The sequence below is a fragment of the Balearica regulorum genome, chromosome 4 (genome assembly GCF_011004875.1).
Source record: "Balearica regulorum gibbericeps isolate bBalReg1 chromosome 4, bBalReg1.pri, whole genome shotgun sequence".
In the NCBI taxonomy this organism is placed as follows: Eukaryota; Metazoa; Chordata; class Aves; order Gruiformes; family Gruidae; genus Balearica; species Balearica regulorum.
In genome coordinates, this window is record NC_046187.1 from 67,574,442 (window position 1) to 67,643,795 (window position 69,354).

At 53.4% G+C, this 69,354-nt stretch overlaps 2 protein-coding genes, 2 non-coding genes and 3 pseudogenes across 4 annotated transcripts; 2 read left to right on the forward strand and 5 right to left on the reverse strand.

Annotated features, from left to right (window-relative positions):
* The first annotated feature begins 9,744 nt into the window (after positions 1-9,744).
* Positions 9,745-18,402, forward strand: LOC142601586 (antigen WC1.1-like). The gene is made up of 13 exons (XM_075750772.1): positions 9,745-9,858; positions 10,338-10,652; positions 11,971-12,279; positions 12,508-12,822; positions 13,728-14,054; positions 14,140-14,454; positions 14,812-15,126; positions 15,605-15,667; positions 15,751-16,065; positions 16,484-16,519; positions 16,816-16,953; positions 17,714-17,809; positions 18,245-18,402. The coding sequence occupies exons 1-13, from the start codon at positions 9,798-9,800 to the stop codon at positions 18,400-18,402; spliced, it is 2,763 nt and encodes a 920-aa protein (XP_075606887.1). The 5' UTR covers positions 9,745-9,797.
* Positions 18,403-22,094: 3,692 nt separating this feature from the next.
* TRNAA-CGC (transfer RNA alanine (anticodon CGC)) lies at positions 22,095-22,166 on the reverse strand. The gene has a single exon. It is a non-coding gene; the product is annotated as a tRNA-Ala (tRNA).
* A 450-nt stretch (positions 22,167-22,616) lies between these two features.
* On the forward strand, positions 22,617-30,947 carry LOC142601587 (olfactory receptor 14A16-like; annotated as a pseudogene).
* On the reverse strand, positions 23,360-23,432 carry TRNAF-GAA (transfer RNA phenylalanine (anticodon GAA)). The gene has a single exon. It is a non-coding gene; the product is annotated as a tRNA-Phe (tRNA).
* An 8,726-nt stretch (positions 30,948-39,673) lies between the features above and the next one.
* On the reverse strand, positions 39,674-40,630 carry LOC142601588 (olfactory receptor 14C36-like). Its single transcript, XM_075750774.1, has one exon. It carries the CDS (start codon positions 40,628-40,630, stop codon positions 39,674-39,676), a length of 957 nt encoding a protein of 318 aa, XP_075606889.1.
* A 12,983-nt stretch (positions 40,631-53,613) lies between these two features.
* Positions 53,614-54,603, reverse strand: LOC142601589 (olfactory receptor 14C36-like; annotated as a pseudogene).
* Positions 54,604-62,874: 8,271 nt separating this feature from the next.
* Positions 62,875-63,809, reverse strand: LOC142601590 (olfactory receptor 14C36-like; annotated as a pseudogene).
* Positions 63,810-69,354: the final 5,545 nt, after the last annotated feature.

Below are 69,354 nucleotides of genomic sequence, written 5' to 3' on the forward strand. Positions count from 1 at the left end.
CAGTGTTTCTGACTGCAGAATCACTTTAAGTGGCAGATTCTCGGCCCCAAAGCTCCTTACGTGGCAGTTTCTCAGCCCCAAACTGCCTAGGTGGCTTTTTCTCAGCCCAAAAGCTCCACAAATCAGTTGTTCAGACCCAAAAAGCTCCCTCTGTCAGTGGTTCAGACCCAAAAAGCTCCCTAAGTAGCTGGTTTTCAGCCCAAAACTTCCCTCAGTGGCTGTTTCTTCGCCTAACGGCTCCCTACGTGGCGGTGTCTGGGCCCAAAATCTCCCTAAATAGGTCCATGTGAACCCAAAAATCTCCCTACAAGGCTGTGTCTGATCCCACAGCTCCGCAAATCTCATCTTTGAATCCCAAAAGCTCCCTAAACTGCTGCCTGTGAGCCCAAAACATCCCTACATGGGTGTTTGTGAGCCGCAAGGCTCCGGGGCAGCCCAAGCCTCTCCTCACGGAGCTGCCCTGCGCCTGCTGCCCCCCGTGCTGCCACAGACCCCGGGGCTGGGTCCCGCTGATGGAGGGGGGTGATTCTGGGCAGCAAGAGCTGCCTGTCATGATCCCGTAGCTTTCTGGCGGTTGAGTTCAGGCACCTTCAGAGGAAGAAAGTCAAACGCCAGAAGCTTCTGGCCAGGCCCTTTCCAGAGGAGTCAGGCCGCCCCGGGAAGGGCCCTGTCGGGGCACAGGCCTCGTCCTGCTGCGCTCACCCAACCCCGCCTGCCGGCCATGGCATCTCACCCCCTGACCGCAGCTACTCCTCAGCTAAATGGGGGTGTCTGAGACCAAAAGCTCCCTAAATGGTTCTTTCTCTTCACCAAAAATTGCTAGATTGCTGGTTTTCAGCTCAAAAGCTCCCTAAATCTATGCTTCTGAGCAACAAGGCCCCTGAGTAAGCGTGCCTTACTTAGGTGGTCTATAACAGACTCCCACCGTGACACCTGCCTTGGTGGCCTCCCCCCTGATTCTTACCCAGACACGCTCAACCCTGTCACCACCATCATCAAGCTCTACATAGTCAAAGCACTCCCGAACATACAGGGCTACCCCACTGTCTCCCCATAAATCAGCGGTTTAGACCCCAAAACCTGCCTACATCACTGCTTTAGACCCCAAAAGCTCCCTTAGTGGCGGTTTTTCAGCCCAGAAGTTTCTGAAGTGGATGTTTCGCAGACTAAAAGCTCCCCAAGTGGGTGTGTCTGAGCCAAAAATCTCCCTAAACGGGTGTTTGGGAGCCCAAAACCACCCTAAAGGAGGGTGACCGAGACCAAAGGCTCCCGAAATGGTTATTTCTGATCACAAAAAAAATGCAAAAGGCTCCCTAAATTTATGCTTCTGAGCAACCAAGCTCCCTATGTTGGTGATTCGGAGCCCCAGAGCTCCCGAAAAAGAAGATCAGGATGCCAAAACCTCCCAAACTGAGTTTTTCTGACCCCAAAGCTCTCTGAATGGGTTTTCTGAAGCCCAAAACCTCACTAAATTGCTGTTTCTGAGCCCAGGAGCTGCCGAAATCAGTGCTTCAGAATGCAAAATAGCTTGAAGTGGCAGTTTCTCGGTCCCACAGCTCCCTAAGTGGCTGTTTCTCAGCCCAAAAGCTCCCTGGGCTCCAAAAATCTCCCCAAATAGCTGCATGTGTGTGGTGTATGATAGACACGGACTCCGTAGGGTGCAAGTACAGAATCAACTTTATTACAGAATTTTCTGATTATATAGTATTTCTTGTTAAAAGGGGAGGCTCTTTTATTCCCCGATCATCACCCGATTCGTGTTCGCTGCAAGATCTGTTAGTCTGTTTTTCTCTTGCACCTGGCGGGCGCCTGGCTGTCTGTTCTCAGCTCCTTATCTCCTGGATTCGGCCAGTCACGTTATTTACGAGCTACTGAAGAATGCAAGGTCTGTTTTGTGCATATCTTTTCTTTGAACCGCTGTTTTTCGCTGCTTTAGCGCACAGGTGGAAATCGCACATTTCCCACGCCGTCTTTATTTGCTAAAGCGTTGTTCTCCACATCTCCCCCTTTTTTGTTTATGACAATCCCATTGAGCAACAGTGTGTCCATAACATGTGCCTCTATCTTCTGCACTCTTCAGATAGCCGACCATAGAATCTGTAAAAAAGACCACCAAGAACAAGAAAAACAACACAGTGCCTATGCCAATAAAAACCCACATTCAAAGATTTAAACCACTAAACCAAGTTTTTGGATTTAGCCATGATATAGGCCATTTTTTAATGTGTCGAATACACTTTGACTCATTAGTTCCCGTAATTTTTTAATTTGGTCCCTCAATTGATCATGTAAAGACTGAATATTATGTTGAAGAGATAAATCAAATGTCCTTCTAAATGTTGTTTCACTATTTTATAAATCGCTAAAAGTTATACAACTCCTAACGTCTGGTGAAGACAGGGTAATACAAAAAGATCCATTACATGATAGAATAGTAGCATTGGAGGTTAGAGCAAAAGATAAGGATGGGTTGTGCAGACCATGATTTCTGCTTCAGACAAAAGCGTTACAGTAGCCTTAGTTGTGTTCTCCGTCATTAGTACTTGATACAATTGTCGCTTAAAAAAGGAAAGACCCATCTGCCAAATATTTGAATGAGCCAGGAAAAAAGATAAATCTGATGTGTTAAAACTATCATTATAATACATCTGCAATTCTATAAGCCACCATATCTTAATTTTGAGGTTGATCAATCCCAGATGCAACATCATCTTGGTGTTTCTTATCGTCCTGTTCATCTTCAGTATGCGTTTTCACTTGTGCTGGCTTTACATACCTTGCAGGGATCCAATAGGGACCTGAGGGAAGAGAAACACAAGCATATCCTCGTCCCCAGGTAAGCAAGGGGACCGGTCCTTCCCATTGACCAGATTCCAAATTTTTATAAAACACCTGAGGCTTCATGGTAGAGGATTCCTCAGTTCTAAAATGTCTATCTACTGCGGAACTATATTGCTTAGATCCAGAGAGATTAAGAAAATTTAAAACATAAGTAGCTTTGTCTAATATTTCCTGTGGTGTTGTCCCTACTGGATTCCCCCTTTTTTGTTTATCAATAATAGATTTCAAAGAACGGTGGGCACGTTCTATTATTGCTTGGCCAGTAGGGGAACATGGAATTCCAGTAATATGTTCAACTCCCCAATCCTGTAAGAATAACAGAAAACGTCGAGAAACATAAGCTGGGCCATTGTCTGTTTTAACTTTCCGTGGGACCCCCATGGTCGCAAAGCATCTTAAAAAATGCTTCACAACGTCTCTGGCACGTTCTCCGGAATGGGCAGTGGCTACCAGAAAACCAGAGAAGGTGTCAATAGAAACATGAACGTACTTAAGGCATCCAAAAGAAGAAATATGTGTGACGTCTGATTGCCACAAATCATTAGCATTTAAACCTCTGGGATTAGTCCCTGGTAAAACTGGCAAAGGGGACAGGCGCTGACAATCCCAGCATGCTCGAATTATATCTTGAGCTTGTGCAGTAGTTAAAGAGAAGTGCTTTCGTAATGAGTGTGCGTTTTGGTGGAAAAATTCATGAGCTTATTTCGCCTGATCAAAACGTCGAGGAAAAACCGCAGCCATTGTAAAATGGTCTGCTATTGTATTACCTTTGGCAAGGGGTCCTGGTAAGTTAGTGTGAGAACGAATATGGACAATGAAATAAGAATGCTGTCTTATTTTTAAAAGTTGGGCTAGCTTTAACAATAAATCAAACAACTGTTTGTTGTCTACCTCTCATATAAAAGCGGATTCTAAGCGCTGAACAATACCTGTAACATATGCAGAATCTGCAACGATATTAAGAGGTTCCTTAGAAAATAACTCAAAGGCACGGACCGCTGCAGCTAACTCTACAATCTGTGTCGATCCAGATAAGCGAGAAACATCTGAGGCCCACTCCTTGCAGTTTGCGTGACGCCATACAACTGCAGCCTTACCTGTTTTGCCAGAACCATCGATAAACACAGTACGAGCATTCTGTAGAGGAACAGAACTCAACAACGACTGTGGTTGAAGAGGTAAACAGTGCAGAGAACCTAATAAACGATGGTGTGGCAAAGAATACAAAACAACATTAGTATAATCAGCCAGTGCAGCCTGAAAAGCCAAACTATTATACAATACAACATGAAATTCTGCTTTGGTTAATGGTAGATGAAGGAAGGTAGGATCTTGTCCTGTCCATTGTTGACATTTCAAATGACCCTGCGAAAGAAGTCTAGCAATCATTTCTAGGGCAGTGGTCAACGTTTTCACAAAAGAATGTGGCAAAAATAACCACTCCAAAATGCGTAAAGCATGCTCTTCCTTCCGCACCTTCTCGTCCCACTGACCTAGGAGAGCATATGGTTGAAAGGAATGATAAATGATAAACAATCAAACTGGCAATTGCAGAGAAATTCGATGAGCAAACATAAAATTAATTTTATCTATCACTGTCTGCAGTGCCGACTGGGCTGCTTCTGTCAATTGTCTAGGAGAAGTTAGTTCAGGATTCCCCTTCAACAACAAAAACAATGGCGACAGTTCGTGTGTCGTTATTCCCAACAGTGGTCGAAGCCAGTTAATTGTCCCCAACAACTTCTGTAAGTCATTTAGAATACTCACTGTAGTAGCAAGTCGTATAGACTGTGGATATACATGCCCTCCATGGAGGCAGTGATTGTACCTTTTCCGTCGCAATTTGGAGACCGTATCGCCAAAGCTCAGCTACTAAACTGTCGAAAACTTGGGAAAGAGATGATTCAGTTTCCACAGCCAACAAAATATCGTCCATGTAATGATATAACATGATTGAATCATATGTTTTGCAAATATTTGACAAGGCCTCACTAACAACAATTTGACATAAAGTTGGGCTATTTTTCATTCCTTGCGGTAAAACCGCCCAGTGAAACCGTTGCATGGGTCTATCATTATTAATCACAGGAATCGAAAAGGCAAAACGAACACAATCTTCAGGATGTAAATGAATGGTAAAAAAGCAATCTTTTAAATCAATAACCTTCAAATGCCAACTGTCCAGAATCATAGTGGGATTAGGAGTTCCTGGTTGCAAGGCCCCCATAGGTGCCATCATTGCATTAATAGCTCGGAGGTCCTGCAACAATCTCCATTTGCCAGATTTTTTAGGAATAACAAATATAGGAGTATTCCAAGGGCTCATGGAGGAAACAATATGGCCTAATTGTAGCTGCTCTTGCACCAATTCATGAGCCCTTTCTCGCCGCTCACCTTTCAAAGGCCACTGATCTACCCATACTGGCTTATCTGATAACCAAGTCAGTTTGAGTCGCAGCTGAATGTCAGTGGCCCGTGTTAAAAATGTGCTGTTATTGTCATGTTCCATTGTTGCAAGAGATCACAACCCCATAAAGTACATGGCACAGTTAAAACATATGGTTTTAAAACCGCTTGTTTGTTGTCAGGACCTTCCACAATCAAGGAATGCATACTCTGCCAAGGTATTTGTGTCCCTCCAATTCCAGTAACAGCAGCAAACGCCTGTACTAATGGCCATTCCTGTGGCCAGTCCGATCGTTGAACAATAGAAACATCCGCTCCGGTGTCCACTAAGCCAGTGAACACCCGACCATTTATTCTACAAGTCAACATCGGTTGTCCCATGGTAATCTTCTGTGTCCAAAAAATGCGAGGCAGACCTGTACTACCAAACCCAGAGGACCCCCTTTCACCAACATGGGCGGAACTTTTAGTTTGAATTTGAGTGTTGGGCAGCAAAAGCAATTGTGCAATTCGCTCTCCAATAGGCATAGTACAAGGTGGCGTAGGGGTCCAAACCATAATTTTTATTTCCCCAGTATAACCAGAATCTATGACCCCAGGCAAAATAAATAAACCTGCTCTGGAAGTGGAGGAATGACCGAGCAATAAGGCACATAAACCCTTAGGCAAAGGACCATACACTCCTGTCGGCACTAGATGTACTGACTGATCTCGAATTACTGTGGATTGACTGGTGGCCAGGTCCAACCCGGCACTGCCTGTTGTGGCTCGTCTGAGAGACTCGACTGTAGTGAGTTGCCAGCGTTCATCTCGCTTATTTGTGCCGGCCACGTCAAGGACTGTGCCGGCGGGGGCTGGGTCCTGTTGTGTAGTCTCGGGGCACCGACCTCGCGGCCCTTCTCCCGTTTCCCAAGGTATTCTCAGGGAGCGGATTGCCTTGTTTGTCAAACTTAGAATGACATTGATTACCCCAATGGTATTCCTTTTGACAACGAGGGCATAATCGAGCAAGTTGTCTTCCCTGCCCTCCTTGTCCTCGTCCTCCTCTTCTCGCTTTCGGACAATCTTTCTTCACATGCCCTTCCTGACCATAGGAGAAACATTTAGTAGCAGCTCGTGCAACTGCCAACTGTTGAGCTAAGGCAGCAGCTAGCATATCTGCCTTATGTCGCTCAGAGCCCACGTTTTGGCATGCTCTAATAAGATCGTTCAAAGTTTTAAGCGTGATTACGAATAGGATCAATGGCTCGCCTGCAGTCCGTGTTTGCATTCTCAATAGCGAGCTGAAACAGTAACAATTCTGCTGCTTCAGAAGAGTCTATCTGTCTCTGTATAGCAGTTTGTAAACGATCCAAAAATTGTATGTACGGCTCCTGAGGTCCCTGACGAGTGGATCAAAGGACGACTCTCACTTGCCGAAATCCGGCACCTGTCGGAGCGCCCTCAAGGCTAACCCTGTGGCTTGGGCAAGAACATTCCACGATAGTCCAGCCTGTACTATGCCAGTAGCATAATGCTCTTCTCCCATTAATTCGTCAAGACCAATAGCAGTTCCTGCCATTAAATTGTTCATCACCTGAACTTGCACCAGCTCACGGTATTCCGAAAACCACACAGAGTACTGTGCTGCAGACAACACAAGACGTAGGATGGATTTCCAATCTAAGGGTGTCAGTACGTAAGATTCTCCTATAACCTGTAACAAGTTCATTGTGAATGATGCCTGCAAACCATACTCCTTTATCGATTTGCGGACCTCCTTTATTACATCATATGGTAAATGAACGTATTCGGGGGGTCTATTTGGTTGATACAACACAGGGATGGCTTGAAGAAATGATATGTCCCCTCTTTTTAGTGCCTCTGTCCAGCACTCGTCAAGTAGTCCACCCAAGATTTTAGACTGAACAATTCCTTGTAATGGGTAACTCGGGGGTGGGGTGGGGTGCAGAAGGGGGCGGGCGTGCGCCGAGTAGGGGGGGGTGGGCGGGTGGGCATCAGGGATATCTGTGAGAGAGTCTTTTGTCTCTGTTGTTGCAAAATCTCTTCTGCCGTGGGGGCAGAAGCAGCCGTCGCTTTTACAGGAGTAAATGGGGGATATAAATCCAGCTCTCGTTCGGGGTCAATGGGACCTGGATCAAAAGGATCCCCAGGGTCTGCTCCGCCCTCCGATAGCGGAGGTTCAGTCACCACCTCAGCATAGTCTGACTCTAACTCAGGGTCTATTAATTCAAACGAACGAGATTCTTTTTTCATATTTGTCTCAGCGAGTGGTAGTATGGAGTTACTCACTTTCTGCAATACCTGTTCAGCAGGTAGCAGAGTCCTGAGAGCAGTATAAACCACATGCCAAGTAATCAATATATCATCGGGGAGCTCCAACTGCAAAAGCTGCTTATCTTGCAGCTCCTCTCCAACCTTCTGCCATTGAGTGAGATCATATGAGCCTTTAACAGGGAACCACGGAGAATAGTCCCGAATCCATACAAACAACCTCACTAAATGCAGCGGAGCAACCTTAAAGCCTAGTTCTTGTCAAATACATTGTAAATTCTCTGTATGCAACTTCTGTTCTCGAGTCGCTGACTGACCCATGATAAAAAAACGACAGTCTAAAAAACTTCCCCGCGGCTGCTCACCTGTGTCGTCCAGCAAGTGGTGATGAATATGAGCGCTCGATGCAGTGCAGTTTCCTCCGTCCAGCTACGCAGGGGTACACCACCAGTTATTATCTGCATTGCTTTTCCTTCTTCTCTTTTCCAAGTCCTTCTTCTATTTTTCAAGTCCTGATTCGGGCACCATTTGTGGTGTATGATAGGCATGGACTCTGTAGGGTGCAAGTACAGAATCAACTTTATTACAGAATTTTCTGATTATATAGTATTTCTTGTTAAAAGGGGAGGCTGTGCAGGTTCTCATGAGGTCTCTCTTGCCTGAGGAGCTGATAGGCCAGGAGCAGGCTTATGGATAGAGGAGGTGCTTGTGAGATTCCTGGTGCCTGAGGAGGTGATAGGCCAGGAGCTGGCGGATGTCTGGTGAATGTCCTTGTGATGTCAGTGGTGCCTGAGTACCTGATAAGCCAGGAACAAGCATGTGGCAGTGGTAGATGCTATGACATCACCTGTGGCTGAGTAGTGGATAGGCCAGGAGTATGCCCATGCCTTGTGCATGAGCTCGTCATTTCCCTGGTGCTGGAGTAGCTTTTAGTCCAAGAGCAGGGATATGGCTTGTGTGGGTGCTTCTGATGTCATCACAATAATATTTAGACCCCACCCAAATAGGGCTTTTTGGAAGAACCATCGTCAGCAGAAGCCTGTACACAACACAGCGCACACACACACATGTGACAGTGTTTCCCATGAGCACACAGCAGCAGGAGTAGGAGGGTGTGAGGTCACGGTCACTGTAACTCCTGAGCAGAGAGCGCTGGCAGTGGGAGGGATGTGAGGTCACTGTCAGTATAAGTGCTGCTCAGAGAGCGGTGGCACTAGGAGGGTGTGAGGTGACATCAGTGACGGCAGCCCGTGGCCATGGGGCTCGGTGCCAAGCAAGCGTGTGCATCAGAGGGGCATGCCGGGGGCCGGGAGCTGCCCAGCCCCGTGCCTGCGAGGCCGAAGGAGCAGCCCCTGCAGCCCTGGCTGGAGCAGTCGGGGTGGGGGTGGCTCGGGGGCCCCGCAGGGATGTGCCTGGGCACGGTGCCAGGAGGAAACCACAGAGTGCCTGCCGGGGTGCTGCGGGGGGAGCGCGGCGAGCGCTGCCAGGCCACGTGGGCTGTGGTTTGTGCACCTGCAGGCTCCAGCTCCCGATCTGCCCGTGGGGAATAACGGCCCCTGGGTGACACATTGAGAGTCAGGGACACGTCTGAACCTCGGGGCTGCGTGTCTGCTGCCAGGGCAGGGACATGTCCCAGCTCAGGCTCCTGCGAGGGACCCGCCATGGGGGCTCTGTGAGGAGGGACGGGTGAGCCAGCCCTCCTGGCATGGAGCTCTTCCCCTGGCCGAAGACTTTTCCCAGCTGCTGCTCCCAGCACAGCGGGGACTGTAGCAGGGGCAGGGGCTGTTTCCTTTCCAAGCTGACGCAGACCCCACAGCAGCACCAGCTCCGTGGTTCCCACGGCTTGGAGGTGTCTGGACACTCACGCCTTGGCTTCTTGGGTGAGCCAAGCAGAGGAGATGCTCATTGCTCCCCGTGCCCACAGCAGGGGTCAAGGGGTGACAGACCCATTTCCCCTCCACACCCAGATTGTCCCGTGACGATTTCCCGACGCAGCGACCATGACACCCACAGTGAGACATTTATGTGCCTCATATATGGTCATGAACAGCGCTGCAGAAGTTCATTGGAGGGCTTGGCTGTGTCGGAAGGGAGATCGCTCCCGATAACGTCTAAAAAGGTGCTGCTGCTTCGATTGGCTCCTCCTGCAGCTGGGTCAGCATCGTCAGAGATATATTACCCTCCCATTGTCATTGTCCCCGTGAGTCCCCAGGAGGCGTGAGAGGGAGTGGGGTGCCGCAGGGCTGTGCCAGCAGGGCAGGAGGCTGAGGCTGGGGATGGAGGGACTCCTGTCCCCTCAGGTGCTGTGGCTGCTCCTCTGGGTGCAGCTGTGCAGGGGTAAGTGCCGACATCCTTGTCCCAGAGATGGGGCCAGCGGGCACCAGTGGGGTCATCGGGACACCTCTGGGAATGGGGTTGCTTTGAAGGTGCCGCTGAGGTGAGGGGCAGATGTTGCTCCAGTCAATGGAACTTCTGCCTTTGCCTGTGCGTCTCTGGGTGGGACAGGGAGGTGTGGGCCTGTGGGCACGGGGCTGTACAGGGGTTTCTGGGCTGGTGAGGAGGAGACGGTGCCCTGTGCAGGGCCGGGCACGGTGTGCGAGTGGGGAGGTGAATGGCCCAGCAGGGCCAGAGCTGGGCACCTCCAGCCCTATGCAGGATGTAGAGAGAAAAGGGACCCCGACAATGCCCTGCGGACAGTGTGGAAGGGGGAGGGTTCCCACTCTGGTGCCTGTGACTCAGCATGGTCAGGAGGGACCTCCAGACCTGTTGTCTGGGTCTTGGTGCTCTCCTGACCATTCCCATGTTGGTGTTTGAAGGGGCTGCGGAGGTGAGGCTGGAAAATGGTGGCCGACACTGTGCTGGAAGAGTGGAGGTGAAACAAGAGGGCCAGTGGGGGACCGTGTGTGATGACTACTGGGACATGTCTGATGCTGCAGTGGTTTGTAAGCAGCTGGACTGTGGGTCTGCTGTTGAAGCACATTGGAATGCACACTTTGGGCCAGGATCTGGCCCCATTTGGATGTTTGATGTTGAGTGTCACGGCACCGAATCTGCCCTGTCTGACTGCAAAAACACACAAAGGTCTCAACAATACTGTAATCACGGTGAGGATGCTGGAGTGACATGTTCAGGTAAGGGGCCAGCCAGTTCCCCACCTTTGTGGCCGGAATGGGGGAAGGGACCTGGCTGTGCCCTCAGGGAAACAAGGGGGTGTTGGAGAAGAGCCTGGTGAAGCTATTCACACTGCTGAGCTGGGACCGTCATTGCTGGTTTCCCTGGTCCCTGAGGAAAGCCCAGGGGGAATCTGCCACTGCCTGAGCCCTGATGTGGCTCAGCCCACCCTCCGTGGGTGCCTGGGGCTGGGAGATGAATGCCCACCCTGCCCCGCAGTCTCTGTTGGTTCCCAACTTTCTCCTCCTGTTCACGCAGGAGCTGTCTGGCAGCACCGAAGACCTGGTTCCCCCATGCCAGAGGCACTGAGAGCAGCTCACATGGCCACCCACAGCCCCAGGGAAGAGCCCAAGGTGGCCGGGGACTTTTGGGTTGTGTTCCCTGGCAGACCTGAGTCCTCCAAAGCAGAGGGTCTGCTGAGAGGGAAGGAGCACTGGCCCATGGCCACCTCATTCCTCTTCCAGGGTCACCCCATGAGAGCCAGCCCAGAGGGAAACACCCCTGTGCAGGCAGTGCTGACCTGCTGCCCAGCCTCTCCTGCCTACCCCAGCCCCTGGCTGCCCTGTGTCACAGGGCATTGGCCAGCACTTGCTGGCTCTCCTTGGTGCCTGTCCTTGCACTGGGAGCTCGTGTCAGCCCAGGGCTGCTCCTCTGCCCGCTCTCCTGCCTTCTGAACAGCCGTTGGCCAGGGCTGTGCAGGCCTGGCAGTGCACTCTGGCCCTGGCTGAGGACCCTCCCCGGGCAGGTGCTGGAGCTGGGGGCTGGTGCAGACAGTGACTGTAGGTACACCCGCACTGCATCTGTGCCCTGTGACATGTCCCATCTCCCAGCAGTGCCCCAACACCCTGAGAACCATCTGGGACTGGGCTGCATTTCTGGTGGCTCCAAGGGGTTCCTGTGCCTGGCCCTGAGCTGGGTGGGGCAGAGCAGGCTGCAATAGCCAACAGCACCTGGGCCCATCTCCTTGGGCCCCAAAGCTCCAGGTGCTGCAGGGCCTGGGGCCAGTTCCTGGCAGCCCAAGGTATCCAGAATAGCAGCAGTTGACCTAAGTGGTGCCTGTGGCTGTGGATCTGGGAGAAAAGCCAGCCCCCAAGTGCTGTGCTGATTTCTGAAGAGTGGAATGGGGTCTCTGGTGTGTTCGTACCATCAGCACCCACTGGCAGCTGCTGGGATTGTTGTGAGGCTCTTTGCCTGTGGCTACCTCAGAGATGAGGTGAGGCATGGTCAGGCAACTGCCAGAGGGCTCTGGGACCTCACAGGGGTCTTTGGTTGCTCCAGGATTTGTCCAGCTGGTTGGAGGGGACAGCCCCTGCTCAGGACGAGTGGAGATCTATGACAAGGACCAGTGGAAAACTGTCTGTGACTCAGACTTTGGTCCCAAAGCCGCTGATGTGGTCTGTGGGGAGCTGCAGTGCGGCGTAGTCCTGTCCATGCCCGGGGCAGCTCATTTTGGAAAAGGTGTTGGTTCCATCTGGGACAGAGAGCTGCAGTGTTTGGGGAATGAATCCCTTCTCGCCTCCTGCCCAAGAGGGCCCTCCAGGGACCAGCCCTGCACCCACGCCAACGATGCTGGTGTCACCTGCGCAAGTAAGGACTCGGGGTGGGGTGTTGAATGCTGAGTGTGAGCTGGGGACAGGGAGAAGAACGGGGACTGTGCTGTGCTGGGTGTGAAGGCAGGAGGGGTGATGTGGTTTTCTGCATCCCTAAGAGACTGCAGAAGGAGGCAGAAAGGAAGGCTGTTCCTGTGGCCTGTCCTCCAGCTACCAAGGGTGCAAGAGAACCAATGCAGCCTCTCTCATTTTCGTCTGTCCCCAGAGTACACAGGGTTCAGGCTGGTGAATGGCAGCACAGCTTGTGATGGAAGAGTGGAGGTCCAGGTGCTGGGGACCTGGGGCACCCTCTGTGCTTCCCGTTGGGACCTCTTGGACGCCCACGTTCTCTGTCGTCAACTCAACTGTGGGTTTGCTGAGTCCATTCCTGGAGGAGGGCATTTTGGGAGAGGCACGGGCCCCACCTGGAGAGAGTCATTCCACTGTGATGGGACTGAAGGCCACCTGGGAGAGTGCCCAGTGACTGCCCTGGGAGCCTCACCATGCTCCCAGGAGAATGTCGCTGCTGCCATTTGCTCAGGTGAGTGCTGGGAAAACACTGTGTTGACTCCATTTTCCCCTTGGCTGTGACATGGCCACCCAAAGCAAGGGACCCCATGGCGTCAGCAGCAGGGTGATTTTCTGCCTGGAGAAACCCCAGCTTCACCAGGAGTGATGTGGAGAGCTTGATGTGCTCAGACTGAGAACTCTGATGTGGGAGAGCTGAGGACTGAGCCAGGCCTGGGTTCCCCTGCTCTCATGCTGTGGGACAGGCCCAGGATAGGGCTGTGGGGCTCAGCTCCATCCCTCCAGCTGCAGACAGCCCTGTCCCAGCCCCACAGAGAGTCCCACAGAGCCCAATCCCACACCCAGAGGGGCTGCCCGCGTTTCTCCAGCAGCAGCAGCAGAGCAGGGGTGTGAGCTGCAGAGCAGGACTGGGCCTTGCCCTGGCTTCTGCTCAGCACAAGACCCAACCTGGTCCTGTTTGGTCAGCAAGGGCCCCCTTGCTCTGCTCCCTGCCAGGGACACTGGCTCCCAGTCCCCGTTCCCCAGGGGTGCAGAGAGGGACAGAGAGGTGTGTGCTGCCCCGTGTTTCAGCAGTGCCAGTGCCAGTGCTGAGGCTGGGCAAGGCTTGTCCTGGTGCTGCCCATCCCCAGGCCATTGCACCACCTGCTGCTCCCTCCTGCGGGAGCTGCCCCATCTGCCTCAGCAGGGACGTGCTGGGTGGCTCTGCCCCACAAAGAGCACAGAGAGGGTCTTGCCCAGGAAGGCTCAGGGACTGGGAAACCAGCCCTGTGGAAACCTGCTCCTGAAGCTCACTGCAGAGGGCTGGGGGCAGGCAGGTGAGCTTCAGGGCACCGTGAGGTTTCCAGAGCCTGGAGAGGCAGCTCAGGTTCCTGGGCTCTCTGGTGCTGCTGCGGGCTGGGGCATGGCTGCTCTCCCCAGGCTCAGCCAGCTCCGCATCCCTGCGGCTGGTGGGTGGAGGGAGCCGGTGTGACGGGCGAGTGGAGATCTTCCAGCGCGGGACGTGGGGCAGAGTCCTGGATGACGAGTGGGACATGCAGGAGGCCAGCGTGGTGTGCCGGCAGCTGCGGTGCGGAGAGGCAGAGACAGCCTACAACCCCCCAAAGCCTGAGAGAGGGACGGGTCCCGTGGGGCTGCGAGGGGTGCGGTGCGCAGGGCGTGAGGCCAACCTGACCCTCTGCAACACCTCCGTGCCCGAGAGCGCGCTGTCAGCAAGGATTGCAGAGGACGTGGGGGTCGTTTGCTGGGGTGAGTGGCACTGCAGGGGCCCCCCAGGCTCTGGGCTGGGTGGGCACCAGCCCCTGACAGCAGCCGGGGTTTCTTCCCGCTGCAGGGAGCCGGCAGGTCCGGCTGGTGAACGGGTCCGGGCGCTGTGCTGGGAGAGTGGAGATCTACTACCGGGGCAGCTGGGGGACCGTCTGCGATGATGGCTGGGACCTGCCCGATGCCGCCGTCGTTTGCCACCAGCTGGGCTGCGGAGGGGCGGTGGAGGCGGTTGGCTCTGCTCGGTTCGGGGAAGGCTCCGGGCAGATCTGGCTGGAGAGCGTGAACTGCTCCGGGGCCGAAGCTGCTCTCTGGGACTGCCCGGCAGGGTCCTGGGGGAAGCACGACTGCGGGCACAAAGAGGACGCAGGAGTCGTCTGCTCAGGTCTGTGCTGGGAGCTGTGGTGGGAGCCCAGTGCCTGGGGAGACTGGGACAAGGGGAGAGCTGGCAACACTCAAGGCTGTCCCTGGCTACCTCTGAGCCCCTGCCCAAGCCCATCCTGGGGACACCCATCCACAGGTCCCTTCAGTCCCATCAACGGTCTCTGAGGAGCCTAATTGTGCCCAAGGGTTAGTGGGGAGGGCAGGGTTGTCTGTCCATCAGGGACTTTGCTCTGCCCATGGGTGCAAGGGGGACTTGCTGGCCATGCCTTTGCCTGGCTGAGGGCATGGGGGCTGCAGGGGTACCCCTGCTCCCACAGCTCCAGACCAGCCTGTTCCCCCTCGGTGCCTTTCCTCCCAGAGTTTGTGGCCCTGAGGCTGGAGAACAGCACCAACTGCTCCGGGCGCCTGCAGGTTTTCTATAACGGGACATGGGGGAGCGTTTGCTCCAACTCAATGAATTTCAAAACGGTGTCGCTGGCCTGCAAGGAGCTGGGCTGCGGGGATGCAAAATCCTTGGAACCATACCTGACCTCTGGCAGGCTGACTGGCCCCGCCTGGCTGGATCGCGTGGAGTGTGGGGAGAGAAACAGCTCCTTCTGGCAGTGTCCCTCCGCTCCCTGGGACCCAGAGTCCTGCGATGACCTGCGAGATGAGACCCACCTCACCTGCAACGGTAACTCTGAGCCACCCGGGCACCAGCATCCCCAGCTCCTGCTCCCTGCTGGGCATTGTCAAACGCAGAGACAGAGCCCACAGGGGCTTTTCCTTCCCATGCCAGACCCTCCTGCTGCTGCTGCTGGTGGCACAAAGGGGACTTCAGCTCTCAGAGCCCCACACAGTCACCAGCAGTTGCCAGCCGGGCTCCCAGCAGTGCCTGGGGGAGGCAGAGGTGTCTCCAGGCAAGGTCTCAGAAGGGACCTGTCAGGGCTCCAAGGAGCGTCCCCTCCTCCTGCTGCTCTGTGAACCAGGCTCCCTTTGGGGCTGAGCAGTCAGGGTCCCCCACCGTGTGCCGTGTGTGTCCCCTGAGTGACCGGGGTTCAGCTGCTGCCGTGAGCGAGGTGGCACAGGGATGCGCGAGCAGAACTCAGCCCCGCTGTCTGCCACGCGACCCCCCTGCAGCAGCCCCTTCACCGCTGCATTTCCTTCTCCAGGGAGACAGCCAGAAACGCCCCCGGCCCTGGGGGCCACGTGCCCAAACTCCACGAGCTGCACAGGTAGCTGCTCCTCTGCATGCCTGTCTCAGCTGGCAGGGCTCTGCCTGCTGTCCCGTGCCCTGAGAGGTCTCTGCCTTCTCCAGACAGGGAGAAGATTCGTGCCGTGGGAGGCGAGAACGGGTGCTCGGGCAGAGTGGAGGTGTGGCACCGTGGCTCCTGGGGGACGGTGTGCGACGACTCCTGGGACATGCAGGATGCCGAGGTGGCATGCAGGCAGCTGGGCTGTGGCCCCGCAGTGTCTGCCCTGGGCGAGGCTGCCTTTGGGGAGGGGACGGGCCCCATCTGGCTGGAGCAGGTGGAGTGCCGGGGGACAGAGCCGTCTCTGCAGGACTGCTGGGCCCGGCCTGGGGACAGCGGTGCCTGCCGGCATAAGGAGGACGCTGCTGTGAACTGCTCGGGTGAGGGGCAGGGCTGGGTCCCCTCACGGGGGTATTGGCAAGGAGCTGGGGCAGGCGTTTTCCCCGCTGGGTCCCAGCATGGCTGTAGAGCTCCTGAGAGCAAGGCTGTCCGTGCAGAGCCTGGGAGCCTGGTGCCAAGTGGGCAGCAGCTTCTGTGGGGCTGGATGTCCTCCAGCCTCTGCCCGCAGGGCCCTGCAGCCCCCAGGGGCATCTCCTGGGCTGCCTGCACTGTCCTGCCCATGGCCCTGGGCTCCTTCCTGGCCACCCTGACCAGCCCCACAGGAGGGACACTTTGGGTGGGATGTGTCAGGGATGTCCGCACACGTGCACACACACACACACGGGGTGCCAGAGAGGAGGCTTCCTGCTGCCTGCACACCCAGCCTCTCAGCCCAGCTCTCCTTCTCCTCCTCTGCAGCTGCACCCAGGACGGCAGCACCAACCCCCCGAGCAGGTAAGCTGTCCTCCCTGTCAGCGCTGGGTCTTCCCAGGGCCAGGCTGTGACCCACAGCCGGAGGGAAGGGGCTCCTTGCTGGGGTGTGAAACTCCCAAGAGGTGTCACTGGGGTAGTGGTTGGGGAGGGGTTTCGGGTTTCCATTCCTGTCATTACCCGGGAGGGTGGGAGCTTCCCCATCACTCCCCCGCTGGGGTCCCTTACCCCCGGTGTAAGGGGGGGTCAGGACTGGGCTGTCCCAGCCCCCCACCTCTCCCAGGCCTGCTGCTGCTATTTCTGTGTTCCTGCCCATGCAGATCCCACCCGGGGCCGTCCAACGGGCAGCGGGAGAGTCTCATTGCCCGTCATCATCTGCATCATCCTGGGAGCCCTTCTCTGCCTGCTCCTGGCCCTCCTGGCCGGGCAAGCGTGGAGCGCTAGGGCTGGGCGCAGAGGTGGGTCCTTCCCCCATGGTCCCTGGGGAAGATGCCTCCTGGCAAGGCCAGGGGTGCTGTGGGGTGTCAGTGAGGGGTACAGGCAGAGCTGGGGGGACCAGAGTGTGTGCTGCCTGCATCCCCATGTGCCGCCCCATTGACTGCCTGACCATGGGCCACCAGCAGCAAGGGGTAGAGAGAGTCCAGACTCGGTGGGAGTTAGGGATGGGGCAAGGAGAGCAATGGCCGAGCTGTGCTAGGGGAGATGGCAGCAGAGGGGACACAGATGAGGCTGTGTCACTGGCAGTGCTCTGGGCAGCTCTGGAGGGGACTGTGTGGCAGGGGAGATGCTGGGAGAAGCATGGGACAGCAGGGTCCATCCCTGTGGCATCGGGCCCCCAGGCTGTTCCTCCGTCCAACCCTTACCTGCTCCCCAGCAGGGCAGGGGCCGTGCTATGGATCCATGGGGCAGGGAGGGGGCAGCTCCAGGGGCAGAGGAAAGGCAGGAGCTGCTCCAAGCTCAGCACCAGGGACCTGGCCCAGGGCCCAGAGGGGCACGAGGGCTGTCTCTGAGGGGATGGTGTGAGGGTGTCGCTGCCCCTGACCATCTCCATGGGGACATTGCCCTTCCTGAGCAAGTGTCAGCGGTGACAGGACAGCGCAGTGGGGCTGTGCTGTGGGGCCAGCCCTGGGCTGGCCCAGGGGAAGAGGGCTGCTGGAGCAGAGCAGGATGCCGTCCCCTCTCTGCCAGTCCCTGAGCCAGCCCTGCCTCTGTCCGCAGGCTCCGAGAGAGCTTGGGAGCCCTTCCCTGAGGCCCTGTACGAGGAGATCGGTTACAGCCCAGCGTGGGAGAAGCAGGCGAGGTTCAGCGGCTCAGGTGGGTGTGGGTCCCACATGGGGGGCACATCTGCAGGGCTCTTTGCCCTGGCCCCCAGCCAAGGCTGACCCCCTGCAGCCCCCTGGCCCATGGTCCCTGCAGCTGTGGGGCTGTGGGGTGTGTGGGGAGAGCAGCCAGGTGGTGGGCGTGGGAGAGGAGCTTCCTCCCCACCAGCTCTGCCCGTCCCAGCCGGGGACAGCCCCTCTCTGCCTGTCCCTGCATCCCACCTGGCACTGGAGGGGTGAGGGAAGGGGCTGTCCCGGGGCAGCTCTGGGAGCCCCTGTGAGAGGGGGTTTGTCCCAGGGGAGCAGGCTGAGTCCTGAGCCCTCCTCCCCACACAGCCCTGGCTCGGTGGGTCCCCTGTCCCCAGCAGCACTGAGCCCAAGCTGGGTCAGCAGAGCGCACTCCCATAACACCTGCATCGCCTCTCTCCAGGCTCCTATTCAGAGGGGTCCCTGACCAAGGTGCAGCCCCAGCCCGGGCACAGTGAGGAGGAGGAGGATGGTCCGGGGTCAGCCCCAGGTAATGGGGAGCAAGAAGGGGTGGATCTCTCCTCCCTGCAGACTTGGGATGGACAGTGGTGTCACTGTTAGAGTTGGGGAGGACACAGGTGGGGGTCTCCTGTGGTGCTGCCAAAACCAGTGTCTGAGCCCCATGTCCCTGCACATCCTCCCATCCTCTGCTCTGCAGGACGTGTCTTCTCATTGTCACCAACTCCCCTCTCCTTTCAGACATGCCTGTCGTGCCCAGAGGTGACCCAGCAGATGGCTATGATGATGCCAGGGAGGTTTCTGACCGTGGGGAGGATCCTGCCTCTGGTCAGGGAGACTGGGAAATGCCCAGGGCCCCAGAGGACGGAGCAGGGCCCAGGGATGCACCTGGAGGTGAGAGGGAGATAGCGCTGCCAGTTCCTGGGGTGCCATCCCTGGTGCCAGGTGAATCCTTGCCATACTGAGACCCCAAAATCCTGGGACAGGAGAACCTGCCCTGGGAGTTTTCCTTGGGGGGACCGGGGGTGGGAGAGGGAGCTGACCATCTCAGGACTGGTGAGGAAAAGAGGGGAATCTGATGTAGAGACCAGGAGCGGCACCTCATGGGACAAAAGTGCAATGGGCTGCCTTGCTGCCTGCAGGGCCAAAGCTGCGCTCCCAGAGAAGTGCTGGGGCCCCTGGAGCTGAGGGAGATGCCTGGTCCCTGTCCCCGGAGAGCACAGGCTATGACGATGCTGACGAGGTGTCTCTGGCACATCCCCCTGAGGACACCAAGGCTGTGACACCAGAGCTCAGTGCACAACAGTCCCTGGGCCCCAGGCCAGGACAGCCCGTCCCTGCCGTGCAGCTGGGTGCAGCCAGGAGGGAGGAGAGGTCTGTGCAGCTGGGAGAGCCGTGAGCACCAGGGAACCGTCTGCCTTTTCCCACGGGCAGCAGAAACAGCCGGGCATTGCCTCTGGTTTTATTCTCCTGTGTTTACCCCCGGCTTCCACATTTGTTCTTATTAAAAGCCTTTGGGGGTATGACCCAGAGCTGGTGCTTGCCTGCCCAGGTGTTGGGGTGTCTCCCTGAGGCTGATCGGGGGGGGAGCAGAGCACAAGGAGATGGCGGTGAGGAAGGGGCACGTCTTGGGGACAGTGGGTTCAGGTTTCAGGCTGTGGAGCTGCGAGAGCCCATGTTCCCTGGGGAATATTCCTGCTGACAGAGACATTTCCATCCTGCCAGCCAGAGCTTCCAGCAAAAATGGCTGTCTGCAAGGTCCCGTGATGCACCCCAGAGGGAGCGCCCATCTCCTCACCCTGGGGTTCCCCAGCTGCTCTTTCCCCCAGGCCCTGCCTGGGCCACACTGGTCCCGTGGCACAGAGGCCATGACAGAGCTGCTGTGTTGGGGTGAACCCTGGGCTCTGGCCCCACAGAAACGAGCCCTAAGGTGGCCCCGGTGTCCTGAACACCCCATCCAGCCCCAGGGGGTCTCACGTCCCATGGATCACCTCCCACAGGGGTTAGGAGGCAGCTCCGCTCCCCACTGTCCTGGCACAGGGTGCAGAGCCACTTGCTGGGGCACACAGGGCTGGGATTGCCCCTTCCCTGGCTCTGCCAGGTGCCCAGGCTCCATGAGCTGTTCCTGCTCCCTTGGGCCCTCACAGACCTTGGAGCAGTGCTGGTAGCTCCCCAGAGCTGCCTCCTTCCTGGGCAGGGACTGTAAGGCCCCACGGCAGCCCTGGGAGCCCCTCGTCCTGCTGCGCTCCAGCCCCCAGCCCTGCCCTCCTGCTGCCTCCCAGGGGTGTCAGGGAGGGTTTGTGTGGGGGCAGTACCTGTGTGCAGGTGCAGGGGGGATGAGAGCAGGAGCAATGGGGGGACCTTTCCCTCAGTGCTGTGGGAGGCAGAGGAAGGAGAGTCCAGGGGAGGGAGAAAGGATCCCCAGGAGACATGGGCTGCTGCCAAAAGCCATCATCCAGCCCTTGGTCTGGAGAAGGTCCTGTCTGGGAGGATGCTAATTTGGGCACATTTCCATGGCAGAGAGTATTTTGTGTCCCTCCCCTAAAGCCAGCCCTGCTGGGAGCTGAGCCAGGGTCCCTCTCCCTGGGCTGGGGCTTTCACCTGCCCCAGCTCCCATGGGCAGAGAAATGACTCACGCAGGAGCTGGGTAGGGAGAAGGGTTTGGCACTTGGGCAGGAACCTGAAACCCAAACTGCCCTCCCTGGTCCTGCTGGTGCTTGGTCAACCTCTTCCCTGATGGACTTCTCTGCTGCAGACCAGAAGGTGTGTTGGGTGTCCATTGCAGGGGAGCAGCCCCAGGTGGGTAGCACTGCAAACAGCAGGATCTGGCCCTAGAGCAGAAGAGGGGAGGAGGCAGCTGTCTCCAAGAGCATCATCCATGGCAGCATTGCGTCATTCCCTGCTGGGAGCTCCTCCACCTCTGGAGTGACTCTTAGGGGGTAGAGGAGGAGCCCAGGCTTACAGCCTCTTCTGCCCTGGTCCCTAGAGCTTTCCTCCTGGCAGTCCATGGCCCTGTGGAGATGCAGGGTTGTAACCTTTCCTGGTTGGACTTTTCCCGGGGATGGAGGCTGCGTTTGCAGTGTCCATGTGTGTCACCCATGATGATGACCTTGGGGGTGTCACCCTTGCAACTCTCCACTCCTGTGAGCTTTCCACAGCCGTGCTCTGCCCAGCGTGAGGCAGCAGTGCAGAGGGCTGGGGGTCTCACCATCAGGCCCCTTGTGTAGGTCCTGGGGAGCTGCTGCAGGAGCAAGCACAGATCTGGGGTACAGTGATGATCCCACATTGCTGCAGAGAACAGACCCAGCCCGCAGGGCCAGACTGTTCAGGCCCCAAAACACCCTGAAACGGGCTCTTTCTGCTCAGGTGTGCTGCCCCCTCACACACCCCCAGGCTCTGTGCCTCATCTCCCTGAGGAGGAGGAGGAGGAGGAGGCAAAGCTCTGCCAGGTGCCAGAGTAAGGGAGAAATGTTACCCCTGGGGGAGGGCAGAGCTGGCAGGGAGGTGGCATGGGGCAGACACTGGGCTCTTCTCCCTGGTCCCCACCTGGGGTGGCTTGAGTCCGCAGGTCAGTGTCCATACTGGCACCAAGCATCCTGTGTTCAGAAGATATCCCCAGCCCACTGCCCTTCTTCTGTACTTCACTTTTATACCTTGTTTCTCTGAATTTGGGCCCACCATTCCTGGGGGGCACTGAGCACCCTGCAGTGGAAGGCCATGTCTCATGTCCAACTTGGGTTGCAGGTGGTTTTGGTGGGGGAACAGCTGAGGCACCATCTCCTGGCCCTTGCTGCCTGTGCATGGCTTTGGACAGGCCTGTGTCTCCCTGATCCCACCAACATGGGCTGGACAGAGACACCAAAGCCCCAGGAACAAGAGGTGGGTACCAGCCCCAGCAGTCCCACCTCTGCAGGGCTGTGCCTGACCTCAGCAGCTCTGGGTTCCTCTGCTCAAGGCAGTGGTGATGGCAGAGGGAAAAAGACCTGGAGACAGGGACAGGGTAAGGAATGTCATTCCGCCAGCTGGGAGTCCCACAGGGCTGTCCAGGCTGGTCCAGCTCAGACACCCCTAGCTGCTGGCACAGGGGGGTGTTTCCCACCTGGGATGGGATCTCCACCTGAGCTCAGGTCCAGCACCTCTGGGAGGTGGCTCAGCAGAGGCAGCGCACACAGCCCTCCTCACCCCACAGACAGGCCCTGGGTGGGCAGGGCAGGCCCACAGTGCCTGGAGAGGACCAGTGCTCCAGCTCCAGCCTGTACCCGCCTGAGGCTGGGGACTCAGGGAAAAAGCACCCTTGGAGATGCCGGGGATCGAACCCAGGACCTCCCACATGCGAAGCGGGCGCTCTGCCGCTGAGCTACATCCCCTTCACGCCTGCCAGCAGGACAGACACTCTCCTGCCATGACACGTCTATGACAAGCACAGCCCTGTTGTCCCCTGGGTGCCAGGGGACCCTCTGCAGAAAACAGCATTTGAAGCCTCCTGAGATGGGGGAAGTCAGGACGGCCTCTCCACGGGGGCCTGATCCTGGCACAGGGATGCACTGCAGAGCATTGCCCCTTCCATGTCTCAGCAGGGCAATGGGGCAGAAGGAGGCTCTTGCTGCAGGCGCTGCTCCCACGCTCTGACCCACTCTGGGCTTGATGGAGAGGAGAAAACCCCTGAGCCTCCTCTGCCACCCAGGGCAACACCCGTCTGTCTCCCATCTGTCCCCAGCTCCACAGGGGGAGCAGAGGAACAGGGTGAGGGAAACACCCTCCCTGGGGTGAGGTGTCCCCAGGCTCTGATGGCACCCCAGGGTGTGCGGTGGGGGGACATGGGGACAGAAACCTCTCCCCCCCTCATCCAGGTAGCGGGCCTCCCCCTGCACCACCCGGTCCCCGCCAGCATCCCTGGAGGTGGGGTGAAGGGCAGGCTTCCATCTCCCTGGGGCTGATGCCCAGAGAGGAGCACAGAGGTGTTTCATCAGTCCTTGCAGCAGGCGGGTCAAGGGAGGGGCAAGAAACTCTGCTCAGGCCAGCGTGTGACTACACGTGACGCCCATGCACTGCAGTGGGTGATCCTCAGCACGGCTTGGTCAGCTGTCCTGGGCACATCAGAGGTCTCGCTGCGACAGACCTCCAGAGGAAGGATGCTGCCATTCAGGCCTCAGCTCCAGGGAGTGCCTCTGCCTGGGAGTGGGGGGACAGTGGCCTCTGCTCTGGGAACTGAGAACCAGGTGAAGGGGGGTGTGAGGAGAGGAGCAGTCTGTGCACCATGGAGAATGACAAAGAGGAGAGAGACAGGGACTTTGCAGAGACGGCGCAGTGGAGAGATCTTGATCCCTGTGGAGCAGGGAAGGAGGGAGAGCTGGAGACCACCCCAGAGGAGCAGTGAATGGAGAGTCCTGCCCAGGGGGAGGCTGGGGACTCGTGGTGCTGGAGGAAGACTCCTTCTGAGCTGCAGGTCTGCAGCTACAGAGCAGGGACAGTGCTCTGGCAAGAGGTGAAGGAGCAAGCAGGGCTGGGGCAGGCTGGAGGAAGGCAGGCAGGTCTGGAAAAACCTAAGGGAGAAAATGATTGCTGAAGCCCTGGGTTGAACCAGGGACCTTTAGATCTTCAGTCTAACGCTCTCCCAGCTGAGCTACTTCAGCCCTGCCCCAGCAGCCCTGGTCCCCGTGCCACCCGTGCCAGGCCACAGGCTGGCACCCAGGAGGAGTGCTCCTCAGGGAGGTTCCCAGGGGAAAGCTGTGCCCAGCCCCGAGCAGAGGGGACCTGGCTCCTCCCTGACCCCAAGGCCAGGTGGGCTCCAGGTTTGGTGGAGGCCAGCTTACACTGGCCGTGCCAAGATGTCTGTGGGCCTTGTACAAACGTGACAGTGGTGAAGGGAAACCGGAGGCCAGGCACGTGCAACTGCAAAGGCTGAGGGTGGAAGAAGCGTGGGGCTGGTGGAAGACCTTATCTCCTTCCCCAGGGAAGGTCTCCCCCCACCCTTTTGTCCCTGGCTCCACTTCACTCACTCCTTCATTCCCAACTCCTCTATCTCCTCCCCGCTGAGCAGCGCAGAGGGATGGTGAATGGGGGTTGTGGTCAGTCCATAACAGTTCCTCTCTGCTGCTCCTTCTCTCTAAGACTTTTTCCCATGGGGATCCTCCTATGGGCTACAGTCCTTCAAGACAAACCTGCTCCAGCATGGGCTGTCCTCCATCCAGCATTCTTTCAGAAATTATCCAACATCTTCAGTGTTGAGTCCTCCATGGACTGCAGGGCTTACTTTCCCCACCATGGTCTTCTCCATGGGCCGCAGGGAAATACCTGGCGTACTCCGATATTCACCATAGCAGGAAACTATCTGCTCTTGTGCCTGGAGCACCTCTTCCCCCTCCCTCTTCACCAACCTTGGTGGTTGCTGTTTCTTATATTTTTCATCTCTTACTCCTCTCCCATTCTGGCAGTTGTGTCCTTTCTTAAATACATATTTGTAAAGGTCCTACCAGTTCACTGATGGGCTCGTTTTTGTGCACTGGTGGGTCTGCTTGGAGCCTGCTGGAACCAGCTCTGTCTGGCAGGGAGGCAGCCCCTGGTGTCTTCTCACAGAGGACACCCCTGCAGCCCCCCTGCTGCCAAACCCTGGACACCACCACCAATACACAGTGTAAATCTTTGTCTTGCTGAATGACATCCCCTGCTCTTCCCTCATCCACAAATACAATTTACTCGCTGGGGAGGAAGAGAGAGAACAGAGAAGGCCTTGATGCTGTGCAAACATGGTTCAGCAATAGCTACAACATCGGTGTGTTGTCAAATCTGTTTTGGTGACAAATCCCAAACACAGCACCATGGGGGCTGCCGTGAAGAAAATTACCTCCATCCCAGCCAAAACCAGTACAGTGTGCCTGGAAGAATGTTTCCAGGAGTAGCTGCTCTATCTCCTTCCCAGGGAGAGAGGTGAGGCTGACTGGCCTGTAGTTCCCTGGGTCCTTCTTCTTGCCCTTCTTGAAGACAGGAGGGACATGTGATTTCTTCCACTCTTTGGAGGACTGTATTGTGTGCACACAGGTGAACTGAGGCAAGAGGACTCCCACCACCTGTGGGTTTGTGGCAGATATGGGAGGAAGCTGAGTCCCTGTGACAGATCCACTCGACTGCCTGACCAAACCAGCGGTAGTTTGGTTCAGGGTCAAAGGAGGTAAAGGCCCAGGTGTAACCTGGCCAACAACTTCTCTAGTTCCAGTCTGTTCTCGGAAAACAGGAGCAGAGGGACATGGTGAGCATTGATGTATATGGGCTTGGAAACTGGAACACCCATCATGTGATTAAGACATGAATAACAGGTGGTTCCTCCAAGACTCATTTGTCAAGGAACAAAGAAAGTTGTGGGTACAAGGAGTCTCATGCATGCCTTTCCCATCACATGGAATTTGACTACAAGCCAACCACTTTATTCCATAAATATGGCAGCCTAAGGATATCTTCTTGGGGCTCTCCCTGCTAAGCAGCTGACTGTCCAGTGGTGATCTCTCCTTGAGCTGGGACACCTCTCAAGGTTACTCCTCGAGGCTGAGACCTCTTACCCACTGCAGATCTTTGCTAAGTGACTGATATCATGCTTAACCTTGTGTAACAGTGCACTAAGATTTTGTATTGGTGACTTTGATTCTGTTTTGGTAACTGTGAATCATTGTTACAGCCTCTGTGCGGTAAGGAATAGAGTGATCCTTGCCATCCAACTTTGATAAGGTGCAGTAAAACTGCTTTTGCTGATACCTCTGGAGGTGGTTCTTTAATTGGTCTAAATCACCCATCTGTGACAAATTGGTGTAGTCGGCAGGACTCTGGATCAGGATTTGTGACAGGAGACCTTATTGCAGGCAGACAGTACATAGGGCAGGCTTACGGGAAGAGGGAGAGTTTTTACCAGGGCCTGTAGTGATAGGACAAGAGGCAATGCTTTTAAAGTGGAAGAGGGTAGGTTTAGACTGATCTTAAGGAAGAAATTTTATCTGGTGAGGGTGGTGAGACAGTGGCAGAGGTTGCCCAGAGAAGCTGTGGATGCCCCATCCGTGGAAGTGTTCAATGCCAGGTTGGATGGGGCTTTGAGCAACCTGGTCTAGTGGAGGGTGTCTCTGCACATGACAGGAGGTTTGGAACTAGATGATCTTCAGAGATTTTGTTCCAACCAAAAACATTCAATGATTCTATGATTCTGTTCTTATCAACTTCCCTCTTCTCAGCATCAAGCAGATGAGCAGAGGTACAGCAAGAGAATAGTCAAGGGCTGTGAACACAGGTGCAAGGGAGGGCACCCTGGTGTGATCTACCTCCCAGCCTCACATCACCCTGGGTGCAGATGACCTGGATCCTGCATCTGTGTCGTGGTGTTGTCACTCAGGTCACCAGACCCCTTTGGGAGGCCCTGGGGTGTCTGCCCCACACCAGCTCTGGGCTTTCCTGCAGGTTCGGTGCTGTGTTTGCCCACTGAGTGGAGTTGTGTTTGGCACCCAGGCACCTGGCATGGCACTCGAGTGGCACGAATGGCATGAAAATGTGAGCTCAGAAATACAAGTCTTCGGTGCAGGGATGTGGATGTGTCTTAGCTTTATAGTGACTGGAGCTTTAGTGAGTACACTGGAGAGAGAGAGACCTGGGGCGCTCCTCGCTCTGATCAGCTCAGGAACATATTGCACAAGGCACGTTCAGGTGCCCTAAACCTCTGGGGTCACTGTGGGTGGCCCACAGTATCTGTATCTGTATGGGAGCTCCTGAGTCCCCGCTGAATAAAGGTAAAGGCTCCGAGCAGGGGCTCACACGCTGGTAACTCTGCTGTGCACACCTGAACTGAACCAGGAGGATTCCCAGCTCCTCTGGGTCTGTGAGGCTGAAGTGGGGAGCTAAATCCCGCTTCACCCTGAGGGATTCCTGGTCAGGAGGAGATGCCTCATTGCCTCAGCTGAACCCCTGCCCTGCACAAGGGAAGCCAAGCCCTCCCTGTCCCTGTCTGTGTCTCCTTTTTCTTTCTCATGGGTCAAGAATATCGGTGTCCAGAGGGGGACACTGACACCTGTCATAGAGAACCACCCTCTGCAAGGACCAACCGTGCTGCTGGAATCAGTCTCTCTCCACTGTTGGTGATTGCTTCAGGCGATGTTGCAGCATGTTCCCCAGGGGTGACCCCGGTGCCTTTCAGGAGCTGCCAGCCGCAGAGCCGCAGGGACATCTGCAGTGAGCCCAGAGAGGGCAGAGAAAGGGGTGCCTTGGGCTGGTCCTCTGCTGCTGAGCTGGGCTGGGCTCCTGGGATGGAGGGAGCTCATGGCAAGAGGGCAGTGCTGCAGAGAGACATCTCTGCCCAGGAGCAGCTCCTCTGCAAAGCGCAGCAGGGCTGAGGGCACTGCCTGCAGGCACCAAGTGAGACAGCAGGAGGTTAAAGGCAATCTGGGTGGGGGGATGCTGAGAGCTCACAGAGAAATCTTCACCATTGTGGACATGTTCTGTCTCTGGCTGCAGGGCAATGCACAAGAGTATCCTGACGGGATCTCCCAGACCTGGCACATCCCATGCTTGGTGTGGAGGAGAAGGACGTGCTCTGGAGCAAGGATTTCCTGCTTCACTGTTAGAGGGACAGGGGGGCATGACCCCTGCCTTCTCCCGGGGAAGGCTGCAGGGGTGTGAAGCCAGGTGTACCCCCAGGGGTGCCCAGGGCTCTCCTTCCGAGCAGGTTTCCTGTGCCCTGGGGGGCTGTGTGCTGGGACAGGGACTCAGCCACCTGCCAGGATCAGCACTCAGCCTGCCCGGGGAGCTCACAACAGCACTGGGGGAGAGGCTCTGGGTGGAAGGAGCGATCCTCAGAAGGGCAGAGTCTTTGCTGTTCAGAGGGCGCTGCATGGGTCAGAGCTGTTCACAGCTCCAGATCACCCAAGGACATTTTTGAGGAGGTGCTTCAAGGAGCAGGTCAAGGCAGGGATTAATATAAAGATAAGGAGATTTCCCAAGTCTGACTTTTCAACTTCCTACTCTTGGGCAATGGGAGGGGAGAAATGAAAAAGGAGCTCTCCAGTACAAACAAGTCAGTGAGACTCCTGGACTGTCACTTTGAGTGATCACTAGGTCTACCAAGAGCCTCCTAAAGTGCCTGCAGCCACTTCTCTTCCTATGGACAGCACCTGCATCACCTTTGCTGGACTCACCAGGGTTGTTCTGACCTGCCCTTTTGCACCTGCCAACAAGAACGTGCACCCAGCCAGTGCCCTGAGAACAGACATGTTTGTGTAGGGCCCAGGTGAGTGCAGAGAGGTTGGGATGGGGTCTGTGAGAGGTGATGGGAAAAAGACATGGGAAAGGGAAACATCTCCCAGGAGGAAAATCTCCAGGCAGCAGGGATACGATCAGGAATGAGAGGAAATGAAACCCAGAAATGTTGTGGGAGGGAGAACTCAGAAAACTCGGTATCATCCCCTCCACTGCAGACCCCTTCCTCTGAGAAAGCCCTCTGCCTCCTTTCCCTCCAAGCAAAGCCTCTGTCCCTCAGGGCAGTGAACATGAACCACCTCCTCTGCAGCCAGAGCCCCAGCAGAGCTGTGGTGCAGCTCTCCAGCCACGTGTCCATTTCCTTCTGCTGAGCAAGGGGCTTAGAGCAGCTGCTGAGCAATGTTGATGCCTGGGAGGTGGTCTGAACCATTGAGTAAGGGTAACGCTTTCCTGGGTGCCTGGCTATCTTGTGAGTCCCTGCCTGGAGTACTGCATCCAGCCCTGGGATCCCCAGTACAAGAGAGACATGGAGCTGTTGGAGAGAGTCCAGAGCAGAGCCATGAGGATAATCAGAGGGCTGGAGCACCTCTTCTGTGGCAAAAGGCTGAAAAAGTTGGGGTTGTTCAGCCTGGAGAAGAGAAGGCTCCAGGGGGACCTTATAGCAGCCTTCCAGTACCTGAAAGGGGCTACAGGAAAGCTGGAGAGGGACTGTTTACAAGGGCATCTAGTGATAGAAAAGGGTTGATGGCCTTAAGGTGAAGAAGGGTAGATTTAGATTAAATATAAGGAAGAAATTCTTCACTGTGGGTGGTGAGGCACTGGCACACGTTGCCCAGAGAAGTTGTAGATGCCCTGTCCCTGGAAGTGTTCAAGGCCAGGCTGGATGGGGCTTTGGGCAACCTGGGCTAGTGGAAGGTGTCCCTGCCTATGGCAGAGGAGTTGGAACTAAATGATCGTTAAGGTCCCTTCCAACCCAAACCATTCTATGATTTCCCCATGTTTCTCCACTTGTCTGTGTTATCGCTGTTGCTACCTTGTTCTAGCTGTCAGGCTCTCTGGGGATGGAGTTTCAGCTGCAGGGGCACACACTGACATTGTGAGTCCTCCCGTACAGGTGTGTCCATGGAACTGAGGTGTCCCAGCTTTCACCTGTGGGGCTGTGGGGAATGCAGCCTGTGGGGCTGGGGAATGAGCTGGTTTTTTGTTAATCAGATGCCACCGTTAGGACACTTGGTTATCTCCTTGAGTTGTCCTTCCCAGCTGTGAGCTGCCCTCCAAAATACAAACCTGTCCCATAGCCGCTTTGTGTTATCTGAAAGTCCCACAGAGAAGGACAGCGACGCTACAACCAAGGAAATGCTGTTGGGCTGGTGAAATGATCCATGTGTGTCCTTGGCTAGCAGTGGGGTGCTGAGAGCTTGAGAAAGGGTGAGACCTTTAGTGGTCTGCAGTGGGTGCCTCTGCTCTCAGCAGTGTCTGGTGACTTTTCAGGGTAACATGGGAGTGTGATCACCCTCCATCTGAAAATGGTGTATTCCAGGGTAGATGGGAACAAGACGAAGGGACAGACCAGCTCCCCTCACTCTGCTCTAAGCCACAGTCAATCCTCTTGCTTTGCAGGACTTGCTGTGTTCTCCCTGAGTGCAGAAGAAATCCTGAAGGTCTCTGACATCTGAGCACACTCCCCAGGTGAGATGGGGGGAGCTGTAAAAACCCCAAACACCTCAAACTGCATTTGTCCTCCCTGTTCCTCAGCACTGGGATGTCAGATGCTGACAAGGGCTTCTGCGTTAGGGGCATTTTCATTGGACAAAGTCAAACACCAGGACTGGCCTCCGACCCCACTGTTCCCATGAACCCACTGCTGCAGAGCAGGGCTGACTCCTCACCATCCTGCAGGCAGAGGCCCTGCTCCTCACGGCACACTGAGCCAAGATCAACCAGGGCTCCAGCCACAGAGCTGAGGAACGTCTCATCGAAAAAGAAAAGGCTGTGTGTGTAGCAGGGGGAGTATCTATAGGACATGGCTTTGAGTTCGCTCAGAGAAATCTCCCCTAATTTATTGTGTTATCTTTTGTGATCAGTGCCCCGTGCTCAGAGGCAGCAAATGTCCAACAGCAGCTCCATGAATGAGTTCCTCCTCCTGGCATTCGCAGACACACGGGAGCTGCAGCTCTTGCACTTCTGGCTCTTCCTGGGCATCTACCTGGCTGCTCTCCTGGGCAATGGCCTCATCATCACTGCCATCGCCTGCCACCACCACCTCCACACCCCCATGTACTTCCTCCTCCTCAACCTCTCCCTCCTCGACCTGGGCTCCGTCTCCACCACTGTGCCCAAAGCCATGGCCAACTCGTTCTGGGACACCAAGGCAATCTCCTACACAGGATGCACTGCCCAGCTCTTTTCTTTTATCCTCATGATCTCAGCAGAGTATTCTCTCCTCACCGTCATGGCCTATGACCGCTACGTTGCCATCTGCCAACCCCTGCACTACGGGACCCTGCTGGGCAGCAGAGCTTGTGTCCACATGGCAGCAGCTGCCTGGGGCAGTGGGTTTCTCTATGCTGTGCTGCACACGGCCAAGACATTTTCTATACCACTCTGCCAGGGCAATGCCCTGGACCAGTTCTTCTGTGAAGTCCCCAACATCCTCAAGCTCTCCTGCTCAGATGCCTGCCTCAGGGAAACTGGGCTCCCTGTGGTTGGTACTTGTTTATTCTTTGTGTGTTTTGTTTTCATTGTGCTGTCCTATGTGCAGATCTTCAGGGCCGTGCTGAGGATCCCCTCTGAGCAAGGATGGCACAAAGCCTTTTCCATGTGCCTCCCTCACCTCGCTGTGGTCTCCCTGCTTGTCAGCACTGCCACGTTTGCCTACTTTAAGCCCCCTTCCATCTCCTCCCCATCCCTGGACCTGGTGGTGACTGTTCTGTACTCGGTGGTGCCTCCAGCAGTGAACCCCCTCATCTACAGCATGAGGAACCAGGAACTCAAAGATGCTCTGAAGAAGCTGAAGAAACTGTTGAGATGGTTCTTTGAGCTTCAGGGAGTTAAAATCTCTCCCGTCCTTCAGTAGTCTGTCTCAATGCCTCTTTGGCCAACTCTTTCATTTTCTTTATATCTGTCCTTTCCTATCTGTCTGTCTCAAAGAGTTCTTGTATGCATGGTCCTTGTGGAAGGCAGAGCTCAGCAGGTACTGCTTGCCCTTAGCATACAGTTGAGGTGTGTGGTTTATGGTTTCCTGAATTGAGCCATATTTTACTTTTGTTTCTTGGTAATGAAGAGAAATCTTTCTGTGTCTCTGAGCAGCCAGTTCTCTGAGGAAAGCAGGTGAGTGTTGGTTCAAAGGAGCTGTACTATCCAGCTGCACAATTCAGTGGAGAAGTCTGATGTCAGTCTGATGCAAGTCCTAGGCGGCCGTGTGACAGGTGCACTCAACTCCTTAATCAAAGTAGCAGTGGTTTGGTACGGGCTCCGAAGGAGGTAAAAGCCTGAGCCACAGCCGGGCCACAAACTCTTGTTCTCTGAAAACCCACAAAGGAGCAGAGTGACACAGTGACCATCGATGCATATGAGCTTGGAACACCCATCATGCTATTAACACATGAATAGCAGGTGGCTTTTCCAAGACTCAATTATCAAGGAACAAAGAAACTTGTGGGTACAAGGAGTCTCATGCATGCCATTCCCATTGCATGGAATTTGACTATGAACCAACCGCTTTATTCCATACATATGAATTTATTCCCAACCTAAATGAGCCTTCTTTGAGCTCTCCCTGCTAAGCAGCTGGCTGCATGGTGGTGATCTCTCCTTGAGCTGGGACACCTCTCAAGGTTGCTCCTTGAGGCAGAGAGACCTTTTACCAAGGGCAGATCTTTGCGAAGTGACTGATAGCATGCTGAATTAATACTAATGAAACATTACTAGTCCGTGTTGTTACTCAATATTAATTATTACAATCTTTGCATATATAATCCCTTAGACATAAACCCTTGACCAAGTCTGGGACTAGGATTGGACCTAGCTGCACTAGACTCCTCTGAGTGGGAGTTTAGAAAGCAAGGCTCTCCTCTCTGAACCTCGTGACTCAACGGGAGGGTCTTCCTTACTCTTTGTATTTCTTCCAGTAGACATAAACCGTTGATCAAGTCTGAGACTAGGATTGGACTCAGTTCCACCTAAGCACTATCAGGAGTTTACAAAGCAAGAAGGTCCACTCTGAACCTTGTGATTCAATGGAAAGGTCTTCCCTACTCTTCTGTGTTTCTGGTCTCTGTGAGAATCATTCTAACTCGATTCTAACCCAATTCTCCTTTGTATGTTTCTTCCATGCAGTAAGGAATAGAGTGAACCTCGCCATCAGACTTTAAGTCCCACTTTTGCAACGTCGTATTACACGCTCTTTTGCTAATACCTTTGCCAGTAGTTCCTTAAGCGATCTGAACTTTGTTAAATTCCACTGAATTTCTTGAACTCTGTCAAATTATTGTTTTAGCTCAACAAAACATATTGCTGCTTCTCTCTTTTGAGTGAGGTGCATTCCACTCTTTCACAACAGGCCAATGAAGGAACTGGTGGGGTTGGGGAGGTGAAGGGAAAGGATGTCCATACAGTGCTGGAGCTCAAGGAGACTGCTTTTCCTACCTGCCAGGACCTCCTTAGGTGGCCATCTGCATCAATATGACCTGGAGAATGCTGCTATCACCTCTTCTTTGTAACCCAAAAAGTAATTAGAAACCCCTTTAAACAGCAAAAATCCTCTTCCGTTAAATGCTCATTGAAGTATCTCTCTTTAGCTACCAATTCGCTTAAAAAGTCTTGGAGTCTTGATGAAAATTACAGGAAAAGACAAAGCACTTCTGGATTGCCTACAGTGTGCCATGCTACTTTTTCAGGGTGGTTGAAGTCTCCCAGCAGGATGAGAGCCTGCAAGAATGATGCATCCAATCAGACATTAGGTAGTCAGGTAGAAGTGACGTCACAAGAATGTGTCCCTGTCATGTGCCTACTGCTGTCTTCTCAGGTAGTCTCACAGAAGTGACTTCACATGCATCGACCACAGCCATGAGCCTCTTGCAAGCAGACTCTCACCTGCAGAGACAAAAGGACATCATAATCAACGTCCAAGTGATGATCCTGCTGGCCTATCAGGTATTGAGGCAGAAGTGATGTCATCATGAACATCCAAGCCAAGTGCCTGCTGGCCTTTCAACATCCTCAGATAGAAAGTGACCTCAGAAGACTCAGCTGTGAGCCTTCTCTGGCCTATCACCTGCAGAGACAGATGTGACCTCACAATCCACATCCAAGTCTACTGGTGACAGATGGAGCCCGCCTGTCTCAAAGGGGGAAAAGGATTCTAGCCCAGGAGTTGGCAGGACTCGTGGAGAGGGCTTTAAACTAGATCTGAAGGGGGAAGGGAATAGAACCAGGCTTGCTAGAGATGAGCCTGGGGCACCATGTCAGAGGTGGGGGTTAGACCAATAGCCCAGCTGAAGTGTAACTACATTGCTGGTGACGAGCTATGGGAAGGCAGGCCACAATCAGAGGGACTGTGCGCTAGTAAGATTCTTCAGTCTGCTCCACGAGGTGCTGGGCACGTGGAAGCACATCTGAAATGCTTCTATACCAATGCACGCAGCATGAGGAACAAGCAAGAAGAGCTAGAAGCCTTGGCTCAGTCCCAGTGCTATGACGTCATTGGCATAAGTGAAACCTGGTGGGAAGAGTCCTGTGACTGGTGTGCTGTGACAGATGGTTACAGGCTCTTCAGAAGAGACAGGCAGGGCAGGAGAGGTGGGGGATGGCGCTCTGTGTAACAGAGGGGCTGGACTGTACGGAGCTGTCGGTCAGCAATGACATGGTTGAGAGCATCTGGGTAAGGATTAAAGGACAAGCAAATAAGGGGGATGTCGTTGTGGGAGTCTACTGTAGACCAGCCAGCCAGGATGACGCCCCTGATGAATTATTCTTTAAGGAACTAAGAGAGGCCTCTAGATCCACTGCCCTTGTCCTTATGGGGGACTTCAACTCGCCAGACGTCAACTGGGAACACCACACAGCTGATACCAGCAGGTCCAGGAGTTTCCTGAAACACCTCGAGGACAACTTCCTGGTACAGGTATTAAAGGAGCCGATGAGGAAAGGTGCCCTCCTAGATCTGTTACTCGTGGACAAAGGTCTCATGGGGGAAGTGGCGATTGGTGGCCGCCTTGGCCATAGTGACCATGAAGTGGTAGAATTTAAAATCTTTGATGACAGGAGGAAAACTGCCACCAAAACATCAACTCTGGATATGGGGAGAGCAGACTTCAGGCTGCTCAGGGAACTAGTCAGTCAGGTCCCCTGAGAAACTGCTCTGGAAGGCATTGGGGTCCATCAGTGCTGGTCACTTTTTAAGGGCCACCTCCCAAGAGCTGAGGAACAGGCAATTCCAAAATGCCACAAGTCAAGCAGGCAGGGCAGAAGGCCGGCTTGGCTGAACAGGGATCTCCTTCTAGAGCTTAGGCAGAAAAAGAAAGTGTATGGCCACTGGAATCAGCGTCAGGCAACGTGGGAGGACTACAGGGATGCTGCTCGCCTTTGTAGGGAGAAAATTCATGTGGCCAAAGCTCAGTTAGAGTTGAAGCTGGCCAGTACTGTGGGGGACAATAAAAAGGGCTTTTTAAAATACGTTAATAACAAAAGGAGGACCAGAGACAATATTGGCTCATTACTTGACAAGAATGGTCACCTTACAAGCAGGGCCATAGATAAAGCAGAGACGTTTAATGCCTTCTTCACCTCTGTCTTCAACACTGATGATGGGCTCTGGGACCCCAGTTGCCCTGAGTTGGAAGCCCATGACTGCGGTAACGATAAACTCCCAGCTGACCCCGAACTTGTGCGGGACTTGCTGCTCCACCTGGATGCATACAAGTCCATGGGGCCCGATGGGATTCATCTCAGGGTGCTCAGAGAGCTGGCTGATGTCATTGCGAGACCTCTCTCAATTATTTTTCAATGGTCTTGGGAATCTGGAGAGGTCCCAGTTGACTGGAAGCTGGCAAACGTTGTTCCAGTCTTCCAGAAGGGCAAGAAAGAAGACCCTGGTAATTACAGGCCTGTCAGTCTCACTTCAGTGCCTGCTAAAATTATGGAGAAAATTATGCTGGGAGTTATCAAAACACACCTGTAGGACAATGCAGTCATTGGTCACAGCCAACACAGGTTCGTGAGAGGAAGGGCCTGTTTAACAAACTTAGTTTCCTTTTACAACAAGGTCACCCATCTAGTTGACCAAGGGAAGCCAGGTGATGTCATTTTTTTAGATTTCAATAAAGCTTTTGATACTGTCTCTCACAGTATCCTTCTGGACAAAATGTCCAGCATACAGTTTGACAAAAACGTAGTGCGATGGGTGAGCAACTGGCTGACAGGTCGGGCCCAAAGAGTTATGGTAAACCGGGTGACATCAGGCTGGCAGCCAGTCACTAGTGGGGTTCCCCAGGGCTCCATTTTAGGGCCAGTTCTTTTTAATGTTTTCATAAACGACTTGGATGTAGGACTAGAAGGTGTTGTGAGCAAGTTTGCAGATGACACCGAATTGGGAGGAGCTGTTGATTCCGTCGAGGGTGGAGAGGCCTTGCAGAGAGATCTGGATAGATTGGAGAACTGGGCAATCACCAACCGCATGAGGTTTAACAAGGGCAAGTGCTGGATTCTGCACCTGGGAAGGGGCAACCCTGGCTATACATACAGACTGGGCGATGAGATGCTGGAGACCAGCCATGCTGAAAGGGACTTGGGGGTCTTGGTCAACAGCAAGTTGAACATGAGTCAACAGTGTGGCCAGGCTGCCAGGAAGGCCAACCGTATCCTGGGGTGCATCAAGCACAGCATTGCTAGCTGGTCTAGGGAAGTGATTGTCCCACTCTACACTGCGCTGGTGTGGCCTCACCTTGAGTACTGCGTGCAGTTTTGGGCACCACAGTACAAAAAGGACATAAAACTATTGGAGAGTGTCCAAAGGAGGGCAGCAAAGATGGTGAAGGGTCTAGAGGGGAAGACGTATGAGGAGAGGCTGAAGTCCCTTGGTTTGTTCAGCCTGGAGAAGAGGAGACTGAGGGGAGACCACATCACAGCCTACAACTTCCTCACTACAGGGAGCGAAGGGGCAGGCGCTGATCTCCTCCCTCTGGTGACCAGTGACAGAACCCGAGGGAATGGAATGAAGCTGCAACGGGGGGAGGTTTAGGTTGGATATCAGAAAAAGGTTCTTCACTGAAAGTGTGGTCGGGCACTGGAACAGGCTCCCTAGGGAAGTGGTCACAGCACTGAGCTTGACTGAGTTCAAGAAGCGTCTGGATAATGCTCTCAGTCATATGCTCTGATTCAGCTGGTCCTGTGTGGAGCCAGGAGTTGGACTTGATGATCCTTGTGGGTCCCTTCCAACTTAGGATATTCTACGATTCTATGATTATATGTTCTGGATTTTGTCACTTATTCAGAGCTTTACAAAGCTGCAAGACATTTCTCTGGCATGTCCTGAGAGACAATGGGTAAATTTACACTACTCCAGTTCAGGGAGTTGCCTTCAACCACCAGGACAGTGTAGGAACGTTGACTGTGAATGCATTTCATGAGGTCAGCTTGTGTCATGGTTTTACTCCAGCTGACAGCTGAGCACCGCGCAGCCACTTGCTCACTCCCCCACAGTGGGATGGGGGACAGAATCAGAAGAGCCAAAAGTGAGAAAACTTGTGGCCTGAGATAAAGACAGTTCAATAAGTAAAGCAAAAGCCACATGTGCAAGCAAAGCAAGACAAGGACTTCATTCCCCACTTCCCATGCGCAGGCAGGTGTTCAGCCATCTCCAGAAAAGCAGGGCTCCATCACGCATAATGGTGACTTGGGAAGAAAACCACCATCACTCCAAAAGCCACGCCCCTCCCCGTCCTTCTCTTCCCCAAGCCCCTTATAAGGTGAGCATGATGTTATATGGTATAGAATATCCCATTGGTCAGCTGGGGTCAGCTGTCCTGGCTGCGTCCCCTCCCAACTTATTGTGCACCCCCAGCCATCCTACTGGCGGGGAGGTGTGAGGAGCAGGAAAGGCCTTGACTCTGTGTCAGCTCTGCTCAGCAACAACAAAAACATCTCTGTGTAACAAAAACATCTCTATGTTATCAACACTGTTTCCAGCACAAATCCCAAACACAGCCCCAGACTGGATGCTGGGAAGACAATTAACTCTGTCTCAGCTGAAACCAGGACAGCTCATGATCCAGCCTCTGGTCCACAGCAGCAGCCAGACCGACCCTGACCGAGTGGAGATTTTCCAGCAGTGGCCAGAAGGGTGGTCGGGGCCTGGAGCACGTTATGCCCAAGGAGAGGCTGAGAGACCTGCCGTGTTTTGAGAAATCCCTCAGAGCCAAACACTGGAGCAAGGGCCCAGGGGAGATGGTGGGATTTCCGCCAGTGGAGATATTCCAAATTTGTTGAGACAAGGCCCTGAGCACCTGATCTATCAGCAGCTGTCTGTGGAGGGGTTAGGACTAGAGACCAATGAAAAGATTTTCCTTTTTCAAAGAGTCTTTCTGTGTGCCAGCCCTTCTACAACACTGACAGCTCCCACCCAGCTGAAAGCACTTTGGGAGACGATGGTTCCCCTCTTGTACCCAGAAGAACCATAGTGTGAGGACATCCCCCAAGGCTCACACGTGCAGCCAGCACAGCGTGAGGCACTCATCCCCAGGGAAGCATTCCTGGGCTGCTGCTTAGAACCTGCTGTGGGCTGAGGACCATCACAGCCCATCGCCAAGGGCAGCGTGTCCAGGATCTCCTGGGACTGTGCAGGCAGGCCATGGTGCCCAGCTCCAGCAGAGACACCCACGGCAGGTCCCTGCATGGGCTCAGAGCAGGGCACATGGAGACACCCAACAGCCAGCGCAGAGGCACTGTGGCAATGCCTATAGGCTGACAGCGGGCTGAAGAGCGTGGGGCAAGAAGAGGAGACCTCCTCAGCTGGGCTGGCCAAGCCCTGCTGCCCAACATGGCCCCCCGGCCCTGCAGTGCAGGCACTAGATAGAGCAGGGTGCGTTCATGGGGTGGGGAAACATCTCCAGCAGCAAATTCCCCATGGAAGCCCTCCACGCCTCCACCTGCAGCAGCCCTCCATTTGGCAGCCCCCCACCAGTACCTGCCCCTGCACAACCTCAGTCGTGTCCCATGCAGGTGTCAGCAGTCAGCCGTGCGGTGGGATCTGCAGGGTCTGGGACAGAAGAGAGACGGCACCGGGCTGGCCGTGCCCCAGGACAGGCACTGAGCCCAGCAGGAGGACGGAGCTGGCCCCACAACAAAGGTCCCTCCCCAGGGCTGGGTGTATGGCCAGAGAGGGAAATGGATGATGCGTGGGGCGGTTTCTCCCAATTGCCCTGGGGCAGCTTCCCCAGCGTCCCCAGGGAACATGGCACAGACCAGCTCCTCTCTCCTGCACCTCTGATGACTTGCTTCCTTCTCCAGGAGATCAGGCTCTGCTCCACATGCCCACTGGAGCGGGTCCTCACCCTGGATGGTCACAGAGCTCCGATAACGTCAGGCTGTTCCTGTCCTGGGCACTTTCCAGTCCAGCCCATCCTCTCCCTGGCTCTCCCGCACCTTCCCTGCCCTCTCCCCAGCGCAGCCCAGCAGAGCAGCCCAGTCTGGGCTGGCAGTCTGGGCTGCTGCAGAGCTCTGGGCACTCACCCCACAGCCCCAGCCCCTCTGAAGGGCACAGCAGCTGCTGGGAGGCAGAGGGGGGTCTCAGCCTCCCCATCGGCCCCAGGGCTGCAGCTGGCCCCAAGTGCCAGCACAGGCCACTCACTCTCGGCCTCTCCTGCATTGACGCTGCAGGGGATCCCCAGCCCTGACCGCCTTTGCCCCACTCTGCCTCCCCGCCAGCCCTGCTCCCCAGGACACCAGGAGAGTCCTGGCCCTGCGCCTCCTCAGGCACCTCCTGCATCTCTCCAGTCTCCTGCCCTGTGCCTGCTGCATCTTCACGGACTCCCACAGCACTGCAGAGTCTTTGTGTCTGGGTACCTGGAGTGAGTGCTCTGCCCTGGGGGGACTTAGTCTCAGGGTCTTTCACCTTCTGAGTCTCCATTCACTTCCCACTCCGGAGTACCTGCAGTGTCCCCATCCTCTCCTGACCACACCAGATTCCTTTCCACATGGACGGACATCTGCCATCAGCCCCATCATACCTGTGACAGCCTGAGGAAGGTGACTGGGAGCTCGTGCACCATTTCCAATGGCCCTGGACACCAAGAAGAGAGCCTTCAACTAAGTGCTTGGTGTCTAACAGTGATACCATGAGATTATTTCCCCAAACAGAAGGAGAAACCCGGGCGGAAGACACTTGGAAAGTCCAATTCCTCTGGCTTGTTCTTAGACACAACTGTATCAAGGAGAGCCCAGGCTGCAGCTACCTCCCTCAGGAGATGCCCTTTTATTGCAGAGAGGCTATTAGGAAGGGAAAAGGTGGCACAAGGTTCTTCAAGAATCAGACACAATAGGACAGAGCCTCAAGAGAAGTGCTATGAACCCAAGCAATAACCTCTAAGGATGATTATCAGAGAAAAACAAAACAAAACAAAACAAAACAAAATGATAATCTGAGAGGGCAGGCCTAAAATATGTCTTGGGCATTCTGCAGATGGTGCAAGGTCCATTGGATTAGTTTCCTCAAGGCATCCCTGAGCTCCTGGTTCCTCATGCTGTAGATGAGGGGGTTCACTGCTGGAGGCACCACCGAGTACAGAACTGCCACCACCAGGTCCAGGGATGGGGAGGAGATGGAGAGGGGCTTTAGGTGAGCAAACATGGCAGTGCTGAGAAACAGGGAGACCACAGCCAGGTGAGGGAGGCACGTGGAAAAGGCTTTGTGCCGTCCCTGCTCAGAGGGGATCCTCAGCACGGCCCTGAAGATCTGCACATAGGACAGCACAATGAAAACAAAACATCCAAAACCTAAAAAAGAACTTAATACAAGAAGCCCAACTTCCCGGAGATAGTCTGAGTCTGAGCAGGAGAGCTTGAGGATGTTGGGGACTTCACAGAAGAACTGGTCCAGGGCATTACCCTGGCAGAGTGGTATAGAAAATGTATTGGCCGTGTGCAGCACAGCATAGAGAAACCCACTGCCCCAGGCAGCTGCTGCCATGTGGACACAAGCTCTGCTGCCCAGCAGGGTCCCGTAGTGCAGGGGTTGGCAGATGGCAACGTAGCGGTCATAGGCCATGACGGTGAGGAAAGAATACTCTGCTGATATTAGAAATAAAAAGAAAAAAACCTGTGCAGCACATCCTGTGTAGGAGATGGCCCTGGTGTCCCAGAGGGAATTGGCCATGGCTTTGGGCACAGTGGTGGAGATGGAGCCCAGGTCGAGGATGGAGAGGTTGAGGAGGAAGAAGTACATGGGGGTGTGGAGGTGGTGGTGGCAGGCTATGGCAGTGATGATGAGGCCATTGCCCAGGAGAGCAGCCAGGTAGATGCCCAGGAAGAGCCAGAAGTGCAAGAGCTGCAGCTCCCGTGTGTCTGCGAATGCCAGGAGGAGGAACTCATTCATGGAGCTGCTGTTAAACATTTGTTCTCTCTGCACATGAGGGCCTGTCCAAGGGTGAAAAGGAAGTTAAGAGTTAGGACAGACACCTGTGAGCAGAACCTATTCCATTCATCACGATAAGCAACCACAAGTGTCCTCTGTCTGTCTTCACGCAGATCCTGGCATGATCCTTGGTTTGTGCGGGCTGAGGGTGCAATGCAGAGCAGGGGCCTCTTCTATGGGCTCCAGAGGCATCAGTCCTGCTGTGCAGCAACAGGCAGAGAGGAAACAGGAGTGATCACAGGTTAAATCTACCCCGGATATAAAAGAGATTTTGACCATTGTCACTCCCATTTCACCTGAGTGCAGAACAGAACTGTGGGGGTTTTTTTTGTTGATTTTTCTCCCATTACCCCTTTCCCACTTGAAGAGGAGGCTGAGGTGAGTGAAGGGACTTTATCAGGTTCCTTGAAGAGGTGTTGACCAATGGCTGTAATGCTGTCAGTGTCTCGCACTGTGGTGCTAACCTGAGAGCTCCATGACCATATTTCTGTACCACCACCACAAGAAACTGGAAAAGCACAGACTCTGGAAAGCACCTTTCCTTCCAGGTAGCCCCTGTCTTGCTGTGCTTCTTGAAAAGTCCCCTGGGACATGTGCATGGAGTGATCTGGAGCTGTGAGCTGCCCTGACCCACACAGCACCCTCTCAAGAGCAGAAGGACCCTGCCCTGCCCTTCCAGGGGGTCGCTCCTCCCACCCACAGCTTCTCCCTGCAGTGCCCTGGGGAGCTCCCCGGGCAGGCTGAGTGCTGACCCTGGCAGGTGGCAGAGTCCCTGCCCCGGCACACAGCCCCTGGGCTGCAGGGACCCTGCTCTGGAGGACACAACTGGGCACCCCTGGCTGCACACCCACCCTCACACCCTGCAGCCGATCCCGGGACAAGGCAGCCATCATGCTCTGTCCCTCTGACGGTGCTGCAGGGAATCCTGCGCTGGAGTATGCCCTTACCTCCTCTGCTCCAGAGAAAGGTCCTATAGGCTGTGGACTATGACAGCTTGAGGAGAACCCTTCAGGAACCGCAGTGGCACTTGCCTGCACCCAGAGACTTTTTGTGTAGAGGGCTGTGAAGATTTCTCCCACACTGTGCTCTCAGAGTCCTCCCACTCTCTGCCTCACTCCTCTCCCAGTGCCCTCAGCCCTGCTGGGCTCTGCAGAGGAGCTGCTCCTGGGCAGAGATGTCTCTCTGCAGCACAGCCCACTTGCCGTGAGCTCCCTCCATCCCAGGAGAGCAGCAGCAGAGGACCATCCCAAGGCGGCATGTTAATGACCCCTCTGGTGGGTTTGGGGATGAGTCCATGAAGCTCAGACCCTGAGAGGAAGCTGATGAAACCTCTCAAGAAGTCAAAGTCCGATGCAACCTCCACAGTTTCTTGGAGCATTACTGGGTCCCCCTGAGGGCCATCACTGACAAAGCCTCCCCAGGGGCTTGTTAGAGCAGAAAACTGGAAGCAATAATGACAAGTAGACAAAAACAATGTCAAGGTGGCTCTGATGCTGAGTAAACCTGGAAGTGTTAAATGAAGCCAGATGGACAAGCTCTGACCCCCAGCCCCTGGCAAAGGGAGATCCTGTCCCTCACATGTTGTTCAGGGGCCTTCCTGGGGCAGTGGGATGTGGGGATGTGCAATGCCTGGAGCAGGACTATGGCGTGACCCTTCTGGGTGGAGCAAGGAGGTCATGAGGTCTTCCTGAATCAATTCAAGTTACCTTCTTGTAGGCCTTGATGGCAGAGTCAGTAGCCATAGCCGTGGTCATGCAGAAGTCATCTCTGGCTGGGGTCTTTCAGCCTTGCCACAGCCCTCAGCAGTCTCCACCACAGCCTGCCCTACAGTGTCCCACACCTGCACCTCCATCTTTGAAGACCCCCAATCCTCTTTTCAATTTCACCCCAATATCTCACTAGCCTTACTGATATCTCTCCATCCTCCCTGGCTGTTCCTTGAAAGAGAAAGCCATGGGCTGGTCCAGACTCCCTCTGGGCACCCTGTTCTATGTCAGTAATGCCCTTGGAGTCACATTTCCTTCTCCTCATTACTTGTCTCAGCCTCCCAAGCCACACTTTGTTGTGCTCTTCCTTTTTCCTGCTTTTTTTTTTTCTATTATGAAGAAAAGCTCCAGCATCTTTGACACCACCCTTCAAGTAGCCGCAGGTTGTGACTGTGGTGCTCTGAGCCTCCACTTCAGCAGCCTGAAGAAGCTCAGGTCCTGCAGCCTCCCCAGCCAGGGCATGTGCTTGAGGCCCCACATCCTATATTGGCCATCCTCCTGGGGACTCTCTCCATTCCTCCCCACTTGTCTAGCACAGGAAGCCCCACAGAGGGACACACTGGTCCAGGCTTCTTCTTCCCCCCAGTGCAGGACTGGCCACTTCTCCTTGTAACATTTCAAGTGGTTTCTGTTCTCTCAATCCCAGAGTTTCTCAAGGTCCCCTGAACTAAAGCTCAATATTTGTGTGCAGATGGTCACTGTGATGGTGGTGTCCCTCACAAGGTAACAGCATGGGGAGTTGCAGAGCAATACAACTACTAAAAGGTGGTGCTACTTTAATGCAATTTCCTTCCAACATAGGATTATCCATGGTGACCATCTCAGAAACAGCTTCAAAGCCAGCAAAGCCAGGGCCAGTGAGGAAAGAGTGAGCAGAGGTGGGCTGTTTGTGTGGGAGGGTACAAGAGGGATCAAAGGGAAGAGAAGAGGGAGAAAGGAAATAGAAGGTGAAGCAGAACACTAGATCAAGGCTGTTTTGGGGGTACCTGCCATGCAGCTCTGCCTCTGAGCAGCAGGGAGTGCTTTGGGACAGGAATGACACAGATGACCTGACCAAACTTAGTCTGACTTTCCTCATGGTCATGGGGAACCTGAGTGCTTTCCTTACCATGGAGAAGGGAAGACCTGTGGTGGAAGGAAATGGACAGTCATTCGTGCTGGGCAGGGACCCTAGAAGGTCTCGAGGCCAATGTCCATCTCACAGCAAGGGCAGCTATCAGGTCACACCAGTTTGCTCAGGGATTTCTTCACGTTGGCTTTGAAATCTTCCAGGGACTGACACAGCACGATGTCACTGGCCAGTCTGCTCCAGTGCTTCACTCTCTTCATGGCTAAACAGTTTTTCCTCACACACAAGAGGGAAAAGCCTGGAGCTGCCTTGCCGATGCCCTCTTGGTAGTGGTATACGGGTCACTTTCAGTTCTTCCCAAAGCCCTCTCTTCTCACCATTGAACAACCCCACCTCTCTCAGCCTCTCGTACTGATAAGGTCAACCTTACAAATGCATGCCTGAGAGGTTTAGGGCTCTTCCAATCCTACTGGATTTTATTGGATTGGCAAGGGACCTCGGGGATGTTGGAATATCATCACCCTCACGCCATCCCTTCCTGCATGCGTCACTCTCATTTGTCACCCTGTTGCAAGGCACGGCTGTTGCAGTCTGTAAGGAGAGCCTGTTCTGTCTAAAGAAACTGTCATCCACAACAACAAACACTGAACTTCGAATGTTTCAGGCCCTGGTGGCGACATGAGACCACTGTGAGGGTCTGCTGTGCTTGGTGCTAACCCACAGGCAGATGAGGCATTGATGACTGCAAGAACCACAGGAGCTATCCTCAGAGATTGTCAGTGAACTGTTCAAGTTGGGTGGGAGTTTGGGATGTCTCTAGACCTACCTCCTGCTAACAATGGGCTCAACAGTGAATTCACCTCAAGTTCCTTCCAATTCACTTTGTCCAGCAGAGTCCCGAAAACCTCTTCTGAGGACTTTGTCAGATATCCTTGGTGAACTTGAATCATGATCCAGGGCCTGTTGTTGCCATTGAAGGAGAGTCAGAGGAGACCGAGACTGCTGGCAAGCTGCTGACAAGCTCTAGCAGCTTCTAAGGACCTCAGGTCAAGGGCAGGGGGGGCACAGGTGGTGATCTCAATCCTGCTAGTGAGGGGAGAAGGTTTGTGGAGAAGTGGACAGATCCTGTAGGTAGATAATTGGTTGCGCAGTTGGTATCAGCAACATGGTTTCTGTGACCAGGAGACACTCTCTGAGGATCAACAACTGCTTGGAAGAGAGGGGATTCACCTGCCACAGTGGGGAAAAAGTATCTCTGTCAACAACCTGGCCAACCTGGAAAGAAAACTTCAACCTGGAAGTGATGAGGAAGGGAGAGGATGACCCAGAATCCCATGAGGAAACGGTATCATTGATGAGGAGAGGGTCTTGCATGACAATAACAAAAGGAGCGTGGTAATCAAGAATGAACTGGACAATGGAGAGCTGAGAGGGTCTGTGAGTTGGCTACTCACAGTTGGAGTTGGAAGGAGAAGGTGGCCCAGAAAACCTCTGGGAGGACCTGTGGGCTCTCGGGGTTCAGGTACTGATAAGGCCACAGGTCTGGACTAGGAGGGGAAATTGCCCTTTATGGGAGAGAGCAGCAGGAATGTGTGGAGCTCTGCCTGAGGATGGACAATGGATTGTCTGTGACCTGAGGTGTCAACGTGAGAGGCCCGAACAAAATGGGCAATGCTGTGGTGGGTTGATGTCTGCTCCAGACCTCCTGATCAAGAAGAGGAAGTAGATGAGGCCTTCTTCAGGCAACTAGAAGATGCCTCATGTTTGAAGGCCTTGGGCCTCATGGCAGACAGGACTCCCTATATTGCCAAAGGGGCAACATCATGAGGTGTAAGCCACGCAGGAGGTTCTTGAAGCTTGTTGACCGGACACCACATCTTTGTGACCAGAGTGATGAGGAGGTCATGAAGTGAGGTGTCGTCCTGCAGGACTTCATACGTACAAACGAAGAAGAGGTGATTAGAGATGTAAAAGTCCAGGGTGAGAAGGTAGACTCAAGGCTCCTGAAAGAAAGGAACAAAGCCAAGAGTAGGACTTCAAGAGAGCAAACTATGGCCTGCTGGGAACCCTGCTTGGAAGAATCCCATGGAATATGGTCCTGCAGAGAAGAGGGATGCAGAGAGCTGTTTAATGCTCAAGCATCTCCTCTTCAAGCTCCAGAACACTCCACTCCAACATGCAGGGAGTCCAGCAAAGTTGGCAGGAGGTTGGCATGGATAAGAAAGGAGCTCCTGACTAAAACCAAGCATGAAGAGGAAGCACAGAGAAGGTGGAAGGTGGCTGCCTTCCAGCCTCAATGGTTCTGTGATTCTGTGCTGGAGAGAGCCATTTGTCTGTGCGTGTGTTTGTGTGGGGGGGATGAGGGGATCCTGGGTACAGCTTCTAGATAGATGGAGGGTCTAGAACAAGCTCCTGGAGGGATCCATATTGTACGCAAGTGCACATACGATGTGCCTATATAGGTGCACATTTCACACTAACATATCCTAGCACACAAACAACCCAGTCCTCATTTACCCTCCATTAGCTTCCTTTTTACCTCATTTGGTATTCTGGTGATGGCTGTCATCTGGTGATGGTTCCTTCCTGGTTCATTAATTCCGTTGAACTAGAACCTCTTTCTGTTATCTGTAGCACCCTGCAACTCCTCCTGCTGTTACCTTGTGGGAGACACCACCATCAGGGTGAGCCACTGGCACACAAAAATTAAGGGCTGCCTAAAAGGAGTGTCAGTCCAGGGGGACCTTGTGAAACTCTGGGGTTTGGCCTGGGTTTGAGGAGGAAGAGGAGAAGTGGCAATCCTGCATCAGGAGGAAGAACAGCCCTATAGACCAGGGCTAGCTGTGACCTGACTGGCTGAGCTGTGATCCTGAGAAAATCCTGGGTCCTGCAGTGGCCCCACACACACAGGTGTGTCCCAGGGTGTGGCTCCCCATTTTGGAGGAGTGGGGAGGAACTGGAGAGTGCCCAGAAGAGGTCTGCCAAGGTGGGGTGCAGGGCACATGCCCTGCGTGTGGAAGCTGAGGGACATGGGCTTCTTCAGCCCTTTGGCCCAGTGGTGGAGAGGCTCCGGGAAGTACAGGAGTAGCCATAGAGTGGTTGAAGTGTGGTTCCAGAGCTGGAGGAGCTTTTCTTCAGAGTGGGAAACAGCATGGGAAAGAAATCATACCAGAAATGGAGGCTTGGGATGCTTAAAGTGGACACCAGGAGAAAGAAACATGCCTCCGAGGGCAGTGCTGTGGGATAATCAGACCCCCCGAGGGAGCCTGGATCAGTCCATGGCTTTGTGTTTCAAGGCGTACCTCGCAGGGATGGAGAGAGAGCAGTCAGGGGAATGAGTTGCTCAGGTCAGAGCAGGCTGGAGAAGCAGAGTCTGCAGCATGCAGGGAAATAGGGACAGGTGTGGGACACTGTAGGACAGCCTGTGGTGGAGACAATCTAGGGCTGTGCAAAGCTGAAACCCTCCAACAGATCTGAGGTCTTTGCCTCCTTGGCCATGGCTGTTGTCTCTGCCACTGATGCCAGCGAGGAAACACCTTACCCTCACAGCACTCGGGCCTCATGGCCTCCTTGTCCCACCCAGGAGCCTGGCAGATGTCATTCCATAGCCTTGCCCTTGGCATTGCACATCCCCACATCCCACTGCCCCAGGAAGAGCCCTGAGCAACGTGTGAGGGACAGGGTCTCCCTTTGCCAGGGGCTGGGGGTCAGGGCTTGTCTGTTTGGCTGGATGCAAAGATTCCAGATATCCTCACCATCAGAGCCACCTTTGCAATGTCTTGGCCTTCCTGCCATTATTGCTTCCAGTTCTCTGCTCTAAGGAGCCCCTGGGGAGGCTCTCTTGGTAATGGTTCTCAGGGGGACCCATTAACACTCTGAGAAACTTTAGAGATGGTGTCTGAGTTTGATTTCTTGAGAGGTCTCTTCAGCTGCTGCTCCATGCCTGAGGTTCATGGACTCATCCCCAAACCCACCAGAGGGGTCATTAACATGCCGCCTGGGGCTGGTCCTCTGCTGCTGAGCTGCTCCAGGCTCTCGGGACAGAGGGAGCTCATGGCAAGTGGGCAGCGCTGCAGAGGGACATCTCTGCCCAGGAGCAGCTCCTCTGCAAAGCGCAGCAGATGTGACACATCAAGGGTTGCTCAGCCTCAGAGCCACCTTAACATTGCCTTTGCCTACCTGTCATCACTGCCTCTAGGCTTCTGCTCTAACAAGCCCCCAGGGTGGCTTTGTCAGTGATGGATCCCAGTGGGACCCATTAACACTCCCTCAAACTGCAGGGTTGCTTCTGACAGTTACTTCTTCAGTGGTTTCTTCAGGCTTCTCTCAGTGTCTTAGTTCCTGGTCTCAGCATCAAATACACCAGGGAGCTCATTAAAATGCACCAAGCCATGTCTCTTCCCATTATTTTCTTCAAGTCTTCAAGACTTATGCAACTAATTGGAGAGGTCTCCAGAGTGTATGTGAAGTCAAAGATTTCAAAGATTTCAGTGAGCACTAAAAAAAGGAGTATTTTTGATTTCTAACAGTTTGGGTTTGGTTTCGGGTTTGTTTTTTGAGTTTACAGCTCCTTTGCACCAACTCCCACCTGCTTTCCTTAGGGACCTGGCTGCACACAGGCACAGCTGCGTTGCTCTGCATGGCAAACACACAGAAGGAAAGCAGGGTGACGTTTCATAAACAAGAACCCACACTCCTCAACTTCATGCCAAGTCCAAGCTGCCTCCAATGAGGTTCACCATCCACAGGGAACAGCCTCACCAGAAATGGTTTAGAGAGAGAGATCGGACAGGATAGCTGTAACCCCAGTGAAGGACTTGGCTGAAGAGATAATTAGACTGCTGAAAGACAGGACAGGCTGCTAACTCCCTGAAGCTCAAAGCAACACCTGGGTGGTGGGGAGGGGTCTGGCTGAGCAAGGAGTAAGGAGAGGGGAAAAGTGGAGAGCAATGGGAAGGGCACAGAGCCAGACAGTCTGTGGAAAATATGCCTTTAGAGCTGGACATTTTATCAGGACAGGTGGAAAGACTGAGGAGGTGAAACACGCGGGATAATCTTCATGGTGCTGGCAATGCAAGTACAGGGGAAGAGCAACATTTCTTCTGCAATTGATACACCTCCTGGAAATTCTCATTTTTGCATGGGGGGAAAACATCAGCATTTGATTCAAAGTATTTAATCTGTTAATGAAAAAAAGGCACTCAGGTGTTTTTTAACAGTTCCAAGCAGTTCCTTTCCTTTCCAGGCAGAGCTCAGTTGTCTGACCATGGACATCGAGTGTCCCTGGCAGAGGCCCCGGTGTCTCTGAAGTGTTTGCCTGGGACTGGCCGCTGTCACACAGGAGCTGCAGGAGACCAGAGCCCCTCAGGAGCTGCCAACAGAGCCTGGGCAGAGGGTCCCTGTAACTGAAGACATCTGGGTCCCTGTAGCTGCACCCCAGATCAGTTTTGGAAATGGCTTTTCCTTCTAAAAATTCCCAGGGAATGAGGTGAGGCTGACTGGGCTGTAGTTCTCCAAATCCTCCTTCTGGCCCTTCTGGAGGATGGTGCAATGTCTGCTTCTCTGCAGTCATCAGCCACCTTCCCGGATGGCCCTGAAATGTCAAGGACAGACAAGCAATACCTTGCAAGGACACTGTCCATCTTCCCCAGCACCCATGGGTGTATCCCATATTTTTCCATGGACTTGTGTGTGTCTGAACTGGCCCAAGGGATCCATTTGGGGACGAGGGGGACCTGGGATGAGATTTTACTGGAAAAAGGCAAAGTGAAGGAAGCAATGAACTCCACAGCCTCTCCCATGTCATTGTCACTACATGCCTTGCTCCACTGGGCCCTGAGACCACATTTTCCTCAGCTGACTCCTTGTGCTGCCAGTGAACGTACAACAGCCCTTGTCGTTGCCCTCCTTCTCCCGCACTAGTTCCAGCCCTGCTGAGGCTGGCTTTTCTGGCTCCATCTTTGCACACACAGGTCATGTCTCCATCTGCCTCATGGCCAGCCTGTTTCCCCTGCCACCCCCTGTGCACTGCCTCCTTGCTCTTGGAACTCGTCAGCCAGACACTTCCTCTTCATCTTCATGGAGGGCTGCATGGATCTTGGCTCTCCAGGATCCTGCCAAGTAGGTCTTCAACAAGCTGAGACCTGCTCTCCTTCCCTCCAAGGCTGTCACTGCACTGTGTGTCTTTCTGTTCTTGCTTGATCGTGGCAGCAATGCCTGCCCTCAGCCTTGGCATCCTCATCCAGTTCTGCCTTGTCTGTGAGGACCAGAGTGCAGCCCTGGTCAGCCATCAGCTGTTGGTGTCCAAAGAAAGGGAGGGGTGAGGCCGGTGAACGGGACACGTCTGGGTGCTGACTGTGAGGGCACCTCTGTTACAGCCACTTGACTGGCTGCAGCAGGCCGGAGCGCAGGCAGGGCTCAGGGACACCCTGCTCAGCACCAGCCCCTCCGGAGCAGACCTGACACCAAGCAGCATGTGGCTCCTTGCCTTGGCCTCCTGGGAGTCCCACGTGCTGCCCTTGTGGCCTGGACACCATGGGGATCATCTGCAGGCTTGCTTGGGCAGCTCAGCCTTCCCAAAAGTGGCGTGTGATACATTATCACCAGCCAGAAGGTTTCTCATAGCATGCTGCAAAAGGGTTGGCAGTGTGTGCACTACGGTACAGTCTGAAGATGGGTGGGCGGGTGGGTGTGCAGAACTGTGCAGAGCCTTCTGGGACAGCGCTGGAGTGCTACAGAGGGAGCTGAACCTTGCAGGGTTTTACCCAGACCTTCAGGAGGTTGCCTTGGGCCAAAGCAGGCTCAGAAGCAGACCCGGGAATTCAACTTGGACGGGGTTCACCTGGAAAGAAGATGCCAGGAGTGAGCTGATGCCCAGGCTGTGTGGGGGCTGGTCAGGTTCCTGGAGGCCAAGACAATGAAGGAGCCAAGTGATTGAAAAGTGCTGTGAGGATAAAGGAGACTGCAGGAGGGTCAAGACCCGCTGTCAGCTGTAAGAGGACCCTGCACAATCAAGGGTGGAAAGACACCCAGACAGTGGTTGTCTAAAAGAAGGGGAGACAAATCCCAGGTGGAGTCCATGCGACCTGGGAATGCACCAGAAAGAGAAACTCCTTGCTGTTCACAAACACCAGGAATGTATTTAATAGTCATGGGTGGCATTCAGCTTCCCTGACTCCCAAAAGCTCTACACAGGACCCTCAGGGTGCAGACTGTGGCATCTGAGGTGGTTAAAGCAGGATGCAATGAGTTTTAGGTGTAATGTAGAGCTGTCCGAAGCAATGGTTCCCAGGCTTCCCTTGCAGTTAACAGATGGGAGATGTTCACCTGAGTTGTCATTGCTGGTCACATAAACATCTGTTCTGTCATCTGCTGATATTGAAACAAGAGACTTGAGGATGATAAGATTATTGAGCTTCAGAGTAGATATTGAGAGGTCTATAGGAAAAGCTCTGTTCAAAGAAGGGTCAGGTATATGCTCAGACCTGGTTTCTCAGGTCTTGGTCCACCTGGGTCTTGAAAATCTGCAACGATGAAGTACTTTGTAGCCTCTCAGGGTGACCAAGGCTTGTCCCAATGCTTGGCTGGCCTCATGATAGAAAAGGCCCCCCTTGCTGTGAGATGTCCCTCAGCCATCCCTTCTCCAAGGTGAAGGAGCCCAGCTTCATCAGCCTTCCCTCACAGAGACAGTGATCCAGCCCCCTGACCATCTCAAGGCCCTTCACTAAACCCACTCCAGCTGGGCAACACCTTTCTGTTCTTGGGGTTCCCAAAAGTGGACACAGTGCTCTGGATGTGGGCTAACAAGTTCCACATAGAGAGGGGAAGTCCCTACCTTCCCTCTCCTGGCCATGCTGCTGGTCCTACAGCCCAGGGCACTGCTGTCCTCCCTTGCTGCCAGGGCACACGGCTGCCTCCTGTCCAGCTCCCTGCCCACCAAGACCTTTCCCACAGAGCTGCTCCCCAGCCAGGCAGCCCCCAGCCTGTGCCATTGCCAGCGTTTGTCCCCTGCAGGGGCAGAACCTGGCACTTGTCCTTGGGGGGTTTCATGAGGTTCCTCTCAATACCTGCTCTCCTCCTCCTTGAGCCCTTTCACTGAGCAGAGGCCTGGCAGAACTTTTGAGCACAGTCTAAGGCAAGGAAGGCGTTGAGTCACTCAGCCCCGCCTGTGTCTGCTGTTACGACCCCCCTCACCATTCAGCAGCATGTTCCTTGTTCAGCCTTTTACTGCAAACACAGTGGCTGAAGCTCTTCATTTTGCTCTTGATGGTGCCTGCAGCCCCCATCAGCTCCAGCCGAGCTCTGGCTTTCCTAAACACATGCCCGCACGCTCAGGTCATCTTTCTAAATTCCTCCTTCATGGTCTGTCCCGGCTTCCACCTCCTCATCGTTGTGTTGTGGCTCCCATCTGAGACCCATCCCTGCCCCTGTGCAGCCCCACTGCCCCACACATGCCCCCAGGGCCCCCATCATCAGACACTGCACAGGACAGGGTGTGTTTGGGGCAGGGACACGTCCTCCACCACAAGTGCCCATGGCAGACCTCAGTGTCCCTCCTCAGCAGCCCTCCTTCTTCTGCAGCCAGCCAGTGCCCAGCCCCAGCCAAGCCCCAGCTATGTCCCATGCACGGGTTCCCAGCCAGCCCTGCTCGGGGCTCTGCCAAGGTCTGGGCAAGGCAGGAGGCTGGGGCAGGGCTGGCTGTTTCCCCAACACAGGCACCAAGACCAACAGCAGGAAGGAGATGGCCACAGAGCCCAACCACCAAGAACTGGGGGAGTGACCAGGGCTGGAAATGGCTGATGGGAGAGGCTGGGGGGTGATGAATGCCCTGGGGCACCTTCTCGCTCTCTCCATGCCAGCAAGAGTCCTGGCCAGGGGACAGAGCAGCCTGCTGCGAGTGGGTGCCTGCAGAAAGAGGTTTCTCTTTCTCATTGAATCCTCCCTTCAGGCACAGAAATGCTCCTCTGATCTCCTCCAGAGTCATCCCTGCTCTCCAGAGAGCCTTTCCCCAGCTGAGCGTGTCTGTGCTGGCCTGGCCGGCCGTTCCTGGTTCCCTCCCCATGCTCCCTGCAGGGCCCCAAGCTGGTGGGGCTGCTCTGCAGAGGGAGGGGGCTGTGGTGCCCTGGGAGCCATGGGGTGACCCTGCACTGGCCATGCTGGTCAGGCTGGGAAGCAGCCCCAACCAGAGGGGATGACTGCTGCTGAGCCCCTTTCCATCTTCCCTGATGGCTCAGAAGACAAGGACAGTGCTTGGTAGGACCATGGCGTGTCTCCAGTGGCAGAAAGGGCAGGGGAGGGCCGCACTAGGTCGAGCCCAAAGTGTTTCCATGATGGTGTGATGAACCACTGTCTAGACTTATGTCCCTTTGCCTTCTGGCTCCTCACAGCCTCTCCTGGCATTGCAGAGCCCTCGTTAGCCCATGGTCTCCTCAGGTTTGCCTTTTCCTCTGGGACACTCCTCCTTGGATTGTCACTCATTTTATGAGGTGCCACTCTCTGCCACCTCAGACTCACACACTGTCCCTGGAGATCCCCTCACTTCTCCTGGCAGCTCTCCATTCTTCTCCAGGATGGCATCTGCCATCAGCCCCACTGCAGGTGGGACAGCACCAGGCAGATAAGCTGATAAGGCACACGAGACCTTCGGGGTAACAGCAATGCCAGGACACATCAGGAGAGTGTGGAAGGGAGGAGAGAGCAGCCCTGTACAGGCCATGTCCTGCTGCGGGCCTTGGCCATGGCTCTAGGGCAGCAGCAGCCCCGAGGTGAAGGCAGCAGAGAGGGAGTGCCCGCTGAGGCAGCGAGGGGCAGCCCCAAGGGCAACCCAGGCTGCTCCTCCATGGGGCAGCTGGGCATTTGGCTCCTGAACCCTCCTGCATGCTGGGGCTGCTCCCCCAGCTCCAGAGGAGATGTGCACAGATGGGAGCTGAGAGAATTAACTTCCCACTGCTTTCTCTATGGAGTTTATGTAAAGAGGAAGCCTGGATGGATATGTACAATGAGGTATTTGGGTCAAAAAAACATGATATCACAGTTATAAAACAAAAAACAAAACTAAAAAACCAAACAAACAAGAAACCCCCAAAAAACAAACACAAAGCAAAAAACCAGACACATATAGAGCAAAGTTAGTCCTGGCTCTTCCTGAAATACAGAGGAAGCCCTAGTGGGATAATGGGTGCCTTATTAATCTGACATATATTGTATTCAAATAGTTTCCACAGGGCATCTATGATTTCCTGGTTCCTCATGCTGTAGATGAGGGGGTTCACTGCTGGAGGCACCACCGAGTACAGAACTGCCACCACCAGGTCCAGGGATGGGGAGGAGATGGAGGGGGGCTTCAAGTGAGCAAACAGGGCAGTACTGACAAACAGGGAGACCACGGCCAGGTGAGGGAGGCATGTGGAAAAGGCTTTGTGCCGTCCTTGCTCAGAGGGGATCCTCAGCACGGCGCTGAAGATCTGCACATAGGACACCACAATGAAAACAAAACAGCCCAAAATTACAAAACAACTTAGTATAAGAAGCCCAACTTCCCTGAGGTAGGCATCTGAGCAGGAGAGCTTGAGGATCTAGGGGATTTCACAGAAGAACTGGTCCAGGGCATTACCCTGGCAGAGTGGTATAGAAAATGTCTTGGCCGTGTGCAGCACAGCATAGAGAAACCCACTGCCCCAGGCAGCTGCTGCCATGTGGACACAAGCTCTGCTGCCCAGCAGGGTCCCGTAGTGCAGGGGTTGGCAGATGGCAACGTAGTGGTCATAGGACATGACTGTGAGGAGGGCATACACAGCTCCAACCAGGAAGACAAAGAGAAAGACCTGTGCAGCACATCCTGGGTAAGAGATGGCCCTGGTGTCCCAGAGGGAATTGGCCATGGCTTTGGGCACAGTGGTGGAGATGGAGCCCAGGTCGAGGAGGGAGAGGTTGAGGAGGAAGAAGTACATGGGGGTGTGGAGGTGGTGGTGGCAGGCGATGGCAGTGATGATGAGGCCATTGCCCAGGAGAGCAGCCAGGTAGATGCCCAGGAAGAGCCAGAAGTGCAAGAGCTGCAGCTCCCGTGTGTCTGCGAATGCCAGGAGGAGGAACTCAGTGATGGAGCTGCTGTTGGACATTTGCTGGGTCTTGATATGGGGACATTGTCCTAAGGAGGAAAAGACAGGGGAAAATTACGACAGACTTCTCTGAGCAAAGCCACTCCATTTTTCACAGAAATCCTGCCCCCTCCCCCAATTCCAAGGGATTTCCTTTCTTTGCTTTGTGCTGGCTGAGTGTGCTTTGAGGAGCAGGACCTCTGCCCCTGTGCTGCCAAGGACTCAGCTCTGCCCTGCTGCAGTGAGTAGGTGGGAGCTGGTTCTTGACACCTTTGATGGTCACAAGGGATGTCAGATGCAACTCACCTTTCATGGGAATGTTCAATATCTGCACTTATCACTCCAGGAGTGTGGGCTGCAGAAGAGAGGCTGAGCATGTCTTTACCATGACTTTTCTCTGTGTTTGTTTTTTTTTTTTTTCTTTCTACTATCACATCTGGTGAGTACTAGTTTTAGGGGTAGAAATCCTATTTTTTGTGACAGAAATTGTGGAGTCTTAAGACAGGCAAAAGCTCTCAGCTCTTTGTGGCTCATGTCAGAGTCAGGAGAGCTGCAATGTCCAACAGTCTTGTTCCCAACTGCCCTGTGCTTTTGCTTCTGCTACTTCAAGAATGACACACGTTACTGGAGCTGGACTCTGATGAAAGCAGGGACTGCTGTTTCAAAGGGCAGATCTGCAACCTCTTCTTTCTCCAGCACAGAGGGGGAGTTGTGATGGAGAGGGCAGGTGTGTTGGGTTTGCGTGGCAAGGTTTTGGTAGTGGGGGGGGGCTATAGGGGTGGCTTCTGTGAGGAGCTGCTAGAAGCTTCCCCTGTGTCTGACAGAGCCAATGCCAGCCGGCTGCAAGACGGGCCCGCCCCTGGCCAAGGCCATGCCAATCAACGCCTCTGTGATAACATATTTAAGAAGGGAAAAAAAAACAGTTGGGGGAAGTTTTTGCAGCCGGAGAGAGAAGTGCAAAGATGTAAGAAACTTTGCAGACACCAAGGTCAGTGCAGGAGGAGGGGCAGGAGGTGCTCCAGGCGCCGGAGCAGAGATCCCCCTGCAGCCCGTGGTGAAGACCATGGTGAAGCAGGCTGTCCCCTGCAGCCCGTGGAGGAAGGATGAGGGGGTGTAGAGATTCCACCTGCAGCCCGTGGAGGACCCCACGCCGGAGCAGATGGAGGCACCTGAAGGAGGCTGTGGCCCGTGGGAAGCCCAGGCTGGAGCAAGTCCCTGGCTGGACCAGTAGACCCGTGGAGAGGGGAGCCCACACCAGGGCAGGTTTGCTGGCAGTACTTGTGACCCTGAGGGGGACCCACGCTGGATCAGTTTGCTCCTGAAGGTCTGCACCCCATGGAAGAGACCACGCCAGAGCAGTTCGTGAAGGACAGTAGCCCATGGGAGAGAGTCCATTTTGAAGCAGTGTCACCGAAATCCGGGAATAAACCTCGTAACACCAATGTAGTGTTAAGAGGCAGGCATTCTTTATTGCAGCGCTGGATGCACGGGGGATAGCTCCACCCAACGTGCATGCCAGGTGATCGCCAACACACAGGTTATGTAGGATCAAAACATACATATTCATTATCTTTCCGAAAAAAGGTGATTCTATGATAATCATTTCTTAGAATTCATTTCCATATTCTCCTCCCCGTCACGCATGCTCAGTGATTTGAGTTGGTGGTCCTCAGGGGTCTCTGGTGGTCGTCAGTGGTCTTGCACTCGTGTTCGCTGGGTGACCCCCTTCATGCAGGCATGCGCAGTATCCTTGTTGTGCAGGTACATCTGCACCTGTCCTTACTTCGTAAGATTGATATTCCCGGGCCTATTGTCCGGTTGGGTAGGGACTGTACAAAAAACATAGCAGCATTGTATCTTGACACGGTCATCTTGCCACTTGCCATGGTTAGTTAGCTTCATTACCTATTACTTTGGTTACAATCTACGGCCCCCTATCCTACGGTTACATTTCCCCCCTTTGGAAGTTTTGAAATAATAACTTTTCAATACTTCCACTCATATTTTCCTATCCTAGACACATTACAGATGTTCTTAAACTTGTAACCATAGCATCTATGCCCCAGTGTGTCTGCTCATGTTCCTCTTTTGCAAGTTCTAACATAACTTGTGGAGTTACTATTACCTGATTTTCTGGTGTTACCTACCATCCTTCCATATTCTGAGATGCTTTTAAGTGCTCTGCCAATTGTTCATCTAATTTACTGTATCTTACTCTTACGTTCGGAATCTTTACCTGTTTTACTGGTACTAGTGCAAGGATACCTTGTTCAGCAGCCTCTTTTGCAGCTTTATCCGCCAACCGATTACCTATATTGACAGCCGTCTGACCAAATTGATGAGCTCTGCAATGCATTACGGCCACTTCCTTTGGTTTTTGCACGTCTTGTAGGAGCTGAAGGATTTCCTCTTTATGTCTTATAGGTGATCCTTGGGCTGTTAACAGTCCTCTTTCTTTCCATATGGCTCCATGGGCGTGGATCACACCAAATGCATATTTGGAATCAGTCCATATGTTTACTCTTTTCCCTTCAGCCATTCGTAAGGCCTGCTTTAGCGCCACCAATTCTGCTTTCTGTGCTGATGTATTTGCAGGTAGTGTTCCCGACTCCAATATCTTGTCAATGGTGACAACAGCATACCCAGCCATTCGCTTTCCTGCTTGCACAAAACTGCTTCCATCCGTGAACAGTTCCAGATCAGGATTCTTCAGGGGTTCGTCCCTCAGGTCCGGTCTGCTGGAATAAACTTGTTCAATAGTTAACAGACAGTCATGTTCCAATTTCTCAGTAGAATTTTCTGTTGACAGGAACATTGCTGGATTTACGATTGCTGTGGTTTTTAATTCCACATCATCTTGCTCCAATAGGACAACCTGGTATTTCAACATTCTGCTAGGGGATAGCCAGTGATCCCCCTTTTGTTCTAAGACAGTTATTACCATATGCGGTACATATACCACTATCTTTTGGCCCATAGTCAATTTTCGGGCTTCCTGAATCAGCAGCACCGTTGCTGCCACGGCATGCAAACATCCCGGCCATCCTTTACTCACGGTGTCAAGTTGTTTGGAGAAGTACCCCAGTGGTCGCTTCCAAGATCCCAGCCGTTGCGCCAGCACTCCAAGGGCCAGATGTTGCCTTTCGTGTACAAACAGCTCAAAAGGTTTAGTCAGATCAGGTAAACCCAATGCAGGGGCCATCATTAATGCCTTTTTGAGTTCTTTAAATGATTTATGGCATTTAGGTGTCCACGTCAAGTATTGATCTTTAGATTCCTTCAGGGCTTCATATAGGGATTTCGCATACAGTCCATAATTTAGAATCCAGAGTCGACACCACCCAATCATTCCCAAAAAGGCTCTCAGTTCCTTTGGGCTGTTAGGTTCGGGGATCTGACAAATGGCTTCTTTTCTTTCGTTTCCCAATTGTCTCTGTCCTTGAGATATCTCAAATCCCAAATAAATCACTGCTTCTTTCCCTGTCTGGGCCTTGTTTCTGGAAACTCTATATCCTCCTTGGCCCAGGAAATTCAATAAACTGACAGTAATTTCAAAACATGTTTCCTTACTTTCTGCTGCTATCAGGTTGTCATCCACATACTGTAATAATATGCCTTCTCCTTGATTTTGTTTCTTCCATATTTCCAACTCTTTTGCCAGTTGGTTTCCAAATATTGTAGGGCTATTTTTAAATCCTTGTGGAAGTACAGTCCATGTTAATTGCGTTTTCCTTCCTGTAGTGGGACTTTCCCATTCAAAGGCAAATAAGCCTTGACTGTTCGTATCCAGAGGTATGCAAAAGAAGGCATCCTTTAAATCCAGCACAGTAAACCATTTATGCTCCTCCCTCAAGGATGTCAGCAAGGTATATGGATTGGCCACTACTGGGTGTATATCTTGAACTATTTGATTTACGGCCCTTAAATCCTGAACTATTCGATATTCCTTACCTCCTGATTTCCTTACTGGCAATATAGGGGTATTGTATTCTGATTCACATTCTACTAACAGCCCATATTCTAAAAATTTTGTAATTAATTCCTCTAATCCCTTCTGAGCCTCCAACTTAATAGGATACTGTTTTTGTCTTACCGGCTTGGCTCCAGGTTTTAAAGTCACCTTTACCGGTTCTGCCAGTTTGGATCGTCCTGGAACTTGTCCATACCAGGGGGGGTAACTGCATTGTCCACCGCTTCTGAAATCTGTTCCTCCTTGGAGGAATCCTGTAACATAAACACTCTCGCCTCTATGGCTTTGATTCTGGTATTAGCAATCTGATTTCTCCATCTTTAAAAATTATTTGTGCATCTAATTTGCTTAATAAATCTTGTCCTAATAAAGGCAACAGACATTTGGGCATGTACAAAAATTGATGTGTTACCTACTGTTTTCCCAGCTTAAATTTTAACAGTTTCAAGAAAAGCCAGTTCTGTTTTCGCCCCGTCGCACCAACACCCTCTGCTGATTTATAGCTGAGTTTTGCTTTACATGTTTATTATTCTAGTCAAGATTGCCAGAATTTTTCCATCCCTTCGCATTTGTCTGACTTCTTTTTCTTTTTCTCTCTGTTGTTATACACAGTCCAGGCTACTTCAAGCATTTTACCTAAGTCTCTGGACTCAGCTCCTTCCAATTTCTGGAGTTTTTTCTAGGGCTGATTGTCCCATAAATATAGAGGCCAATTGTATAGCTTCTTCTGTGGTGTTTTTTGTTTGCTTGAGGTTTTGTTTGGTTGGTTTTTGGTTTGTTTTTTTTTTTTTTCCCTCTGGGTCCAAATTAGTATATTTTCTCGCAGTCACCTTCAGTCTTTCCATAAAGGCTGAAGGGGATTCGTTTAGTTCTTGTCTTACTTCATATAATTTAGACCAATTAATTGCTTTTGGCATTGCATGTCTAACACCAAATAAAATCCACTTCTGATATCTAAACATCCCTCTGGGTCCCAGTTGATTAGGGTCCCACTGAGGATTTGTGGATGGAAAATTCTGATCCACTGTCCCTTGTATAATCCCATTAGCATGAGCTCCTTCCACTTGTTTTCTGGCCGTATTTAGTACCATTTTCTTTTCAGTGTCTTCCAACAAAGTATTCAATATTACTTTGAAATCCTCCCAATCAGGGTTCTGGGTTCTGATTATTGTTTCAACTACTTTGGCAACTCTTTCAAGATCATCTCGATAAGTGCCTGCAGTTTCTTTCCCTGGTCTTAAATCAGTTATTGAGAAGGGAACTTTTACCATTACCAGACCCTCATTACCAACTGCCTGTTGAAGAGGGGTCTGGAGGGGAGTTAGTCTGTCTCCTCCCCCTCTTCCCCTTGTCCTCCCAGCAATCGGGCTGAATCCTTCTGCCTCCCCTTCCACAGGAGGGGCGGAAGCATTATTGGCCCCCAGATTTTGATCCCCTTGATCATTTCCTAACCTTCCGCGAGGTGCAACCAATCATTCAACATCATCATCTTCAAATTCACATTTAAAACACCGTTTACCAATATCACAAGCTGAGCAACCTTTTTTCAAATTTTTATCAGGTTCCTGCCCCTTTAATGCCATTATCGCAGAACTAGATGAAACCAATTCACATTGCCTTTGCCATTCCGGATGATTTCGCAGTGTGAAAAACAAATCTACATATGCCATTTCATTCCATTTACCTTCCGTTTTACAAAATAACATTAGTTGCAAAATTGTATTATACTGCAACGTCCCATTTTTCAGCCACTTTTCCCCATTTTCTAAAGTATACAGTGGCCACCAGTGATTACAATATTCAATTAACTGTTTCCGAGTCAAAGGATCAATATTTCCTAAATCCTTCCAGTGTTCCAGAATGCATCCCAGTGGTGTTTTTCGTGGGATTGATTTTTTTACTCGGAAAAGTACCCATCTCCCAAGGACTCAGTGGTTGTGATTGTGCACTATCACAAGCACTAGTCAGAGGGGCCCTAACCCGTGTTAGAACTCCCTCAAGGATTTCTCTTGGTGCGGGCCTGTCCCACCACGGTGGTAAGAGAAATCTCAACCTTGGAGGCTTCCCCTCCCCTCTGGGCCCTGCTCCACAGGCTTTCGCCTAGCAGAGACTTTTACCTGAGACATCTCCCTAGCCCAACTCTGCGCAGCTTTCACCGCGCCTTACGAGCAGGCCTCCCGTCCACGGGGCTCCTTGAATATCCAAATCAAATAAGAATGCCTTTACCTCTCCCAGGGGTCTTGCTCAGAGCTCTTCGGTCCGGGGATCGGAGGTTCTCCCCGAGAATTCCCCGGTGCCGGCTGGAGATCCTGCGATCCCACGGATCCGTCGAGGTTCAGAAGCAGGGTCCCATCTGGGTCGCCAGAAACTGTCACCAAAATCCGGGAATAAACCTCGTAACACCAATGTAGTGTTAAGAGGCAGGCATTCTTTATTGCAGCGCTGGATGCACGGGGGATAGCTCCACCCAACGTGCATGCCAGGTGATCGCCAACACACAGGTTATGTAGGATCAAAACATACATATTCATTATCTTTCCGAGAAAAGGTGATTCTATGATAATCATTTCTTAGAATTCATTTCCATATTCTCCTCCCCGTCACGCATGCTCAGTGATTTGAGTTGGTGGTCCTCAGGGGTCTCTGGTGGTCGTCAGTGGTCTTGCACTCGTGTTCGCTGGGTGACCCCCTTCATGCAGGCATGCGCAGTATCCTTGTTGTGCAGGTACATCTGCACCTGTCCTTACTTCGTAAGATTGATATTCCCGGGCCTATTGTCCGGTTGGGTAGGGACTGTACAAAAAACATAGCAGCATTGTATCTTGACACGGTCATCTTGCCACTTGCCATGGTTAGTTAGCTTCATTACCTATTACTTTGGTTACAATCTACGGCCCCCTATCCTACGGTTACAGCAGGGGAACGTTGAGAGGAGCCCTCCCCCCGAGGACAAAGAAGCGGCAGAAACAACGTGCACTGAACTGACCGTAACCCCCATTCCCCGCCCTGTGCCGCTGAGGGGGACAGAGGTTGAAGCCGGGAGTGAAGTTGAGCCCGGGAAGATGGGAGGGGTGGGGGGGAGGTGTTTTAAGACTTGATGCTATTTTCTCATTGCTCTTCTCTGTTTTGTTTAGTAATAAATTAGATGAATCTCCTTTCTAAGTTCAGTCTGTTTTGCTTGTGATGATAATTAGTGAGTGATCTCTCCCTGTCCTTATCTTGACCCAAGCCTTTTGTTATACTTTTCCTCCCCATCATGCTGGGGGAGGGGTGAGCGAGTGGCCGCATGGTACCTTGCTGCCGGCTGGGCCTAAACCACGACACTTGGGAAGACAGAAGCCATATTCCAAACATCCCCCCTTTCCTCCTTCTTCCCCAAAGGTTTTTTTGCTGAGCATGACGTTGTGAGGAATGGCCCCAAGGCTGTGCAGGGCACCTGGGCAAACCCAAAGCCCAGGCCCACACTGGAGGGACTGTGTCTGTGTCTGTTCTGGTGGGTACATGCTGCAGGGGATGCACAGACCGCTTGTAACCTTCACACCAGACCAGCCGGAGAGGGGACCGGGATGGGTCTGTTTGTGGTGGTCATGGTGGTGTGTATGCTGCTGGTGCTGTGGTAGCTGTAAAGGTGCTGTCCCTGGTTGGAGTTGGTCTGTGACTGGTCACCTCTGTCCATCTTTGTTTCCTTGCAGACACGGGGGTTTAGCACTTTCTCTTTGGGTGAATCCAGCTTGGGCCATCGCTCACCTTGGGGTGGGTCCAGTCACTGCCCACCACAGAGATCTGCAGACAGCTGCAGATTCCCCTCTGGGGGGGATGTCCTCTGCACTGTCACATGTGGGATAGCCCTGGGTATGTACCTCAGAGACCACTCACCATCTCCACTCTCACCACACATCCAATGGTTGAGTCCGAATTCCACCCCTTGGTCTCTGACAGCTCCCAAGGTGACAGCGAGCTTTCCTCTCCAAAACGCAAGGAAAACCAGGCCCTTTTGGGGTGAAATTCCTTGGGCCTGTTGTTGACATCAGCTTTGGAAGAACAGCTCAATCGTGAAGAACTGCATTGAGGAGATGAAACTTTATTACAGAGGTGTGATGAGAGAGTCTCCTCTGACCCAGAGTTAGACATCCCTTTTATACAGGTGAGACAGAGCAAGTTCATTCCTCAGTAGAAGTCAGACAACTCCAAACATTTCTTTAGTAACTTATCAGACACAAATAAAAAAGCAGATAACAATTACAATTATGATAAACAACCAAACAAAATAATGGCCTGCTATGGGATACGCTGCGAGTCAGTTGTGAAGAGAGATGGGAAGATTATCGCAACTGAGAAACATCCATGAAATCACTTTCCTAATGACCTCCTTGAGCTCCTGGTTCTTCATGCTGTAGATGAGGGGGTTCACTGCTGGAGGTAGCACTGAGTACAGAACTGCCACCACCAGGTCCAGGGATGGGGAGAAGATGGAGGGGGGCTTCAGGTAGGCAAATATGGCAGTGCTGACAAACAGGAAGACCACAGCCAGGTGAGGGAGGCACGTGGAAAAGGCTTTGTGCTGTCCCTGCTCAGAGGGGATCCTCAGCACGGCCCTGAAGATCTGCACGTAGGACAGCACAATGAAAACAAAACAGCCAAATGCTACACACATATTAACAACAATAACCTTAGCCTCCCTGAGGTAGGAATGTGAGCAGGAGAGCTTGAGGATCTGGGGGATTTCACAGAAGAACTGGTCCAGGGCATTACCCTGGCAGAGTGGTATAGAAAATGTATTGGCCGTGTGCAGCACAGCATTGAGAAACCCACTGCCCCAGGCAGCTGCTGCCATGTGGACACAAGCTCTGCTGCCCAGCAGGGTCCCGTAGTGCAGGGGTTGGCAGATGGCAACGTAGCGGTCATAGGACATGACTGCGAGGAGAGAATACTCTGCTGAGATCAGAAAAACAAAGAGAAAGACTTGTGCAGCACATCCTGTGTAGGAGATGGCCCTGGTGTCCCAGAGGGAATTGGCCATGGATTTGGGAACAAATGTAGAGATGTATCCCAGGTCGAGGAGGGAGAGGTTGAGGAGGAAGAAGTACATGGGGGTGTGGAGGTGGTGGTGGCAGGCTATGGCAGTGATGATGAGGCCATTGCCCAGGAGAGCAGCCAGGTAGATGCCCAGGAAGAGCCAGAAGTGCAAGAGCTGCAGCTCCCATGTGTCTGCAATTGCCAGGAGGAGGAAGTGGTTGACAGAGCTTCCATTGGACATTTAGTCCCTCATCTCAAAGGACTCCATTGATGGAGGTAAAGGCATCAATAATGTAGGAGAGATTTCTCTTAGAAAAATCTATTCAATTTCTTAAAGAAACGCCCAAACTGCTTCTCCCCTTTCAGGAAGACCTTTCACAGGTCCCATTTGGGAGCTCTGGTTGGTGCTGGCTGAGGCTGCCCCAGGGAGCAGGGGCTCCGCTGGGGCTCTGGAGGAGCCAGCCCTGCCCTACAGCCATAGGTCCGTAGGAACACAGGCTGATCTGGGATTAAATCCACTTGGGTTATCAAAGAGATTTTGAGCATTGTTGCTTCCATTTCACCCAACTGTGGGGCAGAGCTGGGGGGATTTCATTTTGTTTATCCTGTTCGAGTTGTCCCACTACAGCTGAGGAGTGTTTTTCAGGCAGAAATCCCTGGCATTTCTGCTGCACTCCAAGTGAAACCTTGTGCTTCCTGAGAGGCAAAGGGACTGTCCCCTCGTGATGAGTGAGGAGAGCTGGTCGGTCCATCAGCCCTGGTCTCAGCTGCCCTGTGCTGGCACCTCTTTGAGCTGCAGGATGATTCCCCCCAAAAGGAACTGGGCACTGCTGAGAGCAGAGGACTCCATTTCCCAAGTGCAGATCTCCAGCCCCCTCAGCCTGTCTCACTCTACCTGAGCAGGATCTCAGCCCTCCCCGCCAGGAACACAGAGGGCTCTCTGCAGCTGTCTGCAGACAGCCACCCAGCAGCGTTTTCATGGCCTTTGCACTGAGGGGTCTTCTCCATGGGGTTCCTGGAGAACACCAGGATGCCATGGGAGAGCTGTCCCTAGTTCCCACATCACTAACAAAGAGAAGACATCTCAAAGCACAGACTCCTTCCTTTCAGGTGAATGCTGCTTTGATGTCCTTCTTCACAAGTCCCCTCAGAAATGTCCTGGGGGTGATCTGGAGCTGTGAGCAGCCCTCACCCATGCAGAACCCTCTCAGCAGCAGAAGGACCCTGCCTTGCCCTGCTGGGGGTCACTCCTCCAACCCACAGCTTCTCCCCGCAGCTCTGTGGGGAGCTCCCTGGGCAGGAAGAGAGCTGACCCTGGCAGGTGGCAGAGTCCCTGCCCCAGCACAAGTTCCCCTGGGGTGCAGGGACCCTGTCTGGAAGGACAGCTATGAGCATCCCTTCACAGCCCTGCAGCCATCCCCAGGAGAATGCAGCCATCATGCCCTGCCCCTCTGACATAGCAGCAGGGAATCCCTGCTCTGGAGCATGTCCTTCTCTACACTAGACAACTGCCAGAGTCCTCCTGAAAGAACCTACAGGCTGTGGGATGTATGAGTTGCAGGAGAACCCTCCAGGACACTCATCTGCATTGTCCTGCATCCAGAGACTTACTGCATAGAGGGCTTTGAAGATTTCTCCTCCAGTGAGTTTTCAGCATCCTCCCACCTGAGACTGCCTTTCACCTCTCCCTGCCTCACACAGAGGCAGCACATTTTCCTCCTGCCCACAAAAATCCTCCCAGGAGTTCCCACAAGCTGTGGGATGTACCAGCTTGAAGAGATCCCTCCAGCAACCACAGCTGCTTTCCCTGCAGACAGAGACTTACCATCTAGGGGGCTGTGAAGAGTTCTCTTTGAATCAGCTCTCAGCAGCCTCTCACCCCAGGCTGCCTTTAACCTCTCTTCTCCTCCCTCCTCTCCCCTCCGTGCCTGCAGGCAGTGCCCTCAGCCCTGCTGCGCTTTGCAGAGGAGCTGCTCCTGGGCAGAGCTGTCTCTCTGCAGTGCTGCCCTCTTGCCATGAGCTCCCTCCATCCCAGGAGCCCGGCCCAGCTCAGCAGCAGAGGACCAGCCCAGGGCAGCACTTTCTCTGCCCTCCCACACTCCCTGCAGATGTCCCTGGGGCTCCAGGGCTGAAGCTTCTCAGAGGCATCAGGGTCTCTCCTGGGGAGTGCAGGCTGACGCAGACTGAAGTCATCACTGACTGTCCCTCTCTGAGCACTGGAGAGATGGATTTTAGAAGTGGGATTTTTCCTCCCGTGGCATGGTGGTCTATGAGAGGTTGAAATGTTCCCCTCCCTTAACCCCTCTCCCTGTCCCATGGCCAGGCAGGACACCGCAGCAGTGACAGGCAGGGATCATTTCCCCCCATGTAGGTCAGGGATTCAGTGGTGTCCATCAGGTCTCTCCTCTCCGGTGAGTAGTCTGGAGACTGGAGTGGGCTTCAGCTCTCCCCCAGGCACCCCACAGACCCACAGGAGGTGGCATTCCTCTTGCCTCAGCTCAGTGTGCGCACCGTCCATGAGTCAATATAGAGGTAAAGGACTGGCCATTTTTTCCCTCAGCAATGTCTAAAGCCAGCTGGATGGCTTTCACCTCTGCAAACTGACTCGATTCACCTTCTCCTTCAGCTGTTTCTGTGACTCGTCATGTAGGACTCCATACAGCAGCCTTCAGCCTCAGATTTGCTCCCATAATATGACAGGGCGCATCTGCAAACAGGGCATACTGCTTCTCATTTCCTGGTGGTTTATGACATGGGGGGGTCCTCTTCAGCACGTGTCACCTCCTCTTCTGGCCACTCTCCAAAGTTTTGGTCTTCTGGACAGTTCAGAATCAATTTCAAGATCAATTCCAAGATTCCTGTGCAGTCTGGTGTTTCCCATTCAAGCCCACTGTGTGATCACCACAACCAATTTACTCCACGTAGCATCAGTTTCATTATGCAGAGAGGGTTCCCTCCCTTTTTAACATCCAACCTAGCACAGGCGTTCGAGGTGCCAAGATGAGTTGTCCTTCAGTACCAACTACTTCTGAAGTGGCTCAAAGCCCTTCATATGCCGCTAATATTTCTTTTTCATTTGGAGTGCAGTGGGCCTTGGATCCTCTATATCCCTGACCTTGAGTCTCTCCAGGTGCTTTCTGCCAGAGGCTTCAGGTGGGGCCGTGGTCCCTGGCTGTGCTGTAGAGCATGTTTTTCAAATCTCCTCCTGTCTAGACTGGCCCAAGGTCCACCACACAAAGTAACTCTTGTCTAATTTCTTCAAAGGCTTGCTGCTGCTCAGGACCCCATTCAAAGCTGTTCTCCTGGGTCACTTGATAGAGAGGGCTTATGATCAGAATATAACCTGGAATGTGCATTCTCCAAAACCTCACAACACCTAGGAAAGCTTGTGTTTCTTTTTTTGTTAGTTGGTGGCAACAAACCTGTTATTTTATTGAGCACATCCATTGGGCTATAACAATGCCCATCTTCATATTTTGTTCCTAAATCCTGGACCTCCTGTGCAGGTCCTTTGCTCTTCCTTTACTTTATGGCAAAACCAGCTCTCAGAAGAATCTAGATCCCTCTTTTCCCTTTCTCAAACACTTCCTTTTCTGTCTTGCCCCACACAATGATGTCATCAATATACTGCAGGTGCTCAGGAGCTTCACCCTCTTCCAGCGCAGTCTGGATCAGCACATGGCCAATGGTACCTGCTGTTCTTGAACCCGCAGCAACCCCACAACAGAAGGATGCTCTGAGGGACCTGGCAAGCTAACAGCTAAACATCTTCTCTGTACTCAAGGCAGCTATACCAAAAGCCCATTGGTACCCTGTTGGGTCTTTGAAGTACTCTCTCTGGAAGTGGTCTACGCCAAGGATGCTTCTGGACCAGTCCCAACGGGGTGCTTTTGCCACCCTTTCCCAGTTAGGCTTTCCTCAGCCTCCAACACAGACAGTTCTTGGGATCCTCCCGTCACTCCAGAAATGCAGATGGGTTCTGCCCCTTTGTAGTCTAATGGCATTAGAGTACATGTGCACCAGTGTCCCCAGAGCTTTATAGTCCCATGGGGCTGATGTGTCAGGCCATCCATCCCACACGGTCCAGTCAACTCGGTTGTCCCTTTCCTCTCCGTGGCTGGAGACAGGGCCCCTTTATTCCTGGTCAGCGTACTCATTGCTCGGGTTTTGTCACTGCAAAGCAGAAGTCCCTTCACTGGGGTCGAAAGTAAGATCAGCCCTTCTACTCTGCCCAACAGAACCTGGAGCAGTAGTTTCCCTGGGTGGATGCCTTTTGGCTGGTTCTTTGTCTGGCAGTTCCAGTACCCAAGCTTCTAGTCTCCAGGTAGGTTCACCATCCCACGTCCTCATGCCCTCCCCCTGGTCACGCAGATAAAACCATGGGGTGACACATGGTGTGTGCCAGCGGTAACCTGTCCCTTGAACAGAAAAAGGCTGACTCTTAATAGGTGAAACCTTGGTGTCTATGAGAGAGGAAGACATCTGTTTTTAAATGCAGGGACAATTGCTAGGACAGTTTCTCCACAGCTGAGAAGCAGGCCCGTAGGGAGGAAGTGAGATTCTCTTTCAGTTCCTGGAGGGTGCTGGCCAATCCATCCACAGTTGGTGCCTCTGCCTCTGTCCAGCTCTTTATCGCCGGGGTGTTGGCATATGTTAAGTGGCTATCAAATGCCATCCGCCTGATTTGCACTTATCTTGAAGGCACCCTTGACCTCTCCTAAGTCAATATTCCTCAATTATGACAGTGCATACAATTCATCAATTCTTTCCAAAATAACTTCAGAATACAAATAATGTCACAGCATATTTAAAGAAGTCAAAATGTTTAAAAACATTTTTTTAAAAAAAGTTTTTTAAAAATTCAAGCAGTCAAAATGAACATCTTCCAGGTGACTGCCTGCTCTTTGGGCAATTTCCAAAGCAAATATTCAAGACAGTTGCCTTCAGTCTTCTCACAACTGATCCACAACAGGTCTCTTATTTATAGTTAGTGTCCCGTAAAGATACAGCCATATCCATAATCCTTAAAAATGACATATAATGTCAGTGAAGAATCCGAGCCATGTACAGTTCTCGTGAACCACTTCTCAGTCTATTTTTATTTCTTTGAAGCTGCGACAGCAGCCCGTATCATCATGGCAACAAAACCAGTGACACCTTGGTTTCACTGAAACTCGGGCAAACCCCCCACTGACTTCAAAACCTAAACCAGATTTTTACCCCCCGCCTTTGATTCCCACCTTGTGTCTCCTAAGAATAAACTATCCTCAGACACTCATAGACAGAGGACTAAAAGAGAGGACTATTTTACTTTCAGACATGTGACATGGCCAGGGATAGCTGCCGGGCAGGCAGGGGGGCAGAGGGAAAGGGACACAGTGCCCCTGGGGAGACAGCTCCATCACCCAGGCTGCTCGAAGCTCCACTCCTGCAGGACTCCTCTGCCACCAGGCTTTCCCGAAGGACAGTGACACCCCGACTGTCAGGCTGCTCCCCCGGGACTGCCCCCACCTCTGGGCTCCAGCCTGTCCCCAGGGAGCGAGGGAGACCCAGGTGTGCAGGCTGCCCCAGGACCTGCTCTTCCCGGGTCCCTCATCACTACCCTCCTCTGTGGGCTCTGCCCGCTGCCAGGGCTGGAGGGAGCCCAGGTGTCCAGGCTGCTTTAGCCCCCCCAGACTCACCCCAATCGGGCACTCTCGTGAAGCACCACGATTGCTGAAAGGGTTCCTTGTCCCACGGGCCCAGGGCAAACACGTCTTATCAGCAATGCTGTGGGGACAAACATC

What these genes read in the sequence shown, in the direction of transcription:
- LOC142601588 (XM_075750774.1), bottom strand. Translation starts at nt 40,630, where the DNA reads ATGTTTAACAGCAGCTCCATGAATGAGTTCCTCCTCCTGGCATTCGCA.
- LOC142601586 (XM_075750772.1), top strand. Translation starts at nt 9,798, where the DNA reads ATGGAGGGACTCCTGTCCCCTCAGGTGCTGTGGCTGCTCCTCTGGGTG. An exon ending in TGCTGGTGTCACCTGCGCAA is followed by an intron (nt 12,280 to 12,507) that starts GTAAGGACTCGG and finishes GTCTGTCCCCAG; the next exon opens with AGTACACAGGGTTCAGGCTG. An exon ending in AAACTCCACGAGCTGCACAG is followed by an intron (nt 15,668 to 15,750) that starts GTAGCTGCTCCT and finishes TGCCTTCTCCAG; the next exon opens with ACAGGGAGAAGATTCGTGCC.